Source organism: Schistocerca serialis, chromosome 5 (genome assembly GCF_023864345.2).
Source record: "Schistocerca serialis cubense isolate TAMUIC-IGC-003099 chromosome 5, iqSchSeri2.2, whole genome shotgun sequence".
Lineage (NCBI taxonomy): Eukaryota > Metazoa > Arthropoda > Insecta > Orthoptera > Acrididae > Schistocerca > Schistocerca serialis.
Genome location: NC_064642.1, coordinates 239,569,602 through 239,636,370, shown reverse-complemented (window position 1 = coordinate 239,636,370; position 66,769 = coordinate 239,569,602). Strand labels below are relative to the sequence as shown.

Here is a 66,769-nt window from a genome sequence, read left to right as displayed (position 1 = left end):
AAACAATATTTTCAAGTTTTACCTTTGCAGTCAAACAGCAACAATGTTCCTGTCTGTGATCTAATTATTACATGTATATATGCTCATAACCTGAGCAGCACGGAAAAAAATTGTCCAACGGTCTGAATGTTCAAAAAAACTAGAGCATTAGACTAAAAAAGGACAAAAGAACAGGAAAAGGGATAGGATACCCTACTCAGACGAAAGAATTCACGAAACTCACTTAATGCTAAGGCACAAAATAAGAGACTTGCAGAAAATGGAATAATCTACAGAATCAGAAAAAAAACAGTATGCAGATTATCCTGCAAGTACTAACAACCGACAAAAAAATCAAGCATGGTGTAAGTATCCAAAAATAAATCACATAGATATATCTCTACATCTGAATTGAAAGTTCACTCATTTTAGGGCACCAGTAAATGACACACAGTGGTGACGTATTATCAACACATATCACAGGAAACAAATTACGTAACTTAAATAACTACTATTTACAGATCATATAGTTACACAAATCATGACATACATAAAAAGTGCACAGAATTATTTATAGAACATTTTTAAATCCTTATGATTGTACACACCCTTTATTTTCAATGTCTGTGGTTACGCCAACAGGTATGCACCGGGATGTGGCAGTCCGTGATACATTCTTTGCCACTTATTGGTCCTCTTCTCCAGAAGTGAAGATCGGGAATGAGATGTCAATAGTACCAAATCCCCAACATTATAATATTGTCTTCTCTTTAATCCCTCGTCGTGTCTCTCCTTTCTCATAAGAGCTTTCTCATTCATGTTGAGGTAAGCATCACGAATCTTTTTCTTCCCATGAGATCCTATTTCGGGTATCTTCGGTAATGCTTGCACCCGCTCATTATTTTCTTCGGTATTTAGTTACTCCTAAACACCGAAGCGGAGCATAACCAGTAGTTGTATGCAGCAGGTTATTTACGATTGTAGTAAAGCCTTGCAACAGATCAATCCACTTGGTTTGCTTCGTTGAGCTGTGGGTTCCCATGAAACGATTTAACCCGTTTGCTGTTAGAATCGTTCTTTGCTTCCCAACAGGTGGAACAAAATCAGAAACCAATTTCTTGATAACGGATTTGCTGGTGTCTGATCGAATTGGGTACATTACATACTTAGAAAACGTATCTAAAAATCGAACCATGTATTTACTACCTGTTCTTTCCCTCGAAACTGGCCCACAGATGTCCACAGAGTTTAGATGTAAGAGCTTATGTGGAATGATGGAGTGCATCTCATCTTGTGTACGTTTGTTACAAGGCTTAGTCAGCTGACAAACTTTGCGTTTCTTCAAAACCTGCTGAATGCTTCTCCTGATATTCTGAAAGTAACAGTAGCTATCTGTCTTGCTTGCATATTTAAGTACGCAAAATGTCCCCTAACATAGTGAGTGTGCAGTATGAGCTTTCCCACGTAATCTTCTGGTATATATATATATATATATATACACCATTTATCTGAAGTATCGGACCTTCTGTAGAACAAAACAACTGCTGTGAAAAATCTTCGGAGCTGCCCCTGGTCTGGCTGGCTCAGTTTATTCAAAATTATAGACGAATGATCATCTCGTTGCTGCATGACAGACAGTTTACTACACATGTGTAAATAATATCTCCTGGATTCCAAATCTTCCATCAGCAGGATTCTATGTTGCTTCTCCTCATCCTCCACAGTGGTGGTGTTCTCCAGACCTTCAGGTAGTCTAGATAAAGCATCTGGAATCTGGTTATCTTGTCCCTTTATGTATCCAAAAATGGTTCAAATGGCTTTAAGCACTATGGGACTTAACATCTGAGGTCATCAGTCCCCTAGACTTACAACTGCTTAAACCTACGAGGGCCGTTCAGAAAGTAACCTCCGGTTGATTTAAAAAAAATACACAAAGTTGAATAAAAATATTTTAATATATACATCTTACAACTACATCTTTGCACTATTTTCTACATAGTCTCCATAGCGATTCAGGCACTTATCGTATCTCTTCACAAGCTTTGAAATTCCTTCTGCATAAAAATCACCCGCTTGTGCCTGGAGCCAGCCTGTGACCGCATCTTTGAGCTCTTCGTCGTCATCAAACCGCTGTTACCCGAGCCATTTCTTCAAATGCATGAAGAGGTGATAATCACTTGGCGCCAGGTCTGGGCAGTAAGGTGGATGGTTGATAACGTCCCACTTGAAGGACTCAAGAAGGGCCGTTGTTCTGCGAGCAGAGTGAGGACGGGCGTCATCGTGCAAAAATACGATACCGGAAGTCAGCATACCACGGCGTTTGTTCTGTATAGCCCGTCGTAACTTTTTTATTGTTTCACAGTACACGTCTTGATTAATGGTCGTACCACGTTCCATGAATTCAACCAACAACACCCCTTTGGCATCCCAAAACACTGTTGCCATCAGTTTTCTGGCAGAAAAATCTTGCGAGGCTTTTCTTGGTTTGGTAGGCGAATTTGAATGTGCCCACATCTTTGATTGTTCTTTTGTCTCAGGGTTCACGTACTTAATCCAGGTTTCGTCACCGGTCACGATTCTGTTTAACAATGGTTCTCCTTCGTCCTCATAACGTGACAGAAAGTCTAATGCAGAGGCCATTCTTTGAGTTTTGTGGTGGTCGGTAAGAATTTTGGGCACCCATCGTGCACAGAACTTACGGTAACCCAATCTTGCTGTCACTATCTCGTACAAGAGAGTCTTAGAAATCTGTGGAAAACCAGTAGACAACTCCGACATTGAGAAACGTCGATTTTCACGAACTTTTGCATCAACTGTCTGAACGAGTTCGTCAGTCACCAATGATGGTCTACCACTCCTCTCTTCATCATGAACGTTTTCTCGTCCACTTTTAAATAAACGTACCCATTCACAGACAACTCCTTCACTCATAACTCTTGGTCCGTACACGGCACAAAGCTCACGATGAATAGCTGCTGCAGAATATCCTTTGGGTGTAAAAAACCTTATGACAGCACGCACTTCACATTTGGCGGGGTTTTCTATTGCAGCACACATTTCAAACTGCCACAAAAACTAAACTAGCGCAGGCACGACGTTCACTCGACCACGGCTTGATGCCGACTGACCTGTTAAGTGCGTGAACGCACAGATGGCGTCGCTACTCCCCCCACAACCCGCACTGTGATCAATCGGAGGTTACTTTCTGAACCGCCCTCGTAACTAACCTAAGGACATCACATACATCAGTGCCCGAGGCAGGATTCTAACATGCGACAGTAGCAGCAGCAGCGCGGTTCCAGACTTCAGCGCCTAGAACCGCTCGGTCACAGTGGCCGGCATTATGTGCACAACTCCCAAATTCTATTCTTGTAAAGCCAAGTCTTCACGCGACAGACGAGCGTGAAGTAGTTTGCATTGTTGCAAGAATGTGAGAGGTTGATGATCGCAGTACAAGGTAGTGCGTGCTCCAAACAAGTAAAGTGGAATTTTCGAAACGTCCACACAACCGCCAAAGCTTTGAATTCTGTGGTTGTGTCGGAGCTCTCACAACACAACACGCGACCTGCGTAAGCTATGGGACAGAACGTTGGCTCCAGAATGAGATTTTCACTCTGCAGCGGAGTGTGCACTGATATTAAGCTTCCTGGTAGATTAAAACTGTGTGCCGGACTGAGACTCGAACTTCAGACCCTTGCCTTTCGCTGGGAAGTGCTCTACCAACTGAGCTACCCAAGCACGACTCACGATCCCTCCTCACAGCCTTACTTCCGCCAGTTGGTAGAGCACTTGCCCGTGAAAGGCAAAGGCCCCGAGTTTGAGGGTCGGTCTGACACACAGTTTTAATCTGCCAGGAAGTTTCAGAATGTTGGCTGATTATTGATGTCCTTGGTTTGAAATAAACAGCAACTTAAACCAACGCTCGATGAATCAGTCACCAAACCAAACTCCAAAGTCATATCCAGGTGGAGTAACAATTTTGCATCCGCAAGAGTGTCTTTTATAAGCTTGAATGCAACCATAGTCATTTGTCCACCTTCACGGTACGTTTTTTCGTACAAGCTGGTGTAAGGGCCCTGAATGCATCACCTGTTTGTTTAAAAGTCGCGTGTATAGGGTCATCATTCCAGTGAAAGATTTTAACTACTTCTTGTTTGATGGTGTGGGAAAATTCTTGATGGCGCCCACCTTTGCTGAAATCGTCATTATTCCCTTATTATCTATTGTACGCCCGAGTAAACTGATCCGTTAGAGTGAAAAATGAGATTTTTGCAGGTTAACTATCACACTTGCTTTACTAATTGCATTTATGACTCTGGTCAAATGTTAATGTGTCCTTCCCAAGAGGATATAGCAATGAGAATATCATCGACAAAAAGCGTAAGTTGACTAAGCAATTCAGGTCCTAAAACAGCATCCAATGCCTGGAGAAACACACCAGAGCTAACATTTAGAACCTTAAAATGATAGTTTCTCACTGCATAAACAAATGCTGTGAATTCAGGACTTTTAAGGTCACAAGTTGTAAAGAATTTCTTGCCATGAAACTTCTGTATAAGCTCGTCCGTATTCTCTGTATGAGTTGTGGACAGGAACTATAATCTTATTTATCTGTCTTGCGTCCAAAACTAGTCAAACTTTGCCCTCTGGTTTAGGTACAATCAATAAAGGACTGCAATATGGGCTTGTCGATGGCTCAATCAACTTCCTAACCAGCATTCGTTGCAATTCTTCATCGACAGATCGTCGAAGTCGCCAAGGTAGTGGATAAAAACTTTGGCAATATTTACTATGTGGGTACACCTCTAAATTACACACATAGCTTTTCACTATATCCGGTTTTTCACTAAAGACATTGATATTCTGCTGCAATAATTCTGCCAATTGTTTACGCTGCCGATCGTCCAATCAGTTAGATTCAGACGTCTTTTGAGATATAACGTCAGTTAATGTGCGTACTTGATAAACCTGTTCTGCATCTGATCTCCGACTCTTCTTGAAACACTTTACAAGCTTAATTGTTGAACTCCGACAATATCTTCCGTTGCTACAGTCTTCTCTGATCAGGTCCACACACAATTCTCATCACAATCTTAAGAGGCATAACTCACAGAGAAGTCGAATTTTACGTCCTCCTCCCGGATACTCTCAATACCCAAAATACAGGCCTCTATTAATTTATTTATTGCTAGGAACGTGCATAAAGTCGCTACATTTTCTATTCTTAATTCAGTGAAAGTCTGTATCTTTACCTTCTGTGCCCTGATACCGATTGCACCTATAACTTCACAATTACTCCCAGGAAAGACTGGTAGTTTCAGGTGTCGTGTCAGCCTCTCAAACAGTGCTGCAGAGATTGCATTCACATTTGCACCTGTATCAAGAATTACTTTAATGGTATGGCCACATACGTCTGCATATATCACCGTATACGAACGGTCATACGCTTGGCTGTACAATGCTAGACGTCATGCGTAAGTTCATTTTTTAGTCTGTCCGTCATCGCATTGGAACATAACAACTCTCTTGCTCTCTCCAGTCATTTATATTCGGAGGTTGCTGGTTAATATTTTGTGGTTGCCAGTACGGATTATTCCCGTGGAATTTCTGATTATTCTGCCTATGTTGGATGTGGTTACTTCGATTCGTGGTTTGCATCGCGTTGAATCGTTGGTCGTTAGGTTTATTTTTCGCCCAGCGAGGTTGGAACTGCACCGCATTGGCATTCGATCGTTGGCCGCCGTTCAGCTGTTGTTTGTTATGCTGAGCTTGGAAGCCTGAGCTCTGCTGCGCTCTACTATTATTATTGCTGCTCGGTCCTGGGTTATGTGCAGAGTTCTCGTTTACACTAGTCGATGACCTATTCCCATGATCTGTAGCTCTTATGTCTTCGTTTAATAGGTCGATGGTGTCGACGACAGAGAGAAAGTCTTCGTCATTGTGTTGGGAACACGCATTAGTTTTTCACATATTTCGGCAGGTAACTTTGCCTTAATAATCTTCAAAATATCTATCTGTGTGACTGGGGTATCCCAATACCTACTTTTACTCAAGTACTTCTCAAAGAACCGAACCAAATTCCCACTCTTGACTGAAAATGGTTCTGGATTATAAACCTCTTTTTTAAATCGTTGTTGAATTCCCTTAGACCAATACCTACTCAAGAAAGCTCACTCAAAATCCTCTTAGGTGCCTCACGTTTCCATAATATCCATGTACCATATACTACCTTCCCCTTGTACGTAGCCAGCGACGAAAGAAATCTTTTGGGCGTCAGCCCATGCACGGGGTGAAACACCTCTGAACACGCGAATGAAAACGACTGGGTTAACAGTTTTGTTCTCCGGACAGAAGGCTCAGAACTGCCGGTGCTTTAGGAGCTTTTCCTACACTAACATTTGGGCGTATACATTGTTGGGTGGTTGTTGTTGTGGTCTTCAGTCCTGACACTGGTTTGATGCAGCTCTCCATGCTACTCTATCCTGTGCAAGCTTTTTCATCTCCCAGTACCTACTGCAACCTACATCCTTCTGAATCTGCTTAGTGTATTCATCTCTTGGTCTCCCTCTACGATTTTTACCCTCCACGCTGCCCTCCAATACTAAATTGGTGATCCCTTGATGCCTCAGAACATGTCCTACCAACCGATCCCTTCTTCTGGTCAAGTTGTGCCACAAACTTCTATATTGCCATAAATAGGGTCAGACAGCACGTGTGCGTTTTTTGTCATAGGCGTGTGGCTACTCATCACTGACGCCGAATTCATAATATTTTGCTTCTGTTCGTCGGAAAATATGACATGTGTGTAAGAACCACTCGCTCTCATTTCCTTTATTGAATTGGAACAACCTTCAGTCGATTTTGTTATATTCTCTTTCCACTCTTCACCAAATTGTTATCTTATTGTATCACTATCAACATGGATCCTTGTGGAATCTGATACATTACCCAGTTAACCGTTTTACACAGCTTGTTGCACTTGTTCATTAACACATTGTGTTCTCTTCTATAACTGCTACAAAATCTGATTTAACAAGTTCCTATTTGGACACAAGAGAATTTATGATTGCGGTAACATCTTTTACTTCGGTTTGGATTTTAGAGATTTCCTCAGGAACTTTCTCCTGGGACAGCTTAAGATTGTTGCAAGGAATGGTCGTGTGGTTAGAGGAGCCACGTCTCTAATAGCGTGGCCACTCCCGGCGGAGGTTCGCGTCATGCCTCGGGCATGGGTGTGTGTTGTTCTTAGTATAAGTTAGTTCAAGTAGTGTGTAAGTCTAGGGACCGATGACCTCAGCAGTTTGGTCCCTTAGGAATTCACACATTTGAACGTTTTTAGTTAAAAATCTTTACACGACCCACATAGTTTCAAAATACTCACATAAAATCAGTACAAGTCTACATATCATTTTTTTAAATATGTATCTATAACTAATAGAAATAGGAAGACTCTGCAGAAAAGGACACTATTAGATTCCAGACTGGTAAACTTGCTGTTGCTTGCCTGCAGCCTGGACGTTCAGATGACCTGTTGAGATGAACAGCACAGCATCAGTCTACCGGCCCCTCTGTCCCCGGTGTGGTCTTAAACAAAGACAGGATACGCAACGCAGAAACGCACGCCACAGTAAATTTCTTAACAATAGCATACGTACACGAAAATGATACAAATCCCAGCAAGTTCCATAACTTTGCAAGCAGTACAATCAATTGGTCGTCACTCTGAAATGAGAACTACTACGTCATAAAGGAACAGAAGTAATTAATTACCTAACTTGACCTTTGACTTTGTCGCAGATAATACAAGTACTGCATTTAATACTCTCGTTTGATTTTTTGCCTAGATGCATACATTTTAAATTTTGTTACCTGTCTAATACAAACAGTGTGTGAAAAAATTTGACTGTAGATGAATGTTTTCTTCGTGGCTGCTGTAAGGAGAGAACGGGTTAGGTACAGGATGAGTTGGCGGTCGGAGGTTTATGTTTCTCCGGTTCTCAGAGAAACTCCAGGCAAAGTCGGAGAAAACTGCTACAACTCGTGTAGACGACTCCGTCTCTCGTGGCATTCAAAAATACTCAGTCACTGTAAGATTTTCTGGAAACACTTTCAGAATGAGAAGATTGAACAACAGTGGCACTATGATATCTTTTGACTAACAAACTGATCGCTTAGGGAACGTCTTGAACATACAAGCCGACGGCGAAATATTGCGCGTCGTTCGGACTGTGACAGTAGCAGATTCGCCCAGTATCGTTAATTTGCGAAGAAATCGCTTTGCACTGTATTGATAAACACACTAATAGTTTTTATAATGGTCCGAGGATCTAACATCGACAAAAATTCGTATACGATATTTACCTTCCTTTTCATAAGTTAAATTTTTCATTCTAGCTAATTGCAATTAAAAGTTGTATCTCCTTAGCACTTCAAAATTACTTCTACATGCAAAATTATCTGACCTCAAGGAAACACAATGTCCAGTCCGTATTCCTTATCTCCAACAATTGCAAAAAAAGGACTAGATGCTTTCTTTTCTCCTACAGCAAAGAGCGTTGTCGTCTCAATTACGGTAACGCATCATGGCTGGTACTCGCAAGCGGAATATTACAATAATATTACTTTACGCAGGGACATTACAACATACTAACATGCACCGTCCCAATACCACGTGACTTGAGCAGTAGGAGATGTTGCGGACAGATTTCTAGTTCTGCACATCTGAATGCTCACTCCATAAATATTTGTACTCTATGGGCTACACCACAGAACGCCATTCGCCGCCTACACAAGTCGATACCATCATACATGGAACAAGTTATCAAGGGCTATGCCAGACACTGTGCCTACTAGGCAACGGGACACACACTGAACCGAGGTGATGAAATACATTCCTGGAAATTGAAATAAGAACACCGTGAATTCATTGTCCCAGGAAGGGGAAACTTTATTGACACATTCCTGGGGTCAGATACATCACATGATCACACTGACAGAACCACAGGCACATAGACACAGGCAACAGAGCATGCACAATGGCGGCACTAGTACAGTGTATATCCACCTTTCGCAGCAATGCAGGCTGCTATTCTCCCATGGAGACGATCGTAGAGATGCTGGATGTAGTCCTGTGGAACGGCTTGCCATGCCATTTCCACCTGGCGCCTCAGTTGGACCAGCGCTCGTGCTGGACGCGCAGACCGCGTGAGACGACGCTTCATCCAGTCCCAAACATGCTCAATGGGGGACAGATCCGGAGATCTTGCTGACCAGGATAGTTGACTTACACCTTCTAGAGCACGTTGGGTGGCACGGGATACATGCGGACGTGCATTGTCCTGTTGGAACAGCAAGTTCCCTTGCCGGTCTAGGAATGGTAGAACGATGGGTTCGATGACGGTTTGGATGTACCGTGCACTATTCAGTGTCCCCTCGACGATCACCAGTGGTGTACGGCCAGTGTAGGAGATCGCTCCCCACACCATGATGCCGGGTGTTGGCCCTGTGTGCCTCGGTCGTATGCAGTCCTGATTGTGGCGCTCACCTGCACGGCGCCAAACACGCATACGACCATCATTGGCACCAAGGCAGAAGCGACTCTCATCGCTGAAGACGACACGTCTCCATTCGTCCCTCCATTCACGCCTGTCGCGACACCACTGGAGGCGGGGTGCACGATGTTGGGGCGTGAGCGGAAGACGGCCTAACGGTGTGCGGGACCGTAGCCCAGCTTCATGGAGGCGGTTGCGAATGGTCCTCGCCGATACCCCAGGAGCAACAGTGTCCCTAATTTGCTGGGAAGTGGCGGTGCGGTCCCCTACGGCACTGCGTAGGATCCTACGGTCTTGGCGTGCATCCGTGCGTCGCTGCGGTCCAGTCCCAGGTCGACGGGCACGTGCACCTTCCGCCGACCACTGGCGACAACATCGATGTACTGTGGAGACCTCACGCCCCACGTGTTGAGCAATTCGGCGGTACGCCGCATGCCCACTATACGCCCTCGCTCAAAGTCCGTCAACTGCACATACGGTTCACGTCCACGCTGTCGCGGCATGCTACGTTAAAGACTGCGATGGAGCTCCGTATGCCACGGCAAACTGGCTGACACTGACAACGGCGGTGCACAAATGCTGCGCAGCTAGCGCCATTCTACGGCCAACACCGCGGTTCCTGGTGTGTCCGCTGTGCCGTGCGTGTGATCATTGCTTGTACAGCCCTCTCGCAGGGTCCGGAGCAAGTACGGTGGGTCTGACACACCGGTGTCAATGTGTTCTTCTTTCCATTTCCAGGAGTGTACTAATCATTTCTGATTTCTGCAGAAGATACTAACGTACAGTCACGTTCAAAAGTATCCGAACAACCTGAATTGCATTTCGCCTGATTCGCATGCAACCCACATAACGCAGTTGTCTAGCAGGTCCTCTAATCGCTCCTCGGTACAGTCGCTTGACTACTGAAAATGGTTCCAACAAGTCACCACTAGAAAACACTGCCCTGTATCGCAATAACTCAAGATGTAAAGTTATACCACATACTACAAATATCAGGGAACACCTTATCACAGATAAGACTGTCCTTAAGGCTTGTAAGCTCACATTTATTACAATAGATGACATACCTGAAATGTTATAACTCTCATTATTACGTCAGATAGGTAATGCACGTAGTAAGTTCGTCGTATTCATGATTTCCTCTTCAGAGTAACATACCGTGCTTATTATTTAACATAAAACGACATTAAAAATTTAAGTTATTCTCGAGCAGCTAGTTCAGAATATGTATGAACTTCAAATGACACGACGAACCGTCTCGTTCTGCATATGGATTCAAACCCAGGTCATGCAGACTAAGCAAAGATTTCGTGACTGACGGAAACTAACAGTCATTCCTGACTATGCATACAGAGAGTGATATACCTCCACTTTAGACAGTATCAGTTACCAAATATCAACTTTAAATTACACAACATAAACATTTTTAACGGACAGGAATTCCTACCCACCATCTGTTGTCCGTGTTGACGAAGTACGAGAGATGTTAAATATTGCTTCTTCACAAGTAACTTACTTGAAATGCCGTGAGATAAAGCTTTGTGTTGGACAGGGATTCGAACCCAGAACCTAATCAGATTGTTATCGGAGCACAATCAACTGTGACATATCGGATTTTCTCGGCAGTAGCTAGATGTTTTAACTGAAATGATGAGACGAAACATTACTTTTTTCCTTCCCAGGACTCCAACCCGACACCTATCGCTGTTATATTCTACAGAAAACGAACGTTAAATATGGGTTTGTTACACCAGCAGCGACATGTGAGGATGTTGGAACAAGATATGATACGACGAAGAGTTCAGTGCTGACTGGGAATCGAACCCCGCACATATCGTTGTTGACTACACACAAAGAGACGTCAGCTACCGAATTTTTCTCCACCAGCATCCTTGAACTTACAGTTATCTCGAAAATATTTCTGTGTCTCACTGGGAGTCAAAAGGGTCAGATATCGTTAGTGCTGACAACGAATGAAAATACATTAAAAATCGAAATTTTTATCCACCAGCAAATAGGTGTTCTCATGCTAGAGCTTGATAATACATAATGAAGCTTTATTGCCTGGCTAGGAATCGAACCCATTCACGCGCAATGTGTGGAGATGTTGAAGAATCTGCAGTTTTGAACAAACAACAAATTGTAGACGACCTGTATTGTTACGAAGGGATCAAATTCCGCGTTAAGGGCGGTCTGAGTTGCATTCCCAGTTCAGAACGAATTTTATCGACATACAGAAGCTCAAATACAAAATGGAATAAGCGACCTGTGACCCTACATAGCGTTTGTTTCGTCACTAGAAATAAATAAGCAGTATTAGAAAGTAACTCTTCAGGCTTTCCCAGCGATCTAATGACATCTTGGGTTGTCGGGTGTTCTGCCGGATATCAGCGTCGTACTTGCACGATATTTCGGTCACGTAGCTCGAGACCTTCATCAGGTGCGACCTGAGACTGCTCCTCGAGTGGACCTGGTCCAGTATTTATGCCTATGGCCTTCCCCTTCCACCAACGGCTGCAGGCGCTTCCTCTGTGGTCCGCGCCCATTCCCTGTGACCTGCTGGAGCGTTGCTGCTCCGTTTTCCGTCCGCTGCGGTTCTAGGTGTTCCCTCTGCGGTCCGCGCCCACCAAACCCGCTCCTGGGGGTTTCATCTACGGTCTGGGGTACCAGGCGTTCCCCCTGCGGTCCGCGCCCGCTCACCACGACCTGTTGGAGTGTTGCCGCTCCGTTTTTCGTCCGCTGCGGCTCTGGATGTTCCCTCTGCGGTCCGCGCCCACCAGTCCCAGTTCTGGGTGTTCCATCTTCGGTCTGGTGCTCCTGGCAGTCACTATACCACAGGTTCCTGAAGAAGACCAAGATGAAACAAAGAAGGTGGCATATCTGCCCTATGCTGGCTCTATTTCTGCCAGAATCAGTAGGATCCTGCGAAAACACAATATCAAGTGTGTTTTCTGTCCATCCAACAAGATCGGGGGACTGCTGGGGAGTGTCAAAGACGACCTGGGGTTACGAAAACCAGGGATTTACAATATACCTTGTCAATGTGGCATGTCCTACATTGGCCAGACGACAAGAACTGTGGAGATCAGGTGCAAAGAACATCAGAGGCACACTAGATTAAGACAAGTGACTAAGTCATCCATTGCTGAACACTGTCTGGAACTAGATCATACCATGAAGTATGAGGATACCAAGATTCTAGCACACACACACAGATTTTGGGACAGTGTTATAAGAGAATCGATTGAGATTAAAATGGCTGACGATCTTGTGAATCGTGACACAGGGTACCAGCTAAGCAGAGCCTGGGATCCGGCTCTGGAATTGTTAAAGGAGCAACGGGGCCAGCTGCAACACTACACAAACAGAAGAACCAGAGACATGGAGATGGTAAACGAGCCCCTGACGGACTGCCAGGAGCACCAGACCGAAGATGGAACACCCAGAACTGGGACTGGTGGGCGCGGACCGCAGAGGGAACATCCAGAGCCGCAGCGGACGAAAAACGGAGCGGCAACGCTCCAACAGGTCGTGGTGAGCGGGCGCGGACCGCAGGGGGAACGCCTGGTACCCCAGACCGTAGATGAAACCCCCAGGAGCGGGTTTGGTGGGCGCGGACCGCAGAGGGAACACCTAGAACCGCAGCGGACGGAAAACGGAGCAGCAACGCTCCAGCAGGTCACAGGGAATGGGCGCGGACCACAGAGGAAGCGCCTGCAGCCGTTGGTGGAGGGGGAAGGCCATAGGCATAAATACTGGACCAGGTCCACTCGAGGAGCAGTCTCAGGTCGCACCTGATGAAGGTCTCGAGCTACGTGACCGAAATATCGTGCAAGTACGACGCTGATATCTGGCAGAACACCCGACAACTCAAGATGTCAGTATTAGAAAGGTTACTGTTGATAGAGTTACTACATGTCACCACACCTGACTTTATTGTGGTTCAACCTAACGTCTACTTGGTAGAGAAGGAATATCATGTTTCATGTGAATTTCATACCACAGTGCCATTATACCTTCTTCACTTGGCATAGCCAGAAGAGAATAGAATCTGTCTCTCCCCATCAAAAACCATCAACAGAAGTTGGAATCGAACCCAGATCAACCCACCAGACCACCGAATCCTTTGCTCATAATGGTGTTGCACCACACTGGATGAGCATTCTGACACACAGACTCCCTGTAATGGTTCAGTACATTCATTTGCTTGGTTGACCGAATCGCCATGAACTAGCTGCCACAGCTACCCAGTGCATACATTCGTCTCTATTTTGTAATCACCGAAATAAAATCACCTAACTGCCGCCTACACAGAACTGCCAACAGTGTAGCATGCAGAAATTTAAACAGGAAGTGTTCCTTTCCACTTGAGCTACTCTATTGCGCTGACTGTTTGTTGAAGATGTCGTGTTGTGCAAAAGAAAAGCTGTACTGTAACTCTCTGTCTCTCAGAAGTCTAGATCCAGCCATATGCATTATCACACAGCACTGTGGAATGCGGAAATCTGTAGGAATTGTTATTGTCTTCTGGAGGTGCTGTAGCCATGTGTCAGGTAGTAGCGTAATGGTAACCGTCGCCCACCGTAGATGAGATGTCGCGAGTTCGAGTACATTCACTGCTACATTTTTCAACGCAATTCTGCTGCCTGCTGAAGTTAGCGATCTAATGGAACTTTGAACATAATTCCCTTCACTTCTCAACCCAAAATAGTCGAATGTGGAAAAAGGGCTAACTTCTGCGATATTTTGTTCTTTTTAGGTTTAATAGACGGCCAGGCAGCAGATGCATCTCGAAACTTTTGTATTATGTATGTGGAGAGCGCATCGTTTCAAAATACGTCAGAAAAGTATTTTCTATATTAGGTGTCGTGTGGTAGTGGCATTTTATTCTTCTTCAAACCTTGTTTGACGGCTTTAACTCAAAGCAAGTTTTCTACATGCATGTAATCAATAAAGTGCATTTTCATTGTCAGACTGTTATAGATAATATCAGAGAATTCGCATATATCGTTGATGATTAATTTCTCTCTCATGTTTACTATTGTTTTAACTACACTAAAAGAAACCTTACGAAAATTGTGCACTGTACTGTAACAAATGAAATAAAACTACCCATGATAACCTTACGAAGAAAGTCTGTTTTAATAAAACTGAGTATCTGAACACAAATTTGCCTCCATTGACACGAATTAGTAAAATACTAGTCACTTATATTTCGATTGAGTCTGTGCTTAATTGGTATTCTGTATCATACTCAAGAGGTATGAAAATGTGCCATTTCATAAATAAAGTTATGTATTCCTAGAAACTCAAAATTCGGAACTTCCAGGCAGATTAAAACTGTGTGCCAGACCGAGACTCGAACTCGGGACCTTTGCCTTTCACGGCAAGTGCTCTAGAGCACTTGCCCACGAATGGCAAAGGTCGCCAAGTTCGAGACTCGGTCTGGCATACAGTTTTAATCTGCCAGGAAGTGTCATATCAGCGCACACTCCGCTGCAGAGTGAAAATCTCATTCAGGAAACCCAAAACTTGCTTGTCAGCAGTGGAAAGAGGCGTTACATGAAGCACAGCATTGTAAGTTTTTCACTATTGCACTATGAACCGAAAGTATTTTCTTGCGATTTCCTTATTGATGTTTGATTTGACTGCTTGCAGCTCTTTCACAGAAGGGATAAAAGAACTTGCTGTCAGCGAGACTGGAACCGCGAACCATAACAGACGCTTACTTCACAGGTTAGCACAGAACCACAGCTCTAGAGAAAAGGTTTGTGTTTTAGTTCCCTCTTACGAGGCCAATAGGGACTAGAGCTTGTAAACAGCTATTTAAAGGACGAGATTAGTTGCGATTTCCACGAGCAACAACTTTCCTGGTCTGAAAACCGTAAATTTACAATAATTTGTTACACTTCAAGCGATAATAACTCAGACTATTCAATAGATATGACAGGAAAAATCAAGTGAACTTTGAGGCTTAATTCCGTGCACACCAGGAAGTAACTCGTCGATCACATAGTTGCCAAATATACCTTGCTGTGTTGCCAAATCTCAGTTACAATACCAGCAGGAAGAATACGAACCGACGTGAGCCTGCAGCGGGCTGGGAAGTGACCATAGCTGACGACTCAAACACGCAGCTGCTATGGCCTGGAATACGTAATGCGTCTGATTCGCATTTCTGTAACTAGGTTTAGGGACTGGAGCGTAGTTACTAATAATACTCAGAACTGACTGCAAACTAAGCATCATAAATCAGTAACTCTCATAGTTGTTTTTATATTTCTTTCGTAAGTGCACTCAAAGCTAAGAAACTCATTCGCTGACGTTTTCGTGCCTCACCAGTAGTCGAGCACAACAAACAAATAAAAATGAAAAAAGAATGTGTGTGTGTGAGAGAGAGAGAAACAGAAGAGAGAGAGAGAAATAAAAAAGAATGAGACAGAGAGTAAAAAACTGTTGTAAACAAATTGAATCATGGTATTTAAAGAGACCTTTCATTAAAATGACACCTTCCACATCATTACAAAATGTCATATTCATGATCTATGGAACAAGTATTAATCTAATCTAATCCAATCTGATCCAGTCTAATCATATCATATTGCTAACCAGTCATGAACAGTCATGAATTACCGAAATTTTCACCAATATCAGTAACCAAATGTAAACTTGAAAATAAAAAACGACAGTTTTTGTAATAAACCAGGACTCCAATCAAGACCGGTAAGTAACATATGATTTTACTTAGTTAACAATTCGATTACGTGTTGGGTTCGTATCTGTGTCACAGAACTTCACATCACGCGCTTCATCTTTAAATGTATACACACTTTGTTACCTCTGAGTGGAGGTATATCAGACATCTTTCGTCGTTAGTTAACAGGGATGAAAGGGTCCTGATTGGAGTCCTGGTTTATTACAAAAACTGTCGTTTTTATTTTCAAGTTTACATTTGGTTACTGATATTGGTGAAAATTTCGGTAATTCATGACTGTTCATGACTGGTTAGCAATATGATATGATTAGACTGGATCAGATTGGATTAGATTAGATTAATACTTGTTCCATTGATCATGAATATGACATTTTGTAATGATGTGGAAGGTGTCATTTTAATGAAAGGTCTCTTTAAATACCATGATTCAATTTGTTTACAACAGTTTTTTACTCTCTGTCTCATTCTTTTTTATTTCTCTCTCTCTCTTCTGTTTCTCTCTCTCTCACACACACATTCTTTTTTCATTTTTATTTGTTTGTCGTGCTCGACTATTGGTGAGGCACGAAAACGTCAGCGAATGAGTTTCTTAGCTTTGAGTGCACTTACAAAAGAAATATAAAAACAACTATGAGAGTTACTGATTTATGATGCTTAGTTTGCAGTCAGTTCTGAGTATTATTAGTAACTACGCTCCAGTCCCTAAACCTAGTTACAGAAATGCGAATCAGACGCATTACGTATTCCAGGCCATAGCAGCAGCGTGTTTGAGTCGCCAGCTATGGTCACTTCCCAGCCCGCTGCATGCCCACATCGGTTCGTATTCTTCCTGCTGATATTGTAACTGAGATTTGGCAACACAGCAAGCTTTCATTGTGTATTACCAAGCTCTAGCATGAGAACACCTATTAGCTGGTGGATAAAAATTTCGATTTTTAATGTATTTTCATTCGTTGTCAGCACTAACGATATCTGACCCTTTTGTCTCCCAGTGAGACACAGAAATATTTTCGAGATAACTGTGAGTTCAAGGATGCTGGTGGAGAAAAATTCGGTAGTTGACGTCTCTTTGTGTGTAGTCAACAACGATATGTGCGGGGTTCGATTCTCAGTCAGCACTGAACTCTTCGTCGCATTATATCTTGTTCAAACATCCTCACATGTCGCTGCTGGTGTAACAGACCCATATTTAACGATCGTTTTCTGTAGAATATAACAGCGATAGGTGTCGGGTTGGAGTCCTGGGAAGGAAAAAAGTAATGTTTCGTCTCATCATTTCAGTTAAAACATCTAGCTACTGCCGAGAAAATCCGATATGTCACAGTTGATTGTGCTCCGATAACAATCTGATTAGGTTCTGGGTTCGAACCCTTGTCCAACACAAAGCTTTATCTCACGACATTTCAAGTAAGTTACTTGTGAAGAAGCAATATTTAACATCTCTCGTACTTCGTTAACAGGGACAATAGATGCTGGGTAGGAATTCCTGTCCGTTAAAAATGTTTACGTTATGTAATTTAAAGTTGATATTTGGTAACTGACACTGTCTAAAGTGGAGGTATATCACTCTCTGTATGCATAGTCAGGAATGACTGTTAGTTTCCGTCAGTCACGAAATCTTTGTTTAGTCTGCATGACCTTGGTTTCAATCCATATGCAGAACGAGACGGTTCGTCGTGTCATTTGAAGTTCATACATATTCTGAACTAGCTGCTCGTGAATAACTTAAATTTTTAATGTCGTTTTATGTTAAATAATAAGCACGGTATGTTACTCTGAAGAGGAAATCATGAATACGACGAACTTACTACGTGCATTACCTATCTGACGTAATAATGAGAGTTATAACATTTCAGGTATGTCATCTATTGTAATAAATGTGAGCTTACAAGCCTTAAGGACAGTCGTATCTGTGATAAGGTGTTCCCTGATATTTGTAGTATGTGGTATAACTTTACATCTTGAGGTATTGCGATACAGGGCAGTGTTTTCTGGTGGTGACTTGTTGGAACCATTTTCAATAGTCAAACGTCTGTACCGAGGAGCGATTACAGGACCTGCTAGACAGCTGCGTTAAGTGGGTTGCATGCGAATCAGGCGAAATGCAATTCAGGTCGTTCGGATACTTTTGAGCACGACTGTACATGTCATGTGAATATGAAAGTCCTATCTATAGTCCTTCAATGTCTTTCGTTGCTTCTGAATATGAGTGTACCTAATGGAGTGCAATTTTATAATATATAAACTCTTATTTAATATACACACATCACAAAAAGTTTTGCAGCACCCCAGTTCCCAGAATTCCTGAAGATAGAAGTTGTCTGTGGATATTATATCACAGATACAGTCCCTTTGACTGTTCAGAGATGTCACTAAACCCTCCCAAAGATGTAAACAATCATGCATGAGCATCACCAATTAGACGGAGTTGTATCCGACAGCCGGTTAGTTCCAGTCATTCCACCAAGAAGAAGGTACACGGCTCGTGTTGTCTGTAGTTCAACCATGCCTAGACAGTCGATACCGTATCCGCATGGTTACCTTCTGCCAGGAAGGGGTCTCAACAAGGGAAGTGTCCAGGCGTCACGGAGTGAACCAAAGCGATGTTGTTCGGACATGGAGGAGATACATAGAGACAGGAACTGTCGATGATATGCCTCGCTCAGGCCGCCCAAGGGCTACTACTGCAGTGGATGACCGCTACCTACGGATTCTGGCTCGGAGGAACCATGAAAGCAACGCCAACATGTTGAATAATGCTTTTCGTGTAGCCACAGGACGTCGTGTTACGACTCAAACTGTGCGCAATACGCTGCATGATGAACAACTTCACTTCCGACGTACATGGCGACGTCCATCTTCATGCAACGCGGTACAGATGGGCCCAAGAACATGCTGAATGGACCGCTCAGCATTGGCATCACCTTCTCTTCACCGATGAGTGCTGCATATGCCTTCAACCAGACAATCGTGGAGACTTGTTTGGAGGCAACGCGGTCAGGCTGAACGCGTTAGACACACTGTCCACCGAGTGCAGCAAAGTGCAGGCTTCATGCTGTTTTGGGGTGGCATTATGTGGGGCCGACGTACGCCGCTGGTGGTCATGGAAGGCGCTGTACGTGAATGTCGTCCTCCGGCAATAGTGCAACCATACTGGCAGCATATTGGTGAGGCATACGTCCTCGCCGGCCGGGGTGGCCGATCGGTTCTAGGCGCTACAGTCTGAAACGGCGCGATCGTTACGGTCGCAGGTTCGAATCCCGCCTCAAGCATGGATGTGTATGATGTCCTTAGGTTAGTTAGGTTTAAGTAGTTCTAAGTTCTAGGGGACTGATGACCTCAGAAGTTAAGTCCCATAGTGCTCAGAGCCATTTGAACCATACGTCCTCATGGACGACAATTCGCGCCCCCATTGTGCATATCTTGTGAATGACTTCCTTCAGGATAACGACATCGCTCGACTAGAGTGGCCAGCATGTTCTGCAGACATGAACCTTAACGAACATGCCTAGGATAGATTGAAAAGGGCCTTTTGTGGACGACTTGACCCACCAACCACTCTGAAGGATCTACACCAAGTCGCCGTTGAGGAGTGGGATAATCTGGACCAACAGTGCATTGATGAACTTGTGGATAGTATGACACGACGACTACAGGCATGCATCAACGCAAGAGGACGTGCTTCTGGGTGTTAGAGATACCGGTGTGTACAGCAATCTGGACCACCACTCTGATGGTCTCGCTGTATGGTGGGACAAGATGCAATGTGTGATTTTCAAGAGCAATAAAAAGGGCGGAAATGATGTTTATGTTGATCTTTATTCCAATTTTCTGAACAGGTTCCGGAACAAAATTTCTTTTGATGTGTGTATTATGTCTTCAGAGAGCCAAAAATAATTTAATAATACTAAAAATTTGTTTTGTTTGTTATCTGTGTTGTTTAGAAATGTGAAACACAGAATCAGATAATATGCAGTGTGCTGCACTGCCATTAATGTTCCCGAGGCCGGCCATCCTAATTTAGGTTTCCCGTGATTTCCCTAAATCGCTCCAGGCAAATGCCGGGATGGTTCCTTCGAAGGGGCATGGCCGACTTCCTTCTCTAATCCGATGAGACCGATGACCTCGCTGTTTGATCTCTTCCCCCAAACAACCCAACCCAACCCATTAATGCGGCGCGTTCACGGTTTCCCTCTCCCCCCCTCCTCGTCGCGAGAAAACGTAGCGTGGCGGTGAGGGGAAATGTCAACAGTCGCTGAGCGCTTTGGCAGTCGTTCATCACGCACCTCCTGATCGCCGAAATCTTGGTCGCCCCTGCTCTTATGGAAGCAATGGTGAGACCAACTCTTACACAGTACCAGTTACATGGAAGAAACAAAATTGGCTACATAGCGTTTCTCCCACAGCTTACCCAGGAAAACGTAAGGAAAGAAACTCTGACAAAATTATGTGTCCAGTGTAGTTTCCTCGAAACGAGAGACTCAACAGCTGGTTTAAAGCATTCATATTCGGTCATCGGAGATTTCCCGGAGGTATGTCTCACACAGGACGCTGACTAGTTATCTGTTGTCCGCACGACCAAAGTACCAATTGCTACAAGTTACCGCTGCATCTTGTACGTGTAGGCGAATTTGCCTGGAGATCTGCGAACTGCAGCCGTCATCGGTCTGCACCTATTTGCGGACTCCTTGCCGGCGAGAGACAAAGCTGTGTGCATAACAGCAGCGCAGCGGGTGGCGCAGTAAAGCCCGCGGGACACAAGACAAAGGAGCCTCTGCTCATCTGGCTGATGGCTGCAGTCTGCGTGACGCAACGTCGCGGCGTCCCGAGCCCCCTTCACGGTGTCAGCAGCAGCAGGCGACAAAGCCAGCAGGCCACCAGGGCAGGGGACTGCCGGCGGACTCCTTCTGATCGCCTCTCCATCGTATCCCATCCCGCAGTGTCTGGAAGACTACACATGGCACTAGGTTCGGCAAGTTAGAGAATCTATCACGTCTGTCATAACGTGTGCCCTGAAAAATTGTCGTGGTGACATGGCGAGTTATGACAGTACAGGTTACATCTTTATGAATGCGTGGGGTCTGTTTATTCAGACATGTAAGAAAGAACAGCCGTCACACATTCATAATGAGCCGTGTATCGACTCGTGCTACACCTTGTGTTTAAATTGCATTGGTTTTCCTTTTCTTCCCCTGACACGTTTGTTTGATATGTTGTCTGTCATTAAGTGGCTGCTTGGTTGTCTTTTCTCTCTGCTATCGATATCTGCGTTTTTGCTTCCGGGAAACTGCTATGGAGGAAGTGAGATCTTTGACCGGTGGTAACTTCGTGTGGTGGCGCGGAAGTAGGGGGTGCTCGCCCAGAGAGTGTGGTGGACACGGGAGGGCAGTGTGGCTCTCCAGCGCGAAGCAGGCGTGGTCGGTTGTACCGAGTCGCCACGTGATGTATGTCGGTTGTGTGTAACGAGCGGGGAGTTGACGGAAGAGCTCCCCGCGGGTTGGTTGTAAGCAGAATCGCCCCACGAGTAGTTGCTGTTCATTTCTCCTTGGTGGGACGTTAACAAGCTTCTTTAAGTCCTCCGTTTCAACACTGGAGTTTAAAAAGAAGGCACCTAACATGAAGGAGCGGTCACTACCCGTCCACGTTGCAGAGAAGACGTGAACTCCGGTGACAGAGCGTGTTGTCGCGTGACCGTGGCGTGTTGGGTACACTGGCGACGCGTGTGCGGTCGGATGTGTGGATCCTTGCCATCGGGGGTCGTGTACTGCATGTTCGAGCATAATTGCAAGTTACGTTAGTGGAAGGTTTAATCATTAAGTAATAAGTTTGCGTAACCAGTGTCTCTTCTGCCTTGTGGCCTCCGGCGATCGGGTTTCCTGTACCCGGCACCGGTGTAATTGAAGACAGTGATCTTTCCTCCTCCTCCTCTCGTTACTGTCCGATGGGAGGTTTAGTTTTGGCAGTTTAATTGTTTCGCTATTCTGTCGTGTGTTATGAGTAAATTCATGCTTTTTGTTGGTTGATCATGTGGTCGCTCATTCAAGACTGTGTGGTGTAATGTTTCCTTGCACAAGGTTAGCTCCAATTCTGTCAGCAAGTTAAGCCATCTTATTACAAGTTTACGCTGGCTAAAAGTCGATGCAGTGACCAGCCTGAGAGTGGCAATTGTGTTTACGGGCGTATTTAAATTGGTCAGTATTCTGCCTACCCTGAGCATCCCTGAGTGGGTGATTTGTGGCCGGCTTACACGTCCGTCATATCTGTTATGTTCTAATGATATTCCAGGACACTTTTGTTTAAAAACTTTTTAAATTCCTCCATTCCTTTATTGCCAATAATCGTGTGTTTGCTGAGACCTTTGATTTTTTTTTTTAAATGGCGGTGTTGGTAGCTTCACTACCTCACCGTACTTTATTAACAATGTTCTGTATTTACTTTATCAGCCTGTTTACTAATGTTCTTTAAATTTCTTTTTAAAACTGTTGTATTGCTATAAATTACTTGATTGCCGTTAGCGGCGTGTTTTGAAAGGCTGTTATTACCGTACTGTCAGCTTCTGTGTTGTTTTTTTTTAAAGAAATTTTTTAAATTGTGGTATTGCTATAAATTACTTGATTGCCGTTAGCGGCGTGTTTTGAAAGGATGTTATTGTCGTACTGTTAGCTTCTGTCTGTTTTTTTTTTTTAATTTAAGCTGTTGTATTGCTATAAATGACTGGATTGCCGTTTTTTAGAAGAAAATTTTAAACTGTTGCATTGCTGTAAATGACTTGATTGCCGTTAGCGGCGTGTTTTGAAAGGTTGTTGATTGCCATACTGGTGCTTCTATTTTCTTTTTTAAAGGGATTTTTTTAAATTGTTGTATTGCTATAAATGATTTGATTGCCGTTAACGGCGTGTTTAAAAGGTTATTTATTGCCGTACTGTTAGTTTCTGTAAGATATGAATAAAACATTTGTGTGTGAAAATCTCAACTCGACAGTAAACTATTAGAAATTTGGCCCCGTTTCCCAACTTGTGGTGTGGCTTGTAGTAACCGTAACCACTGTGTCAGGTCACATATAACTGATACATCTTGATGGGCTGTGCAGATGCACAATTACGTTCGGCCTCCAACGGGAATCTAAAATTAGCGAGAATGGAGATGGATGGAAAATGGGGATAAGCGGCGGCAATGTGGTCGGCCAGGGAGTGTGCAAACATAGTCCACACATTTGCGGTTAATATTGTCTCCGAGTGGCGCAGTGACTAATGCAATTGCTTAGTAAACAGGAAATCCCACTTTCGAGTTCTAGCCCGGCATACAGTTTCTTTCGTTGCCGCAGTTCCAGCATAAAATCCCAATACAGCTTAATCATCAGTTCCTTCCCTTCCCCTCCCTTTCCTTTCGTTTTCCTTTCCTTTCCCCCCCCCTCCCCCACCACCACCGCCTCCACTACCTTCACTTAACATAATACAAGGTACACCGGCAAAGTGGCCAATCCTCGTGGGTAGTACTTAACAGATGTACTGGCTCTCTGGTAGTGGTTCAAATGGCTCTAAGCACTATGGGACTTAACATCTGTGGTCATCAGTCCCCTAGAACTTAGAACTAATTAAACCTAACTAACCTAAGGACGTCACACACATCCATGCCCGAGGCAGGATTCGAACCTGCGACCGTAGCAGTCGCGCGGTTCCTGACTGAGCGCCTAGAACCGCGAGACCACCGCGGCCGGCTCTGGTAGTAGTATACAGAAGTTCATAATGTATGAATGACCTCGGAAGGAAGTGACGGATGTCCAACAGCTCCCAGTACTGAGAATCAGTCTAAGTAGGATGACCAGCAATAATGTCTCCCGATGACATCAACAATGACCCATCGTGACGCTTTTAGGGCTACGGTCTTTCAGCCTAGAGACCTCCCCACGCATGTAGAACCTAATTTAAGTCTGGAGAAAGATTATATTACCATTAGACACACCAAGCGTTCGTAGGCAGTTACTCATCCACCAGGTGTTCACAATGCAGTACGGCATTATCATCTCTCAGATGGAAGTCAGGTATCGAAACATTAGCGCGCGCGCTCGCGCGCGCGCACACACACACACACACACACACACACAAAATCACGTAGTCTGCTGCAAGTCAGCGCTGGAGGTCACATACAGGGGCAAATGTGTTCATAATGCGATACTGTCCCAGGCGATAACATATACTTTAGCATGTTCATCCATCCCAAAAACATCACCTGAGTGATAACATCTCCCAAGGGTGTGTCAGATGTACAGACGGGGGGAAACCAAAATTCGTTCCTAAGCAGAAACAGAGCCTCTGGGGTTCACACATGATGGTGAGCACCAAAATCGTCGAACTTCCATACTGCCTTCGTCTGAACATTTAAATCTAAATCTGTACTCCGCAAGCCAACTTACTGTGTGTGGCGGATGGTGCTTCGTGTACCCACTGTCGCTTTCCCTCTTTCCCGTTCCAGTTGGGAATGGTTCACGGGAAGAACCGATCGTCGGCACTCAATAATCTTTTGTGCTATTTAGTAATGTTGTTGTGCCCGATTGTAATTGTTTTTTCCTATATTTTTTCAGATTTTCAAATGTTCAGAGATGTTCAAATGTGTGTGAGTTCGTAGGCAGTTACTCCTCCACCAGGTCTTCACAATGCAGTTCGGCATTATCATCTCTCAGATGGAATTCCTAAGGGACCAAACTGCTGAGGTCATCGGTCCCTAGATTTACACATTACTTAAACTAATTTATGCTAAGAACAACACACACAATGCCCGAGAGATGACTCGAAACTCCGGCGGGAGGGCCGCTCATCCGTGACATAGCGCCTCAAACCGCGTGGCTTTCAGATGTTTCATCATCCCAGGGCAGAGATCACACTGTGAACCAACCTGATTGATTTTTATTCTAATTTTTATTACGGCTGAAATTCTGCATCCCTTGTACCATTAGCTACATTTCCTAAATGTGGATGTGAGTGAAATTGAAAACTCATGCGCATTCGTAAATTAACGTTGACTGTCTCAGTTTGGTCATTTAGCAGGGCCTGACAATGGCAGTTGGGTTTAAGTCTCCGAGGCTGCCAGTTTGTCCTTTTTTTAACACGTAGCCCCGCGGTTGGTTCCTTCAGACTCACGCGTAAGTAAAACAGTTGTTCAAATTTTAGACGTAGAGTCGGTGGGAAGCTTTGAAAACAGCAACCAGATGTTGACTGATATCTTCTGAGTGGGGGAAATTCCTGATACGACTGTAGATTCGCTTTGTCGATTGGCCAGTTCGACCCCATCAAGTTTGTTTTTCTGTCTCTGCCCACCGATTTGGGGCAGGTTGAATATTGGTTCAGATTTGGCAATCGCAGTTAGGGGAATACGAAATCCCACTGATAAATGCACTTGGAGTGTGAATTTGGAAGAGGGCTAGTCATTTTTTCATGTTAAGTAGTTTCTAGAATTGTTACATGATTTGCCAGAAGCATTTTTACGGGAATCTCGCGAGTGATAATTTGCCTATTGTTTAGCTAGATTCAGCCAAGGCCGACTTCGTTCTGTATGTGGACTCAATTCACTTCATGCATCCCGAACCCCAATAAGTTTCGTGAGCTCTTTGCGGTGCCTGTGGGCCCCAAGCTAGTGAACTTTGCCTTCCGTCATCTTTGAGTGTTTTCCATTTTCTGTAGCATTTAAGTGTTGCGGTCATCAGTTAACCTAACACTCGCTAAATATTATTGTTTAACTTTCTGGAAAACATATACCCATTAATGAATCATAGTCATAGGTATTCTCATATATTAAATGTTTACTGAAGTTGAGGAGCAAAGAACAGCTTAATTACAAACCAGAAGTTTATTCAGTAAAAAAATACAGAAAGTGAAAAGTGTTATACACAGATCAAATTACATCTGTAGGTCTCGAACTCCACTATCTTCTGAGAATTTACGTAGCTTTCCAAACAGTAAATGAAAGCATTTCATTAGTTGTAATTTATTATTCAAATGGGACACTTTGTACATACACTGAGGTGAAAAAATCATGGGATAACGATAAGCACATATACAGATGACGATATACACAAGATATAAATGGGCAGAGCATTGGCGGAGCTGTCATTGATGCTTAGGTGATGATGGCCACACCATGGGAATTAAGACTTTGAACGCAGAATAGTAGTGGAAGCTAGGTGTATGGAACATTCCATTTCGGAAATAGAGAATTCAATATTCCGAGGCCCACAGTGTCAAGAGTGTGCCGAGAATACGAAATTTCAGCCATTTCTTCTAAAGACGGGTATCGCAGTGGCCGAAGTCCTTCATTTAACTACCGGAGGTGGCGATTGCATAGTGTTGTCAGCGCTAAGCGACAAGCAGCAAAGCATGAAATAACCGCAGGTATCATTGTTGGATGTACGACGAAGCTATCCGTCATGGCCGAGTGGCGAAATTTGACGCTAATGGGTTACAGCAGCAGACTACCGAAGGGAGTGAGTTTGCTAACAGCACGACAACGCCTGCGAAGCCTCTCCTGAGCTCGTGACCATAACGGTTGGACCCTGGAAAAGTGTGGCCTGCTGAGATGAGTCCCAACTTCAATTGGTAAGAGCTGATGGTAGGTTTCGAGTGTGGCGTAGGTCCAACGAAGCCATGGACCCAAGTTGTCAACAACGTACCGTGAAAGCTGGTTGTGGCTCCAAGACGGTGTGGACTGTGTTTGCATGGAAGAATTGGATCCCGTGGTCCAATTGAACCGATCATTGATGTCAAATGGTTATGTTCGGCTACTTGGGGCCATTCATGTACTCATGTTCCGAAACAACGATGTAACTCTTTTGGATGACAGTGCGGCATCTCACTGGGCCACAACTATTCGCGATTCGTTTGAAGAACATTCTGGATAATTGTAGAGAATGTTTTGGCACCCAGATCGCCCGTCATGAATCCCATCGAATATATATATATATATAAAGATGTTATATGTCCGAAAGAACAAATACCATCTTAGTATATATATAGTTAAGGCTCACCGGCCACTTGACCATCTTCTTCTTCTGTGCGAATGCACACACTGTGCCCGAACTCTTACGGGAATCGGCAACGCGCCGCGAGTAATGTGTATAATCGGCGGGGGGCACTACGAATGTAGTGCGGGACAATATGTTGAGAATGTGGGTTTCGCGGGAGGCGTGCCAGAGATAAATCCCTGCATTCGCACTATTCTCTGTGTCCTCGGTAGCTCAGATGGATAGAGCGTCTGCCATGTAAGCAGGAGATCCCGGGTTCGAGTCCCGGTCGGGGCACACATTTTCATCTGTCCCCGTCGACGTATGTCAACGCCTGTAAGCAGCTGAGGGTGTTCATTTAATTGTAATACCATCGAATATTTATAGGACAATAATGGACACTCTTTGTATTTACCTGTCCATTGTTTGAGAAGGGACATTAATCGCTGAAAACAACATTGGAGAAGTTGTAATTCGTGAGGATTTACTGCTGTGCCCACTGGCAGAGTTGTAAATGATTCTGGAAATCATTCCCAGGCGATTTCTGGTGTCAGTGAGCATGATAAGGGTGGAACTGGTGACATGCTGGAATGCCATGTACACTTATAGGAAAGCAATCTCCTGTTCGGGCCGTCGTGTACTCAGGTCTGGGTTCATTACAACAGAAACGAGAACAGTAACTTTGGCGGCTTCGTCTGTGTAAATTCTGCGACGACTGTGTCGCCTGAGGTTGAAACTTTCCATTCCCTAAAATACCACAAGACAATAAAATGTCCCTCGGGAAGTAGTTTCTTATCAGGATATCACTTCTGTGGAATTTCTGTCTTAATAGTTTTACGCCTACCTTCAATCACTATAAAAATAGTGATGATGCAGTTCTTAATCAAGCACTGCCAGTAATGTGTACAACAGATCGTTTTAAGCGTACTACAGTACTGTTCTAACTTATTGTTATTTATTTATTGAGGTTTTGCTCTTTTCAAAGTTTTTTTCCTCATAACAAATACCCAGACATTATTACATCTGTTGCATAAGATCTTAATTTATCTTCTCAGTACGTCTTCCAGGTGTTTCGATCTTTGGTATCTTCTTCCTCTGCACCAAGGCTTCTCATTCTTAATTCTGCATTTTGGGCCCAGGTGATCATAGGGCGTCCTTTTCTCTTCTTTCCCTCTGGTTCCCAATCCAGGATCCTCTTCGGTTTTCTGGCTTCCCCCATTCTTCTCATATGGCCGTACCACTGTAACTTCCTTCTATCCATCACTTCATGTATTTTTTTCTCTTACTTCCATTCTCTTGTTATTTCGTCGTTTCTTATTTTCTCTTTTCTAGAAATTCTTACAGACCTTCTCCAGAAGTCCATTTCTACTGCTTGCAATTTTTTATGTGTTTCAGATTTTAGTCCGTGTCTCTACTCCGTGCGTGACTATATTCTCTAGTATCGATTTATATATAATTTTTTGGCTCGGTTTATTACATTTCTACTACATAAGATTGAGTTGACCACCCCAGTGACCTTCCTTCCATCGCTAATTCTTTTATTAACTTCGACCTTTGATTTTCTCTACATCTCGGAAACTGAGTCCAAATTATAGAAAGTACTGAGCTTAATTCTCTTTCCCTCTATGTGTAAGTCATGTGGACCATTAGTAAGATATTCTGTGTTATGATAATTAATCTTCAATGCTCAGTTTCTGTATTCCACTGCTAATTGATTACATGTATAAGTTGTATCCTTCCCTTTTAGTGCTATAACTATTTGATCATCAGTAAATAGTTGGTAATGTAAAAATACTCCATCTAATTTCCAGCCCCCAACCTACAGGATTTACGATACTATGTCTTAAAGTCATTTTAAATAATGTTGGTGACGTGGGGTAGCCTTGTAATAGAACCTTGTTTGTTCTAAATTTCTGTGAAACTGTATTTCCGACTTTCGCTTGACATATGTTATCCTTTTATATTTCTAATATTACTTTAATTAAAGGACCCTTTATGTTCTCCAAATGTAATGCTCTCCAGCATAGTTCTCTCGGGAAAGTACTATATGCTTTTTGTAAATCTACGAAAATTAATCCGATGTTTTCTGATTTTTCCCTATGATTCTCTAAGATCTGTCCCAATGTGAAAATATGGTCTGTGTATGATCTACCAGCTGCGAAGCCACATTGTTCTTCCCGGGATTGAAAATTTTTTTCAAGCTTGTTTTTAATTATTTTCCCGAAAATTCTCGTTAATATGTTTATTACACAAATTCCTCGATAGTTCGAACATTTTGCGGTCCCGTTTCTTAAATATGATATTGACATATCCTAGCTTCATTTCCTTGGCAATTAAATCTCCATGTAACATTTTTAATAACACTGTTATTACGTTCACAATTTTGTCACCACCATATTTTAAGAACACCACATTGATACTGGAGTGATTTACCATTCATCCCTGTTCTTAATACCTTACTCATCTCGACTTCTAAAATGTGGATCTCCTTTCCTTACCGTTCCTTTTCTTACACTGTTCTTGCTTCAAGATTTTCTTCTCTATCATCATTTAATAATTTCCGGAAATATCCCTCCCATTCCTTTGGTGTAATCAGTTGAAGATTGGTTTTTGCTTTCATCTCTTATCGATACTCTTTTAATACTGACCAGTGTATTGTAAACAAGGAAATATTATCGCAATTATTTTCCTGCTAACTTACATTGCCCTTTCTATTTTCTCTTCATTGATGTACGTTGTAGTCAGACCTTAAACTGAAGCCGGTTGGATGAACGATCCTGTGCACTTTCCTTGTTTTTCCATTTGTTTACTGTCATCTGCAGCAAGTGGAACGAGTTACGGTATCCTGAGTACCTTCACTGTACGCTGATACATGAGAGTGAAAGTCAGTTTCGTGTTATGTTTTTAATAACGTCCTCTTTACGTAAATGATACACTGTGATCAGTTTTTGAACAGGTCTTCAGGAGAGGAAGTAAATTACCAAGTAAAAAATGTTGGGTGCTATTTAAGAAAGACGTACTGCTGATAATGCCTTAGTCACAACTAAAGATACAAAAAAAGGCAGTTGTGCTACTTAATGTTCATGTAATAGCTAAAAGTTTGCTTGATAAATTTTTATTTTGCTTCTGGACAAAAAGTTATTTGGACTCTTCAAGATTAAAGGGACATCCCGTATATCCTAAGATGTGACCTTATATTCCAGATGGCAGAGATCTGGACATGCCATTGTTGGCTGCGCAGGTGAATCGACCTGCGCAGATGTGGACCAGCAGGCCATGTGACGGACTCCTCATGAACGTCTCCACTGAAGTGTGTAAACTTCCAAACTGATCATATCGCATTCTCCGAGGAGCGGAAAATTTAACAGCGGAATGTAGCCGGGATATTCTTGCAAAGTAATAATGAAAAATAATGAAAATTTTTACAGTCCATCAAACAACAAGTCTGACAATCAACACGCAACATAAATTTTCTATATTTTCTAGTTACAGACTCGATCTTTTCAATAACGTTACCAACGAAAGCGGGATCAGCGACCATTATGCTATTCCAGGAACAATGGTTACCAAAGGCAAACATTTCACCAAGAAAGCTTGGAGAGCATTTGTGTTTGGTCGTAAGATGGATTCAGAACACTTAACTGAGATCGGGTAAATGGAAAACAATCGCAGATAAAATTGAAAGAAGCTATAAACCGCCGTCTGGTTAAGAACCTTCTAAGTAAAGTAATAAAAAGACAAGTGCGTAGCCTGCTTTAACTGTGATGTTCGCATATTGTTATGGAAAAGACTACTTTACTCTCGTCTCTAAAGAGACTGCATGGATACTGACAGAGAAAAGTTAGTAACAAGTCGTGCCATGTGCAGGAGGAGCCATTTATGAAGCTTACAATAAGTTCTGACCATGGTGAAAAATTTATCGTAAAATCCTAGGAAGTTCTGACTATACAATGGGAGGATCTAAACTTTCCATTCATTTTTTCGTTGATCCGTTTGTTGTCGTCATTGGAGACAGCAGATATAAAGTAGAAATGTTAGATACTGCATTTTAAAATTTATTCACGCAAGAAGATACTATGGTACTAATGTTAACCATCTCACAGATTCAGAAATGAGAGATATCAATATTAGCACCACCGATAATGGAAAACAATCAAGACTACTTAAACAAAACAAGGAGCAAAGCCCTGACACCACTCATGTTAGATTATACATTGAATACGCCAGTGAATTAGCTACTTCCCTTCCTCTTATTTATCGGGAACCTCCTGAAAAGCGAAAACGCCAAGTGTAACTGGGAAAGAGTGCGAATACTCCTGTTTTCAAAAAGGGTAAAAGATCAGACGCACAGAATTAGACTCACTACCGTATGCCATTAGGTATTTATGCAACTACACTTCAAAACTTTTTTTATCAGCTACCAGTTTGGGAATAGAAATTCGTCCACAAAATATAAAGGAGAAGTTATTTTAGATCAGATTTAAAACGTGCTTTGTTATGTGTCAGACAATTTATGTTGATGGATAACTGGTAAAAGAAACTTCGGTACTGTATATTGAATTCCTTTCTGAGCCACTGACAGCTTAAATAATGGGATAATGAGTAATAAAGGATATTCTTTCCGCTAGTGTTGTAGGTGTAGACATCACTGTTCTTCTCAAATTGTGAAGGATTGTTTATGATGAATATCATTAGCTGATATATGTATTGTGATGATGCGAGTAAAATGCGTTAGTGCTTGAAAAGATAGGTACGTGACGACTTCGGGTGACCACCACATATTGTTGTAAATGGTTGCTCTTAGGCAATCGGTACGTTCTTTCTAAGTGATGAGTTGCGCTAGATAATTATTCCATAAGATATTATTGAGCGGAAATATGCAAAATATATCAGGAATTGAATGGTTTGTTTCGAAGACTAGAAATTATACGATGAGCAAATTGTATGAGGAGGTCAGGGATACGCTTCTTCCAGTTCACGTTTTATCATTATGCCAGTCAATAATTTGGAGCATTCTAACTACATCAATTTCCGGTATGACTGTTCGTTGTACTGTTGTGCATAATTGAATGTAATGCGTTTTGTTAAAATTTAGGGAGAGTCGTACGATGCTAGAGCAACTTCTGAGCTCAAACATTATGGCACTCATGGAGGAAATATTCTTTGTAAGAACCAGCAAGAATTAAAAAAAAAGTCTATTGTGGGACACAGCCTGCTTTGTTCACACACGACAGCTTGCAAACAACAGATGTAGCTGAACAGGTAAAATCCACCTTGACAGATTTCCGAAAACACTGCACCACATCGTCGACTGCACTCATACAGGATACTTTGCAATTATGTGACTGGCTCTGAGAACCCAATACGTTATACTGGACACCGACTAATCCGCAGAAACGGGAGCAACATCTGGTGTGTTCCAATCTATCTTTAAATTTGGATAGATGTCAGCGAACAGTATCTGATTACAAGTTTAGTCGTGAAAATATTCAGTACGTTGCGTCGTATAAGTATTCACAGGTAATACAGGAAGTGAATGAAATCCGAAGGTCACGTCAAATCAGCATTGGGAAAGGCGAGAGTGATACTTATTTTTGTTAAAGGGTTCTGGCGGAGTGCAATGCCCTTTTAAAAGAACTCACGCTAGTGCCGCCGGTTCTAGAGGGTTGTTGCAGGACTAGGAGTCCTTGTCAAGCAGGCATGACATGATGTCTAACGAATTCAGAGACGCTCTGATAAGGTTACAACAGGTCAACACACGAGGTGTGCGTGAGAAAAGTAATGAGACTATTTTTTTATGTACCAGAGCTTTTATTTTTTCAAACAACAATATTGTCGCCTACAAAGTATTTCCCTACGGCATCTATACACCGAGGGTGTCGTTGTCCCTGCCCTTGGTAACAGCGCTGGAAGGCTTCAATTGGAACAGCCTTTAACATGTCGGTCATTCTTTTGAGTGTTCACTAGAGTCTCAAAATGTCATCCTTTTAAGACGTTTTTCAGTTTCAGGAAAAGCACGAAGTCACCAGGGCTCAGATCAGGTGAAGAGGGGCGCTTTGGAACAACAGGAATGCTTTTGATGTCAAAAATTCCGTAATGGAAGTGGCAGCGTGACAGATTTGTAATGATACAGCATCCACTTGTCTGCACTGTCCGGTCTCGCTCAATTCATCATATCCCTGAGCCTTTCAAAGAGATTTCTGTAAAATACTTGACTGACAGTTTGTCCTGGGGGAACAAATTCTTTATGCTCGATATCCCTACTGGCAAAAAAGCAAATCATTACTCTTTTGATTTTTGAGTTGCTGATTCGAGTTTTTTCGGCTGTGGAGATGTCTAGTGCATCGCTCCTCATTCGTAGATTTGTCTCAGGATCGTACTCAAAAACCCAGGATTCATCACTTTTGATCACATGACTGAACCATTCATGGTCATGACAATCCTCTCCAGAAGATCAACGCACACGTTTTTTCTATTGTCCTTCGGTTTAGTTGTGAGGCTTCATTTTGGCACAAACGCTTCGCATCTGCAAAACTTCCGTCAAAATTTGACGCACAGTGAAAGTGTTTAACAGTTCATCCATCATCCTTATTGTTAAACCGGTCTGACCATATAAGAGCACGCACACGTTCGACGTCTTCGCCGGTTTTTGAAGTTTGAAGGATCCCATAGCGGAGGTTCTTCATCAACGTGTTGTCGGCCTTCCAAAAATGATTTGTGCCAGCAAAAAACTTGTGCTCTTGGTAGGGAATGTTTCCAACATGCCTGTTTCAACTTTTCGAAGCTCATACTCGTGGATTCTCAAAGTTTAACAGACAATGTGGTGGCATAACGTTGCTCTAAATTCCGCTGTTCCATTTTCTTAACACACAGCAACACAACTTCACAGAGGGCGCTCTCAAAAATCAAGTGATGGCTCTGCGAGGCTGAAACTCGGACTGAGTATCTGGAAGAGAAGAACACACAGGTCTACACAAGTAGAACAAAACAGCGTTGCCAGGTCGCTCGCAGTATTGTCAGTCCCACTACTTTTCTCGCACACCCCATACAGCCCATGCGACAGTGTAACATAAGTCCTCAAGGAACTTGAATGGAAATGCTTGGAAGAAAGGGAGTGAAGTTCCCGCGAAACCCAGTTCGGTATATTAGGACAACTTGCATTTATAGAGACTGTGGAACCACTAAGCTGCCACAAAGGCATATGGTTGCGGAAGGATTGCGGCAGGATGATAGGAGAGATTAGGACGCGCACAGAGGCACAAAAAATAATTTAAAAAAGGGAAATAATAGTCTTCGGATTCTGGTGCTACCGCAAGATGCTGAAGATTTCCTGGATAGACATCAAACTAATACTTACAACTGCTCTGGCCTAATGGCCACGTGGAAAAGTAAATGGATAGAACACCATTACTGTTCTTTGTTTCTGTTGAGTGTGCTTATAAAACATTTCCTATTTTATATTTTTTCATTTGAATTACTTGCACTTTCTTCATCTTTTTTGCGCAAATCTTATTTTTCACTGTGATCGTATATAACAGTTAGTTCCAAGTTCCAGGTTATATATATGTATAATGTTTTGAAGGTGTAAGTGCAGATATTTCTATTGATGGCTGAGGATAAGCACTAAACAATATTACATCATTGTATGCTTCATTTCCAGACTAATAATTGTACTTATCATGAGTAATATGTTTTTGCACTGGTTAGCACTTCCAAGTACACTTGGCGCAAGGACGTTATAAATGTTTATTTATTTTCCCTTGGGCAGCACGCCAGGTTCTGAAGTTGGAAGCATGGACGCAAAACGAATAGTCTACACAAATATGTGTAGCCAACATCACTGCACAGTTACGACTGTGCAGAACATTACAGTTACTCTACACACGGATCATTCAGTCATATTTACACACACACAAGCAGACAACATATATTACTCTGCATAATAGACCATGCATGGATAGAAGATTGTATTTGATCTTGTAAAAACAACTGGCATTCATGATAAGTACTGCCATAGTATCACGGTGAAATGCGTACGACCGGTAGTTATGTTTTTACCCAGCAGCCACCCAGAGGAAGGTGAGCTAGTAAGCCTACTCGGCCATTACAAGGAAAAACCAGTGTTGATGCGAGGATACGCGTACGACATGCAAGTGTATGGTTGGTTCAAATGGTTCTGAGCACTATGGGACTTAACATCTATGGTCATCAGTCCCTTAGAACTTAGACCTACTTAAACCTAACTAACCTAAGGACAGCACACAACACCCAGTCATCACGAGGCAGAGAAAATCCCTGACCCCACCGGGAATCGAACCCGGGAACCCGGGCGTGGGAAGCGAGAACGCTACCGCACGACCACGAGCAGCGGACAGCAAGTGTATGAACATCTAAGCTGTTGTAAGGTCGCCATGGTCTCAGGAAGAGGCAATCATGAAGCAGTTAAGAAAATTGCTAGACTGGGGTCCTAAAGCCTTAATTCACAAGAAGCAGAACAAAAAGTGGCACTTATTATATACAGGGCTGCAGCTAGGAAACTACCATCTCCATGCGTAGTCTGTCATGAACACCACAGTACAAACGGCTGCATCTGGAGTGTTGCCGTGATCGGGAAGCATGGAGTGTTGACGAATGGCGTCGAACTGTGTTAGGCGCTGAGTCGCAGTTCTGCGATACCCCAGATATCCATCGAAGGTGAGTATGGCGGCAACCTGGCCGGAGAGGTCTCATACTTACAAAGTTTTGGAGAGGGACAGTGGCGTTATACGCCTGACCTCGTGGTCTCGATAATCATTCAGGTATGATTTCATGTCGCGCCTGGTAGTGGTTAAGGGAACTATGACGGCACAACGGTACGTCCCAGACATCCTGCGTCCTCATGTTTTACCTCTCATGCGAGAGCATCGTCCTGCCAATTTTCATCAAGACAATGCTCCTGCACACAAAAAAATGGTTCAAATGGCTCTGAGCACTATGGGACTTAACATCTATGGTCATCAGTCCCCTAGAACTTAGAACTACTTAAACCTAACTAACCTAAGGACAGCACACAACACCCAGCCATCACGAGGCAGAGAAAATCCCTGACCCCGCCGGGAATTGAACCCGGGAACCCGGGCGTGGGAAGCGAGAACGCTACCGCACGACCACGAGATGCGGGCTCCTGCACACACGTACCTGTTTCTATGGACTGTGTACATGATGCCGAGGTACCCCCGTGGCCGACAAGATACCTAGGTCTATCCCCGATTGAACATGTATGGGGACCAGCTCGGACGTCAACTCCCCCAGATAGCCAGGGTATCAAAGACCATTGTGAGTCAGTTTCTCTCAGGTGAGGAAACAACGACATTATGACTCTCTCTCCAAACGAATCAGTGCGTGCAACCAGACCAGCCAGGACGCAACCTCATATTGATAAATGGAGCTCTTTGTAAATGTGACTCCGTGATATTTCAATCGCTGGAACATCACATACGATCTCCACCCGTGAAGTTTCATTTCGTTTCCTCCTCCTCTACTGAGTGTTTCACTTTTTTGTCAGGCAGTGTATAACTGATTTTTTATTTTTTAGAGACGGAAGAAAAAGATCTTAAGGTGTACAGTATAAGATTCGTGCAGTGTTCTATTATATATAATGGATCTGTCAGTATCTCTGCACACCTATGCGCTCTGTATTACTATTAGAAACTGTGGTCAAAAATTTCGTTCAGCTAAAAATTTTCAAATGTATAACACCTTTTCTTGGCGCAGCAGTAGAGAGAAAAGTGCCACCACTGCTGGGTAAGAAGATTTTTCTACCTCTCTGCCTGTGCCCATGGCACCTCCCTTGTCACTGTGTCCGCCATCTTGCACGGTGACTCTTACATTTTATTTGTTTACATTTTTTTGACGATTGTGTGAATGTGAAAAATTATCGCTTCAGTTGTCGGTGTGATGAAAGCCTATAATGTTTCTGGTAGCGACACAAGTACCTCCCAGCTGCTCCGTCATCGCTTTACTGCTTGTTTGTTCAGGCTACGTGCAGAGCGGTTCAAGTACGGAAAATTCCCCTCCAGAGTAACTTTGTGTTCCGCTGGAGAAACAACCTCCGGCCCTATGAGGCAGCACACCCAACTCTGGTAGTCATAAAACGGTGGAATAAAGAGGCTGAGTCCTGGTTGTCTGTTCTTTCTCTAATATCCTGTATGGTGGCGCTTGCTACAAAGCCCTGTATCTACAGGCGACTTAAAAAAAGTTTTAAAAATATGTGAGACCAGCAGTAGCGTACGCTGCAAATGTCACGGTGCCTCTCGACCTTCCTTTATCGCAGATAAACAAGAAGGGGAGAGAGCCGCCGGCAAGTAAATGTGCGTACAGAATTTACATTTTGCACTTCGCTGCTCACAAAGGCAAAGGCAAAGGCGGAGGCACGCTCATAATTACAGCGAAACGTGAAGTCGCGTTCCCCTCAAAGGAACTTACCCCACAAATACTCTCCGCTACTAAAATTCCAGCAGCAACAGTTTCTGCAGTAGCGCTCCGAACGCCAATGAAGGCAAAAACTACGTTAATGAACCCCCACTAAAGCTAAAACGTTATGAAGTGTAACAGTGCAAACAAAAAGTCAGAATACACTATAGAATTTACGTTACGTTACGTTGTAATTTTGTTCCATAGTATTGTCTTCCTACTGCTAGTTTTTTCTTAAATTCACAACAAAGATATAAAAATTCGTCCCAGATACACATCACTGACGTGTGTGAAAAATTCCAAATAGAAAACAGTTTCTGCTTAAAATTGTAATGCTACAAGTCGTTATTGGCGTTCACAAAATGTTATTGACTTACAGCCAGCTGCATGGTTATGAGTTGTTCGTTACTCTTGACTTGTGCACCTCGATATGTCACACATGTCCTAGAAGGATCATCTAAATACACAGACGGAAAAATAAACTTAGCACCAGGGAGGCGTAATGCGACATTGACGAAAGTTGGTAGACCTGTTCCGACATGTGAAAGTTGCTGTCTATTCAAATTTCGTGCCAGAAAGCAAATCATGTTTGCTTTAAATACGCGCTGTAAACCTCGTGAATGTTATTTACCTTTGAGATTTAACGAGGTGAGTTCATGTCAGTGAAGAAAGCCTTTAAGACGACAAACACGCCATTATCGACATCTCACTGCGTTTGAACGACGTCGTGTAATAAACCTATGAGGAGCTGGATGTTACCTTTGTGACATTGCAGAAAGACTTGGTGGAATGTAGCCACTGTACATGATTGCTGGCAGCGATGGTTACAAGAACGTATGTTAGCAAGAAGACCAGGATCCTGAAGAACACGTGGCACAGCCAATACTGAAGGCCATCGGTTCGGCGTCTGGCTGTGTCGCGTCGCACTGCAACTGCACCAGTAAAGTTAGCAGCATTTAGCGCCACAGTGACTCTATGAACTACTAGAAATCGGTTCTTCAACTTCAGTTCAGAGCCCGATGCCCTGTAGCACGCATTCCACTGACCCTAAACCACTGTCTTTTGCGACTTCGGTGGTGCCAAGCGAGAGTTCATTGGAGGGCAGAGTGATGATGTGTTTTCTGATGAAATTGGGTTCTGCCTCGGTGTTAGTGATGGCTGTGTGTGGGTCAGAAGGAGGCCGTTGGGTACCTGCACCCAACAAAACTGGATGCTAGACGCACTGGACCTAAACCTGGATTTATGGTCTGGGGTGGTTAACACATGCTCCCTGACTGCAGAATTTTGCGTCAGTTTGACGACTCGGCCTGTTGTGCTGCCATTCATGAACAGCATTTCAGGTGATGTTTTCCAACAGTATAACACTCGCCCACATACCGCTGTTGTAACCAGACATGCTCTAAAGAGTGTCGACATGTTGCCTTGGCTTGCTCAGTCACCAGTTCTAGCCCCAGTCGAGCACGTATGGGGCATCATCGGACAACTCCAGTGTCATCTACAAACAGCATTAACCGTCCCTTTATAGACCGATCAGGATCAACAGGTGTGGAACTCAATCCCACAAACTGACATCAGGCACCTCTACAACACATGAACGTCTGCATTCAGCATTATGGCAGTTACATCGCTTATTAATGTAATGGTTTATCTCGAGATTACGTTAACCTATGATCTTGCAGTGTTAATCACTTAAATATGTTACCTAGAACTACGTATTCCCGACATTTCATTACTCTATATTAACTTTTTTTGCTGTTACGAATTTTTCCGTCTTGTATAACATATTGTTGAGGTATCCTTTGGTAGTTAAATTCGGAATACATATGGGAGTGACTACAGTAAAGTACGCTGATTAAAATAACATGCAATTTAGACCCATAAATGTTTATTTAACACTATCTGACTATGTTTTAAGAAATAATTCACAATACGAAGTCTCACATTAAGCAGCGTATCGATCTATGGGCATAAATGAACATTTAAACTCACCATTAGTGATCAGATTACTTATAAATAAGTTCATGTCTACGTTTACGAAATGTAAATGCCCCATCTTACAGATAATGGCAAGTGTAAGGTGCTTACGTGACTCACATTGTTATCCTCTAACTTGTCCGAACAGATCCTGAAATAATAGTACATCAAAGCAAATATTGAATGGATCATGAGGTATCGTCGGAATCATGGAAGATCTCGACTAGTTTACCTTTAGACCCCTAAAAAATTGTGCATAGAAGCTAGAACTAAACATAGTTGTGAACAAATGAATGCTGACTGCGAGCATAGCTTATAAGAATAAATATGCCCCTTCAAGGCAATGAAAATAGCAGGAACATGTAAAGGTGAGTCCACGAACGCATGAGGTGTTACATAGAATCATTATATTTCAGGCATAACTTTATCACTAGCAAGGACATATGAGTAAATTCGGAGACTTTCAAGTTAATGAATATTTCAACCGGAAACATAGCCCGTAGTGCAAGGAGAAATACCATTATTCACATATGAACCAAATTATGCAGCCCAGTACTACATGCAAACTATCAGATTTGCTGTATAGAGAGATTTCTTCATCTCTGCACTCATTTGCACTATCAGTTTTGATGACCAAGTTTGAATTACTCGATAAAAGTAAGGGAAAAGTCGTGTCATGTGACCAATGAATAGTTAATGACAATCAAAGTGAAAGGACAGTCTGGCACCAGCTTGAAGCGTTCAGACTGTTTGTGGGTCGTGAGACGTTTTTCTGCAAGTACCCCTCCACTTTCTTACAAAAGAACTTTTGTGAACTGTTTTAAGGCTAAAACCAATACATAGTAACAACGAAGTAGTCATGTAGTATTCCAAGACATAATATTCCAGGACACCCACTGAAGCTGCTTTGTTAGAAATGTTAATTGCATTTGCGCGCACAAATACAGGGTGATTCCAAAAGAAAGAACAGATTTCAGGCAAACTATGAAAGATAGAAACACATTGCGTATGTCACTGGATAGAGGAAGGTTTAAAGTTTTATGTACACCATGCGTTGCTCGAGAAACATCGAAACGGTAGTCCATTTCATTCCACACGCACGAATCAACATGTCGCTTTCTGTTGAATCGACAGCTTCAGCAATTCGATTTCTCAGCTCTTGAAAAGTGACAAAGACTCTCTGTATTTTATGTAACCCCCCCCCCCCCCCCACACACACACACAGAAAAATTTGCAAGGTGATCTGGGAGACCAAAAGCAGTCAACAATATCTTGTTGTCCACTTCTTCCAATTTAGCGGCATGGAATGATGTCAAGATAACGTCGCACTTCAAAGTGAAAGGTGGGGTGCCGTCATGATTAAAAATTAAATCTTTGGAATCTTCGTGAAGTTGAGGAAACAACCAATTTCACAGCATGTCCAGGCGTGACATTCCTCTCACAGTTTCCTCCGCAAAAAAAGATCCGTAAACTCTGTGACCAGAAACGGCACAAAACACATTCAGTTTCGGTCAGCCTGTTTCAAGTTGCAGTAACTGCCTGCAACTAGTAAGACTTCAAATGCAGGCGTCGTTTCAGAATACGCCACACCGTTGTTTGAGGAGGTTGAAGTTCTTGCTTGACCTGTCCCCGTCTTGTGGAATCCCGAGGGCTCCGTGTGAATTCCTCTAGGATACGATCGACATTTTCGTGAGACGTGCGTGATTGACCACTGCTCTTCCTTTTGCATATACAGTCAACTTCAAAAAAATTTATATGCCAGTCATAAATCTGCTTGTGCAGAGGCGGCTTCATGCTGAATAGACGGCACGCTTCACGTTGCTCTTGAACAATGGATTGACTTCGCACAAATTCCAACGCAGAAATGACTTCTCTTGTGGTGTAGTCGCCATGTTGCCACAAACAGAAAACGGCGCAGCTGTGTCAGAGCTTTCGACCGTCCACTGCTCAGTGACATGCGCAAATTGTTTCTATCTTTTAAAGTTTGCCTGTAATAAATTACTGAAATCTGTTTTTTTCTTTTAGAATCACCCAGTATAATACAAAAAATTTTATGTACAGCTTGTAAAAATGGGTTTTCTTCTAAAATACTCGAATTAATTGCATTAATCATTGTTAAGCTCGGGATTTAGTGAATTCGTTACATTTCTAATCATTTAAACTACAGATTGCCTTATATTGCTTATTGCATGTTTTAAAGGTGTTACTGTGCATAGTCTAGCTGCACACACGGTCAGGTAGTTGACATGTTTTGTCCAGCATAGGAAAGGAGGGTAAACGGGATCCCACTCTTCCTGGCGCTGTATTTCACTTTGCATCTTGCGCACGTCGTAAACCAACAAATTCACTTGGTTTCCCACGGTGTTCTTTGTCCTCTCTGGCAGAATAAGAAAATCATCTTCTCCCTGAACATATAGGTCCCTCTCTAAATTTCTCCTTCGTTTTCTTTATATCCAACCTATTGTGCAGACTGAATAACATCGGAGAGAGGCAACAACCTTGTCTAACTTCTTTCTCAACGACTGCTGCCCTTTCATGGCCTTCGACTTCTATAACTGCAGTCGGGTTTCTGTACAAGCAGTATTATGTTACTGCAGGACAACTCATCGCGAATGGTTTTGATCTAAATGAAAGCTGGAAGCATGAATGGTCAACAAAAATATTGGGAACAAGAGCCCATCCCCTTGATCCCACAAAGAAGCCAAAAGGTTTTGACCTTCCGAGGAACCTTTGGTGCCGCCTCAATAGGTTAAGGACTGGACATGGTTGTTGTAGGTACTTCAGGTACAAATGAGGCTGGATTAATTCACCAATGTGTGAACGTAATCAAGAAGGGCAGACAATTGAACATTTAGTCCAACGCTGGAATTCCCGATGACTTGTTCACTCTCACACCCAGCTTAATTAACTAGTCGAAAAACACGGACCTTTTTGGTTTAATCTTGTCTAATATCGTATGTATATTGTATATCAAGTGTATATTGTATAAAATCACCATACGATTAAAAAATAATCTTTCGCTCCCTTTATTTATTCCCCCTACCTTGAGAATTCCAAAGAGCGCAGTCCAGTCAACATTGTTTGCAAATGCTACTGACGTAGGTTTGCCTTTCTTCAACCTGCTTCTCTAGTAGTGTCGCCTCACGTGTTCCTGTATTTCTTCGGGACCCAAACTAATTTTCAGCAAGGTCAGTCTCTATCGGCTTCTCCATTCTTCTGTGTATAGTTCGTGTCAGTATTTTACAATTTTCACTTATTAAACTGATAATTTGCTAATATCCACACTTGTCAACACCTGCCTTTTTGGAATTGGAATTACTACAGTCTGCTCTAAGTCTGAGGGTGTGTCTCCCTTTCATATTTCTTGAACTCCACGTTGAGTAATTTAATCTCTCCCATGGGTCTCATTATTCCGAGAGAATGTCATTTACTTCAGAGGGCCATGTTTCGACTCAGATCTTTCAGTGCTCTGTCAAACTCTTATAGCAGTATCATATCCCCTATCGCATCTTCATTCCTTTCTTCTTCTATTTCTATAACATTGCCTTCAAGTTCATTTACCTCGTATAGCCTGCCTGTACGTTCCTTCCATTCTCAGCTTTCCTTTCTGTTTTGGTATCTGCTTGTCATTTGAAAGCTTAATACCCTTATAACTACTTCTGTTCTCTTCAAAATTACCTTCAAATTTTCCTATTGGGAGCATCTGTCTTTCCCCTAGTCAAGTATGTTTCTACAGCCCTGCTTTTGTTATCCGGCCACACTTGCTTAGTTACACTTTCACTTTTCAAAAGAATTATGGGAACACGTGTACCAATGTGAAGTATGTTAAAACCATTTTGATGCAGGTGGTCTTCTTGCGTGACTTGAGATCTTCGCTTTCAATGCAAGCAACAATTAAAATCATTCGCCATATATTGGCTGTTTTATGGATTACAGTGTGAAGTAAAAAATGGAAATGTCGTGTGGCTAGGGTCTCCCATCGGGTAGACCGTTCGACACGATCTCTCAGGGGAAGGGGGTACCGGTGTCTAGTGAAGTACACGTATGGCAGTTGTCATTTGTGGCCCCCGTGTGCAACCAGTCACATGCAGTGTGATATCTTCATGCAGTGCAAGTTGCAGGGGCGGTCTGTTTGATCTAACAAGGATAGACTTTCGGTCGTCTTGCTGCAGACACCAATACCGCTCCATGTGTCGTCCACAGGTTCTGGACACGCTGAAGGGAGACAGGTCAGTACACAAGGCGAGTTGGACCAGGTCGTCGAAGCATTATAATCCCACGTGAAGACCGATAGACCGACATCTAGCCATCTCTGCGTTGGCGCATCATACAGATACCGCCCGAACACCGCAAGACGATCTCTGAGGGGGCACTGGAACCGCTGTGCCCTACCAGATTATAACCAACAGGTTACGAGAAAGGATCTTACGACCCAGAAGTCCTGTTCGAGTTCCACTTTTGACATGACAGCATCCTGCAGCTCGTCATCAGTTCTGCCGTTCACATCTCCACTGGCAACTTCGTCAATGGCGAAACATGTTATTCACGGACGAGTTCAGATATCCACTGAGTCAAGGTGATGGCCGCGTGCGTGTACGGAGACCCGTGGTGAGCGGTACCTACCAAACATTGTCCAGGAGATCGACAGATTTCCAAGGTTCTGTGGTACTGTGGGGAGGCTTCATTGCTGACAACCATACGGATCTTGTTGTCCAGATTGGCCTTACCGCCAGGCAGTACATCGAACAGATCCTTTTGGACCACGTGGTGGATGCTGCATATGGTGGGAGTCCTGAATATCTCTAATCCTCGGGCCTATGTAGCGAGTGTCAGCAGGGATGTCCTGTGAAGCCTATACATTGAAATAATGAAATGACCGGTTGTGAGTACCGAACTACCCCATCGTGGATATGTAGGATACGCTTGACAGACGTAGGAAAATGGACAACTGATAGATGAGCAGCTGAAAGATTTTGGTGGAAAACATGTTTCAGTGATGTAGAATAATATGTAAGGAACACCATCCCATATTCATAACGAGTAGGTTTGAGTCACCAGAAAACTCAGCTACAACAACCACCAGAAGCTGAAAAACCATTCTCGTTGTTAGGATTAGACGTCCTGCGACAGTTTAATAGAACACAGTCAGGCAATAAAAATGTTCTTACAATGTTAAATCAGTTTTCATGATATTTAATTATGGTATCCAATGCAGATCAGAAGGCGAGTACAGTAGCACAGGCAATAAGTAAACAACAAAGTTTGATTTGCCAGAAACCATTATTATGGACCAAAGCAGTAACTTTGTATTTGACCTAATGAAACAGCTATGTCGGTTATTAAAAATTAGGGAGTTAGATAACAACCCATTCCATCCTCAAATGAATGGATGGACAGAACGAGTACAGTGTATGTTATCAAAAATGTTAAGCCATTATGTGAATTCACAGCACTCAGACTGGAATATGTATTTAAATTTTGGTATCGGCGCATATAAATCAAAAGTTCATACCAGAACTGGCGTGTCACAGAATCAAGTAGTGTATGAGTGGAAAATGCCCTCACCTTTCGATGTGTTCAGCTTTAACTGAGTCCACAGGATGAACTAGTGAAGAATTTTACGAAGACGTTGAAAGAAGTTTGGCAAAGGGTAAAGCGTGCCAACACAAAAGCTTTAGAGTAGCAAGAACACACTGGGCAATGGGCGAGCAAACTGCCGCAATACAGGATAGGGCAGTGGGTATTACTAACTAATCCTTACAAACCCCAAAGGAAAAACGAACAAAATTTTAACGAAGTAACGTGGACCTTGCCAAGTTATCGAAATGACTTCGCTTGTCAAATTGCAGTTGCCAACTACGTCGTCTGTCGCACACGTAAGCAGGGTCAAACAATTTGAAGGTGAGATTGATGCATTACCATTAATTCCTTCAACCGTTACGGAAAAAGCATAAATACAAAAAAGCATGTACGCCAGAGAAACGCGCCTTATGTACTTAAATCTAGAAGTTAATAGCGTAAGTTCTGGGATACAACGCACACATCGTATTTGTTTGTTTCTTAAGTTGGTCGTAATTTTCTTTACTTGTCATGTTCTGTGTTTATTCGCGTGTATAAAGGGGGGAGAGGATTGGTGGTGCGTCCTTTTCCCTCAGGTGCCGACCAGAAAAATTTGTCTGAGCATAGCGCTACTATACTGTGCAGAGGAGATGTGAATCATGTACTAAAAGTGGAAGATAAGTTTACAGCTTTACAAATGGAAGTGGAGAAAGGAGGTTTATTGGAAGATATGTAGAACGAGTATCAGGAATTAAAACTCTTGTATAAGAAACTGAGGACTCAACTGCAACAGATAACAGAAATTGTACCACAAACGTTGTTCGTTAGACGCCGAACAGAAACTGTTAAAAACTCTGTTTCTGACAGTGGAGGACATCAAGAATTGAAACAGTGGAATTGGAAATGTACAAGAGTTAGCAGAAGATACAAAAGGCAAATTAGAACATATATGCAGAACATGGAGCAAGGAATAGTCAGTGTTACTAAAACAGTATGAAACTTAACGAGAGAATTTGTGTAAATACGCGTAACACCAGGATTGTCTTAAATAGTGATCTAGAAAAAATAGAAAATCGGTTAAGCAGTCTAGATGAAAAAGTGTCAATAGCTATATCTTTACGAACTTTAGCAGACAGATTAGACGACGCAAGAATCCAGGTCGAAACTTTGCATGAAACAGATCATGCTTCTCATGGGCAATTGCGTTCAACGTCATTAATTCCACATTAAGTGCTGATGACATTACAGAAAGCACAAACAGACTTTCCAGACGGACTACAACACGTCGTGCCTATAACAAGCAAGAATATAGCTTTATTTCATCGTATATCTGATGTAAGAGCAGACATTGATGAGACTAGACTGCACATCAAGATTTTATTTCCAGCAGTAGGAATAAATGCATAGTGCCAGTGTTAGAGGGTACACCCAGGCCCAATTCAATGGAATACAGCTCGGAAATGGATAGAGGTACAAACTCATGAAGCATTATTATTTTCTTGACGGAGAGATGGTCATGTCACCACGCCTGCAGCAGACTTCAAAGACTGCATTGGAAAAAAATGTTATTATCTGTCAAATAAGGGTGATTCAAACAAACAAAAATCATGCGAAATACAGTTGTGTATGGGGAAAGTGGAAGCAGGAGAGCGCGAGAAAAAGTCTTAGCTCCACAGACAAATTTTCAGAAAATTGGATATCACTGACTTTACTCCATATCGCACCAGAAACAGTAATTATGACTTGCTATAGAAACGGTAAACCAACTTGGATAATGAAACTGGAATTACAACGCAATGGATTATTAATTAATGGAACTAGGTGTGAGATAGCAGCAAGACAATTTCACCTTCCAGCTACCATCACGAGTACAACAAGGTTAACGTGTCCCGACCAACGTTTTATTGGCAGGAGGAACCACCACATATCTTGACTAAACCAAACCTAACTTTTACTAACGATACCTTACATTCAGGTTTGCTACAACCAATAGACGGAAAAAGACACATTTCTGTCAATCAAATATAGCAACACGTGAAACAATGTGACGAGAAATGTAATCAAAACAAAATGTAGACAAAACACAGTCATTTACAGTTTATCAAGTGCCTGGCAAAGGGTTTATCGAACCACCTTCAAGCAATTTCTCTATCGTTCCACTCTCTAAGGGCGGGCGAGAAAAAAGAGCACTTAAACCTTTGTTTTTGAGCGCTCGTTTGTCTTATTTCATCATGAGGATCATTTATCACTATGCAGGTGGGTGCCGGAAGAATATTTTCGCAATCCGAGGAGGAAGTTAGTGATCAAAATTTCACAAGGAGATCCGGCCGCAACGAAAAACGCCCACTCACACTAATAAGCCAGATGAGGGCGGAAAAGCGTTGTGTGCGCAGTCTCTTAGAAGACCTGCTGCATTTTTAAGTGGTCTGCCAACAAATCGCAGTCTTTGATTAGCATAATCTTGGTTCTAGTATTTATCTGTGCATCTTACGTTTGTATAAAGCGTAATATGTCTCATTCAAATGAGTCAGCTAGTCACCAGATACATGTAGAGTGGCTGCATACCAGTAATAAGTAATAGAAGAAGAAAATCTAAATAACGTAGTTAACCAGGGCCATATGGCAAAGTAGACTAATTAAGCTAATTAAGATTCAAGACTCTGGTTGCGAAGTAGCATAGGAAACAGTTGTAAACTAATTTTTAAAACATAAGGCAGTATCAACCAAGTAGTAATAAGTAAAACAGGGAAAATTCGGGACAAATTTTGTGAAAGAGGAGGGATGTGTTATGGCACAGAATAATAAGAGGTTGAAAATTAAAACTGATTCACCTTGCAACAAGCAAAGTGTGGCCACAGCAGAGGCAGAGACAGAACCATGAAATAAATGTATGTCGTAAATGTGTCAGGCCGCAGCACGTCACAACACCGCGACGAGAGAGAGGACGAGCTCGGCAGAAAACAGCACCGGACGGAAAACCAAAAACCAACGGACACGTGACACGTATATTGATTAACATGTAAGAGATGTCGGAAGAAGCAGTCATAAAAACCAGTATCAGAGAACCTACACAGCAGTTAAGAGCCTTTAAGCGAATATAGCAGAATAAGGAGGGCAGATGCAGACATTGCAGACCAAGCATCGCGTCATAGTCTCACGTTAGCTCGTTTTAAATATTCGAAATCTCTAGCTCTCAAGGCGCTAATCATTGCGATCAATGGCGTTCACAGTAATAGCACTTGATTCCATTAAGTGCTGTAGCGAATCTAGGCCCAAGATACTCCAGAACAGTCTAAGAACCAACAGAAGATGTACCTGAGATGACGGTCTTCTCCTGATGAACTTCATACTGTTCGCCACCTACCGTTACTGATGGAGAAGCTGACTATCTACCGACAACATCGAACTTCAGCACGAAAACCGGCAGCAGGGCCACATGAGGTCCACGTTCCTGTTCACCACTTAGGCACCTCTGGGTGCCGAAACCTACGTGGCGGATAGGAAGGAAGGAAATCCACCGGCCACGCGACTCCCGACAACGCCACCTCGCGGATGGGTCATCAAGGGTCAACTTAGAATTCAGAATGGGATGGAGCACACTCCAGCAGCTAGTAGGAGACCATTCGTGCTAGACCATAGCCGCGCCGGCAGCGCGCCGGGGCTAGAGGTCACTCTCTCTTCGCCTGGGCCTGCAGACGAGGAACTGACTCAGCAAAAATGGTTCAAATGGCTCTGAGCACTATAGGACTTAACTTCTGAGGTCATCAGTCCCCTAGAACTTAGACCTACTTAAATCTAACTAACCTAAGGACATCACACACATCCATGCCGGAGGCCGGATTCGAACCTGCGACCGTAGCGGTCGCGCGGTTCCAGACTGTAGCGCCTAGAACCGCTCGGCCACTCCGTCCGGCTGCTGACTCAGCAGCCGCCAGCGGGAATCCAATACGCAGCTGAATGAGGCAGCTACAAACCTTGTGTGAAACAAGAGGACTGCAAACGTGGTTAATAAGTAATTGAACTTTGACAATGTTTTTCTAGCATCAGAGACTCTTCACAGGTACCCAACTGCTATTCTGACTTCATGCAAAGGATATACTCATATGTATACGATGTCTGTTCTTTCGGACATATCTGAAAGAACAGACACCATTGATGACCTGCAACCGCCTAGAACGAAATTAGAATTATATATTAATACCTTCAGCTGCTGACGGGCGTTGATATACATTACTGGCCATTAATATTGCTACACCAAGAAGAAATACAGATGATGAACGGGTATTCATTGGACAAATATATTATACTATAACTGACATGTGATTCCATTCTCACGAAATTTTGGTGCATAGATCCTGCGAAATCAGTACACAGAACAACTACCTCTGGCCATAATAACGGCCTTGATAGGCCTGCGCATTGAGTCAAACAGAGCTTGGATAGCGTTTACAGGTACAGCTGCCCATGCAGATTCAACACGATACTACAGTTCATCAAGAGTAGTGACTGGCGTATTGTGACGAACCAGTTGCTCGGCCACCATTGCCTAGACGTTTTCAATTGGTGAGATATCTGCAGAATGTCCTGGGCAGGGCAGCAGTTGAACATTTTCTGTATCCAGAAAAGCCTGTACAGGACCTGCAACATGCGGTCGTGCATTATCCTGCTGAAATGTAGGGTTTCGCAGGGATCAACTGAAGGGTAGAGCCACGGGTCGTAACACATCTGAAATGTAACGACCAATGTTCAAAGAGCCGTCAATGCGAACAAGAGGTGACCGAGACGTGTAACCAATGGTACCCCATACCATCACGCCGGGTGATACGCCAGTATGGCGATGACGAATACAAGCTTCCAATGTGCGTTAACCGATATGTTGGCAAAAACGGATGCGACCATCATGATGCTGTAAACAGAACCTGGATTCATCCGAAAAAATGACATTTTGTCATTCGTGCACCCAGGTTCTTCGTTGAGTACACCATCGCAGGCGCTCTTGGCTGTAATGCAGCGTCAACGGTAACCGCAGCCATGGTCTCCGAGCTGATAGTCGATTCTGCTGCAAACGTCGTCGAACTGTTCGTGCAGATTGTTGCTGTCTTGCAAATGTCCCCATCTGTTGACTCAGGGATCGAGATGTGGCTGCACGATCCGTTACAGCCATGCGGATAAGATGCCTGTCATCTCCACTGCTAGTGATACGAGGCCGTTGGGATCCAGCACGGCGTTCCGTATTATCCTCCTGAACCCACCGATTACATATTCTGCTAACAGTCATTGGATCTCGACCAACGCGAGCAGCAATGTCGTGATGCGATAAACCGTAATTGTGATAGGCTACAATCCGACCTTTATCAAAGTAGGAAACGTGATGGTACACATTTCTCCTCCTTACACGAGGCATCACAACAACGTTTCACCAGGCAACGCCGGTCAACTGCTGTTTGTGTATGAGAAATCGGTTGGAAACTTTCCTCATGTCAGCACATTGTAGGTGTCGCCACCGGTGCCAACCTTGTGTGAATGCTCTGAAGAGCTAATCATTTGCATATCACAGCATCTTCTTCCTGTCGGTTAAATTTCGCGTCTGTAGCACGTCATCTTCGTGTAGCAATTTTAATGGCCAGCAGTGTATATCAACGGGGACAGGTGAAAATATGTGCCCCGACCGGGACTCGAACCCGGGATCTCCTGCTTATATGGCAGGCGCTCTATCCATCTGAGCCATCGGGACTTGTAAAGAATGTCTTCCACGAGTAATGAGTGTGTTGGGTAGGGACACTACGACTGTAGTCTGTGGACATAAAAGGTGAGGATGTGGGTCTCGCGGGAGGCGTGCGGGAGATAGTCCCTGCAGTCGTGCTATCCTCTGTGCCCTCGGTGGCTCAGATGCATAGAGCGTCTGCCATGTAAGCAGGAGATCCCGGGTTCGAGTCCGTTTCGGGGCACACATTTTCACCTTTCACCGTTTATATGTATCAAGGCCCGTCAGCAGCTAAAGGTATTAATATATAATTCTAATTTCTAACGTTCATGGCTACAGACTGAGGCGTAGCGTAGCACGAAGTCTAGGTTACGTTGGAAACTCATAGTTTGACTGATAACTGGCGAAGTCGACGAATGTGACACGACGAAAATGTAATGTTTTATGTGCTGCGCATTCTGTTCTTACATTTACGTTCTCTTTGTTTATCCACTGTTGCCTGATATTCCTATATGTCTGAAGGAATTTATAACAAGAGGGTTTCCGTCTAACACACTTACAGTTAAAATACGCGTGATTTTACGACGCCATAGCTGCAATAGCGGTTATTTTGTGCTGACGAATAGTAGCCTTGTTGAGGGAGTCGTTATAGCAGCCGGATCGCATCGTATTCTTCACTAGTTTCGTAGAAAATAGTAGGCAGAATTTAAGGATCACAATTACGAGTAACTTGAATTGGAGCGATCACATAGATAATGTTCTGGGGGAAAGCTAATCGAAGACTGCGATTTTTGGCAGAGCACTTAAAAAATGCAGCAGGTCTACTAAGAGACTGCTTACACCATGCTTTCCCGCCCTCATCTGGCTTATTAGTATGAATGGGCGTTTTTCGTTATGGCGGGATCTCCTCGTGAAATTTCGATCACTAACTTCCTCCTCTGATTGCGAAAATATTCTGTTGGCACCCACCTACATAGTGATAAATGATCCTCATGATGAAATAAGAGAAACCAGCGCTCACACACAAAAATTTGAGTGCTCTTTTATCCCTGCCGCGCTTAGAGAGTGGAACCGTAGAGAAATTGCTTGAAGGTGGTTCGATAAACCCTTTGACAGGCACTTAAGTGTGAATTGCAGAGCAATTATGTAGATGTAGATGTAAAAGTTGCAAAGAATAAATAAGACATGGAGAACACTACGAGGAAGAGCACTTCTAGTAAATGGAATAAGAAAGCAAGAATTCTGGAAGACGATGCCCCCCATAACCAAATGCTAGAGGAGGAAAACCAAAAGATAACGCGTGAAACAATCCAGCATATGGCTGAAAAAATAAACAAATGAGCGCAAAAGATGCACGAGGAAAACAGAAATATAGGTCGCTCCTAAATGTAGTCAGCATGAGCTGCAAAGTAGCGAAATAAGAATGTATCAGAGATATAGCCGAATAAATTGATCATTTTGATTTGCAGCTCCTTGTGTTGGCCGTGTTTGGTTCAAATGGTTCAAATGGCTCTGAGCACTATGCGACTTAACTTCTGAGGTCATCAGTCGCCTAGAACTTCGAACTAATTAAACCTAACTAACCTAAGGACATCACACACATCCATGCCCGAGGCAGGATTCGAACCTGCGACCGTAGCAGTCCCGCGGTTCCGGACTGAGCGCCTAGAACCGCTAGACCACCGGGCCGTGTTTGCAGTTAAAATTGCAAAACACAGTTTTTTCTCAGTACCCAAACATGTTTCGGCACCACTGTGCCATCATCAGTGGGTTTTCGTTTTTATTTATTCTGTAATGTGAACATTTTTGGTAAATGATTATAAAATTATGTGCATCTTTAGTTCAAACAATAGATCGTTTTTTCTTGTAAATACCTTTACATTTGGTGTGCATGAATTTTCTGGATCACTTGCGTGTTAATTGCTACAGGTAGCTTTTCATCTGCAACCAAACGATGTTGATGAGAATTTTTTTTTGCTGGGAGTGAACCTATCTTTCTAGAACGTAATTCAGTTTGTCGCGATGTTTTCGCGTTTATATTCGTTTTTACTTACGTTTTCGAAAACGGTGTTTTGCATAACTGGCGGACCTCACGTCCAACGATTTGAATAAATTGAATTTAGAAAAAACTACTACTAGAAAATGAAATTTATCTTCCGTAACTGATTGTTTATAAAACGAAGGTCGTTAGTTCTGGTTCTGTGTCGAAAAAGAATATGAGTTTTTTCCAAATATAAAATCGAGTGAATTAATAATTAGACACTGAACAGTGAGCGAAAAAGGGTGAAGATATCAACGCACGCGTCTTCCTGTATGGGTGAGTACAATTAATTAATTAAATGCTATTTACTTACTAAGAAGGTAAGCCTATTAAATTGTCTCTTTAGAAGAAGCTTGGAGATTTTAACTCGCCGAATACAGGAAACTGCAATTTGTCTACACGCGGAAAGCATGACTTGCTATTGTGGGCGGTTTACGGAAAGGCTTCTATGCTGGAACGCTTCTACGTTGGACGAAGATTTCCTTAATTCTGGCTAGCTGTATTTCCTTCAGCTGAACAACGAGTTTTGGTCTCTGGTCATGTGACGTAGCACCTGCCAATAGAAAGAGGGCCCACGTACCACGCTGTTCCGCCTTGTCTTATTCCAGACAGTGTTGAGGTTATTCTCCGCTGTTACGACCGAGCGTTCGCTGCGACGATACGTATGGCTGTCATGGAAGGTGATATAACGTTGTGTGGATTGCGTAGTAATACTTCATTATATTCCTGATGCTTTCATTGTAGATAATTTCATTGTGTCTTGGTGACAGAAACGCTATTTCATGAGGAGGTCGTCATTGTAAACACGTACATTTTCCCCGTAAAAACGGCGTTGCGTTAATGTCTCTGTCTTATGAATAATTACTGCGACTGTATCAACAGGCAGACACTACGTAATGCATATGTATGAGGAGTTAAAGGAAATACCTAAGCAACGAATCCTGCATACACTGGTGATAACGTTACTTAAACTGCACAGCGTCACTGAACTAAAAAAAATTACTACTCACCCATGACGTTATTGCACTTGGCCGTTACCGGTAATGTGCAATGACGTCATAGCAAATAAGTTCAGTGGTGACTAAGGAAAACTTACCCCACTGTCACTGATTTGAAGTCAGTTGTGCCCATACTATCAACCCCGATTACACGCAGATTCACGATCAGCCGACCAAAGCATCCTGACTCCCACGTGCTAATAAAAACCACCAGCAGAAAAAGGGGTAGTTTGAAGTAATTTTCTTGCGTGTCTTTACAGCCATATTGGGTATAAGTTGTCGATTAGGCATGTTTATAGCTTTTTCTTCTAAAACACGCCTCCATTCCTTAGATAGTAAGCGTTCATGTTACTTGATCTTATACATAGATCTCGTCACGAGTGGTGCTCGTGTTTTTAGACATTTGTTTCGTTACGCCTTAACGTACTAGTGTGCTGGTACGATGACTAAACCTGCAGTGTGTTGCAGTTAAACCTCATCTATGATTGTACGGTATTTTACCCTTCGAGGGCAATACAGTATATTTGTATTTTCTATTCTCTAACGCGAACTAGGTCGAATGGCGGAACGCGTACAGATTGAGCCCAGACATTCTATTTTTGTATCGATAATTTGTCTGAGCATCTTTTTACTATGATGCAGTGTGTGTAGAGTTCACACAACAAAAACACCTCTTCCATAGAAGCGTGACTATGGGGAGTGGATTTTCTAAGAGGTAACACCATTACATGTAGAAATTTTCGCATTGTTACGTAAGGTCATGATGCGCTGACAAATCGTAATAGAAAGCCATTTCCGTGTAGTGTGGCTGGGACAAGCATTTAGTTGTATGAAACTGCCCAGACCTCTTTTTCAAAGTTGGTTCTGTCAGCGCACAGTGGAATGAAATTGGGTTAATCGCATGTAAAAGGTTCTTCTCAAATACCACAGCCACAATCAGAAAAAAAATTACTCTTGCAGGAAATGTAATGCAACTATTGATCAAAGCGTAGGAGGGTAATAGGAGTAGACACAATTATGCTTTTAGTAGGAGTGTGTATTTCGCAAAGGCACAATCAGCGAAGGAAGCTGAAGACAACATATAGGTTGACATGTTGTTTATGTAGCGAACGCCGGCTTGGATTATTACATCACCAGTAGTGTTCAGTTATACCTGCCAGCTTTACAGTTACATTTTGTCTTCTTTCGGAACTTTCTACTTCCCAGTTTCGCAGTACTTAACATTCTAGAAACTGTTGCATATTGGCTGTTTCCTGCTTTTATGCGTGTCCGTGGTCATTAAAATCGAGCAAATGACTGAATTGGTTGCAAAAGTTTACGCATAAAAATTAAAGCAAAAAAATTAAACCCGTGCTGCTGTAACGGATCAGTTTTGGATTGTATAGATGTAAAAGTTACTTAACACAAAACACTCGCTTCAAATTTGCTTACTAAATAGTGAAACTTTATTATCTATTTAATTAATCTGAATTCTCGTGATGATTTTGTTCGTTAACTGGATCTCTACGTGCCTAATGAATCTAAAATAGTTTTCAGTGGCCTAAGATCTGTTTTGTGCAACACTCATTAACGAAGTTTTTTTCCAACAGGTGCATCATACGCAATGGATTCCACTCCCATGCAGTACACGGCACCGACCGTGGTAAGATAAGTGTGGTTCCTGTGATCATCAAATGTAGTCTCCAGCACTAAGACTTGTTAGATATAGCTCTCCACGATACTTCATTCTGTACAAGACTTATCATGGAATAACTGTAGAAACCAAAGAGGTGACAATTATTGAACTGTATCAAAAAAACGTAAATTAGTTAGAAACGATGGTGTGTGCACAACATGTAAACGTCACTACAGGTATTCGAATATAGATTGACATGTTTGATATGCCTGTCATCATTGGCGAAGATGTGGGGCAGACGAAGAGCGAAATTCTGCATGATCCCTGAAGTGTCAAAACATAGATGCTGTTGATGACCTCTTGAACGGCTGTTTTCAGCTCAGCAATGGTTTTGGGGTTGTTGATGTACACCTTGTTTTTAACACAGCCCCACAACCAGGAGACAGTGTTGGCCAACAGAGGCCCATGCTAGAAGCCTCTAGGTCCCCAGAGCCAGAATGCGGTTCGCAAGGTGTTTCTTCAAGAAATCTCTCTCCTGCTTCGATGGCGTCGAGCTCCGTCTTGCATGAACCACATATTGTCGAAATCAGGGTCACTTTGGATAACGGGGATGAAATCATCTTCCCGAACCTTTACGCACCGTTCGGTAGTCACCGTGCCATCAAGTAATATCGCACCGATTATTCCGTGACTGAACATTGCACGCCAGTCACCCGTTGAGGGTTAAGAGACGTCTCGATCGCGAAATGTGGATTCTAAGTCTCCCAAATGTGCCAATTTCGCTTTATGAGGAACCCATCCAAATGAAAGTGGGCTTCGTCGCTAAGCCAAACCATACTAATTCCCGTCATGCCCCGCGGCAAACCATGCAGTTTGAAAGTTCTAACGTAAACCATTCAGAAGTTACCATTTTATTTCTTACAGTTCAAAAATTGTCACCATGTACGTACATTTTAACCTACTTACCGTATTCATCTCTTGGTCTCTCTACAACTTCTACCTCTCCCGTTTCCTACAGTACCAAATTACCAATGCTTTGATATCTCAGAATGTGTCCTACCAACCGATCCCAAGTTGTCACAAAATTTGTCTGATTTCGTTACAGTACCTGTTCATCAATTTCGCTATCTCTCCCTCTAATCTTAAGCATTCTTCTACAGTACCGCTTTCCAGAAGCTTCTATTCTCCCCCATAAAGAGCTACATTCCGAACACTTAAATTTATGTTCGATGTTAACTAATTTTCAGAAATGCTTGTACTATAGCCAGCCAATTTTTTTTATCCTCTCTACCTCGGCCATCATCAGTTATTTTGATGCCCAAATAGCAAAACTCATCTAACAATCTGAAACAACAAATGTAACAGTTGTCTGTTGCGTGGTAAACAGCTAAAATTGAACCTCTGTACAAAATTCGTTGTTGTTGAGAGTTGAAGCTAGAGATACTGGACGTAGACTCTCATCTGTGCCATAATGTGGCCTCAAGTAATACGTAAGCAAGCTAAGAGGAAATAGAATATTGACATTACTGATTTTCTTCTGTGCGTTCTGCAGCGTAGGCCTTCGTAACAGCCTGCAGCGTAACAGCAACGCATTTGAGTGCAGATTGTGATCATCCATCGTATAACTGTCAGAAATGCAACCAGTGGGCTATTACATAACATAGCTATTGTGACTTCAGTAGCCAAGAAGTACCATGTCGCTGTTCTCCATTAATCCTCAGAATGTATTTGCTGTGTTTCAGCAGTATTTCTTGTAGAATTTGAAGACATAGATCGTGCGCTAACATGTTGAGTGTATTTCAAAGCGTTTATGAAATAACGCACTATATTAAGATAGTCAGTTTTAGAAACTGAATATTTCATGGCGCAGCACTACGCAGCCAGGTTCAGCGTTCTTAGTATGTTTGAAAATCGATGTAAAAAATTTTCCACTTCTGAGAGCAAAAGAGCACGAGTACACTTACTCTCCAGCAATCCTCTTTGCAATTAGCACATTCCATCAAAAAGTTGCATCCAGTGAGATCTGTAAACCTCTAACTTGCAGTTGCGATAACCTCTGCAAATAACTAAAAGTATTGCAGCTGGAATCCTGATATGATCTTATGATATTGGAAAAACGGAGAAACACCATCCAGTGTTGACAGACAAGACACGTGTTAAGACATCGGGTATAACTTACCCGGTACTGGAGTAAAAGGTAAATAGTAGAAATTGTAAGGGAGTGGTATTGTGACCCGTAGGTAGCTTCCCAAAATAGCCCCCTGGAAGGGAATGACAGCGTAATGAATGCTGTGATTCCAGATCCCAACAACGCATGCAGTGGATCGAGGAAACCTAATGGGATAGCAGGCATTGGATTCTCAATTCGGAAGAACGGCCGCTCAAACTCTCGCCTGGCCATATACTTGGTTTTCTCTTTTCCTCTATCTCTAAATGAAAATGCCGTGGCGGTTTCTTTGAAAGGGACATGACCAGGTTCGGTTCCCCCAGAATGAATTGGATTCAGACTTCTCGTAGACTGGCCGTTAAACTCTAATCTTGCTTTTTTTACAACCATCTCTAGATCCTCAAGTTTGTTTTATAATTATCTCTCTCTTCTAACTTCACGAATTTATTCGTGTCAATAACGAAAATTAATGTACTGAACGTAACTGGAATGACCAGTTAAAATATCAGTAACAAAATTTCCTTCCCGTAAAACCCGGCAGTTTAAAAGCCGTAAACACAATAAAGATCATGCTAAACGGGAAGGATACAATTAGATAGTTCGAATCCATAAACCTTTTTATATGAAGCATCAACTAAAGTTTGAAAGTATTAGGTTGTACTGTTGTCACACATTTAGATATACAGCTGTAATTGCCAGGAAGTGGTTTGCAAAATATGTGTAGTCCTTGTGTGATGAATATCTGCATTGTACAAAAATAAAAATCTTTCTTTCATATAAGTACGGCTTAAGGCCATGAAGACAAATTTTGTTTGCCGAAGTAGAAAGATTCCTTTTACTTTTAGACGCCTGGACCCAGCGCCGGCTTTTCATCGACAACGGTCGTTCTGTACGGGCATGGTGACTTCGATAAAGTCGCAGTGAGTACTTTTGACAGATCTTACTTTCTTCACATCTTCTATAATTCTGATGACTCGCATGTAAGGGTATATTATAACCTAGTAGTTTAGTCCTAATAGCTACGCGTTGAGGAACACCCGAGGTAAAACAGCAATTCCTCGACGTACACGGTACAGGTTATTGTCGGACAGGGTGCAGTTTTTTTTGTTACTGCACTCCTTAGTTCCATTCATCGTTTTCGAAAGTGGGAATGATTTACTCGCAGTCGCACATATCCTTATTTCGTTATTAGCTTGTACATCTGAAACAGACATATACGCTTGCTGAACATAAATATTTTCAACATTTCGCGGCCCTGTCAGCAACTGTATAAATATTAATTTTAATAACCAACAGCCTCAGTTGCACTGTTTACCTAGAATTTACCTAGGTTTCAGACTGGATAACCCAATAATCAGAATAAAAGTAACTGCAGTTTGTCCATAGTGGACAGTGCAACTGAGGCTGTTGGTTATTAAAATTGCTGAACATTGGTATGGTATCTTTATGCACAGCTCTTCAGTTTCTCACTGTTGTAAATTTGACTTGCATGCAGTTTGAATTATTGCCGTGTTACTCCACCGCTGTCAGTACAGATTTTCTTACGACTAACTAATTTTCACGGGCCGATGCCGCTCTATCCACTCACAAATCCAGCTTCTTACACCTGATTGACGAAATATTTTCCTATGCGGTTCTTAATAAATTCGGTTACCACGTTGCACTTCTTAGAGAAACCTAAGAGCCCCATAGATTGTGTCCCTATAGCTTTCTTTTTAGAGCAATGGCACCATTGTTCAGGTTTTGAGGAATTGTCCTTCCCTGCACACTGGGTGGTGGTCGTAACGAAATATCTTATTCCTTCATGTGTTGATCTTAGGATATGTCATTGTGTTAACTTTCCCCAAGCTTGATTTTTGTCCGTTGTAGACGTAATACGATCCGAATGAAATAGCATGGACAATTTTAACTGGTTGCGTGTCAGAACTCGAAATTCCAATTTTTTCCGTATTCGTCTTCAAACAAATCGCGAATTGGAACAATTTTATTTTGGAACTCTTCCATTGGTCCTTGTTTGCATACTAAACAATAATTTGGGAAATGTGGGCCCGCCTTGATGCAGAACACTTTATTTATTTATTTATTTCTCAAACCAGGTTCAGCAACAAATATCGCCATCAGTGCTTTCTTTACTATGTCACAGCAAGGTTTTAAGATCTTTGTCGCTGTTTGCGGCAAACAGTGATAAAAATTTTAAAACTGTTGTGACGTACAGCAAATAAGAATTAAAAGAACCCACTGATGATGGCTGTATTTGTTGCTGAAACTAGTCTGGGAAAAAATAAATAACAAAAGTGCTTTGTATTAGGGTGGACCCTCAATTCCCGAGTTGCCGCATATTGTAGGTAATTCAGGAACTGGCCGTGTATTTCCGTTGCACTTTCCCATCTGAAGCCTTAGAAAATTACTTCCATGGCTGCAATTCATTAACTGTAAACATTTTGACTGCTAGTTCCCATGGATTGTGTCAAACATGAAATGTACCGGACGATCAAAAAGTCAGTATAAATTTGAAAACTGAATAAATCACGGAATAATGTAGATAGAGGGGTACAAATTGACACACATGCTTGGAATGACATGGGGTTTTATTAGAACCAAAAAATTAAAGTTAAAATGTCCGACAGATGGCGCTTCATCTGATCAGAATAGCAATAATTAGCATAACAAAGTAAGACAAAGCAAAGATGATTTTTTTTACAGGAAATGCTCAATATGTCCACCATTCCTCAACAATAGCTGTAGTCGAGGAATAATGTTTTGAACAGCACTGTAAAGCATGTCCGGAGTTATGGTGAGGCACTGGCGTCAGAAGTTGTCTTTCAGCATCCCTAGACATGTCTGTCGATAACGATACACTTGCGACTTCAGGTAACCCCAAAGCCAATAATCGCACGGATTTAGGTCTGGGGACCTGGGAGGCCAAGCATGACGAACGTGGCGGCTGAGCACACGATCATCACCAAACGACGCGCGCAAGAGATCTTTCACGCGCCTTCTGTCGGACATTCTGTGAACTTTGTTTTTTTGGTTCTAATAAAACCCCATGTCATTCAAAGCATGTGTCAATTTTTCTCTCTCTATCTACATTATTCCGTAGTTTATTAAGTTTTCAAATGTATACTGACTTTTTGATCACCCTGTATGTCATTCTAACGTGTCGTCCATTTAGGCTGTAGACGTCACGTACATTTTGACTACTATAGTTCCAGATACTAGCGTCAATATCATTAATAACCAGGTTGATACGTGCAAATAACTTGTCACTCACAAATCATTAAGTCTTAATGTGCTTCCAGGTTGAGGACACTCCAGCGCCTACAAAGCTTGAGGACGACCACATCGAATTAGCAGCTTTTTACCATGGACTGAATTTCACGGATAATTATTTACGTTTGGGCATAATTAGAAACAAAGACTTTCCCGTTATTATGGGAAGCGAATGTACTGGTATTATTGCGCGTATAGGAGCCAACGTCCATGATCTGCAGGTAGGAAACGAAGTGGTCCCTGTGTTTGGAAAATAAAAGCATTGACAGAAGTGAAGAGTGATGTGTTGTTTCGTTCCAGGAGGGAGACAGGGTTCTTTGCTTGCGAATGCATGCTGGCCTCTTCCGGCGCAGCCTCCACATACCGCGGAAATACTGTTACAGGCTGGACGACCACGTCAGCCTACGCAATGGCATCGCCTTAGGCCTCAACTTCGTGGTAGCTCACACTTGTCTGTTCGAACTGGGCCGACTGAAGCCGGGCCAGGTAGTCTTCATGACCTCCGTCGGAGGTAAGTTCACGTAAGGCCCCTACAAATGCACAAATTTATAGGCCGACCGACCAATCTCGTGGTAATCTACTCAGCCATTACAGCGCCACCCTATTGTGATTAATCTTAAGTTAATTATGTTGTTTTTTCCGCTTGGTTTTAAACAGCAGTAAAAACGAGGGCTTGTCTCGGCTGTTTTAGAGGCAATAAGGCCAAAAAAGCAGAGTAAAAGCTGTGAGCAAAGAAGTGGCTAAAGCAACCAAAAAAATTAACCCACTTTTGTTACTCGAGCAGCTGGGATCCGGTTTTCGTACTTCTTGAAGAAAGTATCATGCATTGCGGAACTCCTGAAAATCGTCAAACCGTTCATAAGGCAAAAGAATAGTCAGAAGTATCTCTAAGCTGAGAGGAAAGGGTGCTAGTTACTTTGATTTCTAGCGACTGGCAGAAGGTAAGAGGACCTCAAATTCATTGCAGTAGTATCCCCACAATAGCTAGAATGAGTCCTGAAACCTGTGCTCGGACTCCATGAGCAGCCTGCAGGCTATCGACCGTGCTACTGTCGTCACTCTTCTGGCTCTGCTACCCATGACCTTCTCTCTGCCCATGAGTGTGCCGTCTGTTCAGTCGTCTTTCTCTAGGTCCCAAGTCATGTGGGCATCCCAGGGAATGAACTGGCTGACCGTTTGGCTAAAGAAGCAGATAATTGCCTCCCATTTCCTTTCATGATTCCAGCTGCGGATATGCGGATCTACGTCAAATCTCTTTGCCTGAAAGTGGAATGCCATCTCGAGCGCTACTGCTCATAGTAATAAACTCCGCACAATCAAGCCCTTCGGCTCCTCTCTATAGGAGTCCATTGTTTTATGCCCTTTACGCATTAGTCATACCCGGCTCGCCCATTTTCCCTCCTACGTAACGACCCACCGCCACAATTTGATCGTGGAGCCAGACTGACGATACCTCACATTGGTAGAATGTCCTTTCGGCTCTTAGTGTCAACTATGGTCTTCCCACTTCCTTAAGCTTAATATTAGCAGACGATACACGGATGGTTGAACTGGTCCTCAGTTTCCTCCGTGAAAGTGGCTATTATTTTCAGATATAAGCTTCTACTTTAGTCTTGAAGCAGGGCGGTGTGGTTATGTTTCCGACTTCTTAGTCTTCAGTATGTGACCCCATGACTGCTCCCAATTTTTCCAGTTTCTAGCTTTGGTCTCACCTTTTATGCCTTTGTGTGTTTAATGATCATTATTTTGTGATTTCACTCCCCTGACTGGATCCATCCACTTTTAGCAGACCATCTTTCTTCTGTGACTCACTTCGGAATAGCGGGACCGATAACCTCAGTTTGGTCCTATAACCGCTCTCAGTTAATCAGTTTGCAGATTCCTGAAACCTGCAGCATGATTTATAGTTGACTCAAGAAATACCTCACGCTAAAGCAACATTAATAAAACAAAAATTTTTCATGTGAACCTTACTCATGCAAGTTCAAGAAACTCAAACCAAATTCGAACAAGAAAGACTACACATGGTGGTGGCGCACATCTAATAAGTACAACTGACATGTAAAAAATGAAGCCTTTGGCAATTGCCATGGCTGTAAATAAAAAAACATTGGTGTTCATAGCATGAGGCTTGGACATACGCTGGACATCAACACTAATAACAATGATGCAAGTATACTTTACGAATTAACGTCCATTGAATATCGATATTTCGATTATTACATTTCATTTGCGATAAATACACGAAATAAAATCTAAAAACAGAAGTAGGACGTCGTGCTTTTATCCTCTAAGTGCCACACGAAACCACTATGGATTCAATAAAAAATGAAAGTGCTTCGCTCCTTGCTATACTCCTCGCATGATGTGTCGTACAAATATCTGCAGTCTTTATTCATCCGCTTCACACTCTTCCGTGTATATTGGAACAACATTTAAGCCCTTCAACTTTCGCCGGGAGGTTGGTGTGACAGCGCGAAGCAGGACATAAGTCATTGGGCATAATGGTGATGGAACCAGCTGTCGGGTGATCCTACTCGCCTGACATCCCGACAAAGAATGTTTCTAAGTCAAAACGGTTAAACACTCAAGTTGTCATCGGTTGGTCAGTTAGTCGGTATATGCAGGGCCCTGTAACGTTGATCTATCCGATTTTAATCTAATAGATGGTATTAAGACGCATGTAGCCTATTTTACAACACAATTCTAATCCGTAATATTCTGAATACACCGTGTCGCGTTGAGGTAATGCAATAGCGAGGCGACTTCAGGTGCTAAGGCACTCTATATTTGGTCCCCGCCGCCTAATAGTTCCGTTTACGAGAGATGGTGTCCCCTCATAAGGCCAGCGTAGTCCGTTCAAAAAATGGCTCTGAGCACTATGGGACTTAACATCTGAGGTCATCAGTCCCCTAGAACATAGAACTACTTAAACCTAACTAACCTAAGGACATAACGTACATCCATGCCCGAGGCAAGATTCGAACCTACGACCGTAGCGTAGACTGAAGCACTTGCAACCGCTCGGCCACCCCGGCCTGTAGCGTAGTAGGTTGTGACTGTGAAGTCATTAGAAATGATATTTTTTATAGTTGAGCTGTGATGGACGGAAATTACATTCGTCAAAATTGCAGTAAAATGAAGTTAAAAATTTTTTGAAGTATCAGAGTATCTTTATAGCCAGTTGGTAATTAGCTCTCACTTACAAGTTGTTGTTGTTGTCTTCAGTCCTAAGACTGGTTTGATGCAGCTCTCCATGCTACTATACCCTGTGCAAGCTTCATCTCCCAGTACCTTCTGCAACCTACATCCTTCCGAATCTGCTAAGTGTATTCATCTCTTGGTCTCCCTCTACGATTTTTACCCTCCACGCTGGCCTCCAATACTAAATTGGAGGTCCCTTGATGCCTCAGAACATGTCCTACCAACCTATCCCTTCTTCTAGTAAAGGTGTGCCACAAGCTCCTCTTCTCCCCAATCCTATTCAATACCTCCTCATTAGTTATGTGATCTACCCATGTAATCTTCAGCATTCTTCTGTAGCACCACATTTCGAAAGCTTCTATTCTCTTCTTGTCCAAACTATTTATCGTCCATGTTTCACTTCCATACATGGCTACACTCCATGCAAATACTTTCAGAAATGACTTCCTGACACTTAAATCTATACTCGATGTTAACAAATTTCTCTTCTTCAGAAACGCTTTCCTTGCAATTGCCAGTTTACATTTTATATCTTCTCTACTTCAACCATTATCAGTTATTTTGCTCCCCAAATAGCAAAACTCCTTTACTACTTTAAGTGTCTCATTTCCTAATTTAATTCCCTCAGCATCACCCGACTTAATTTGACTTCATTCCCTTATCCTCATTTTGCTTTTGTTGATGTTCATCTTGCACCATCCTTTCAAGACACTGTCCATTCTGTTCAACTGCTCTTCCCCCCCCCCCCCCCCCTGCGGGTCCGGGGATTAGAATAAGCCCGAGGTATTCCTGCCTGTCGTAAGAGGCGACTAAAAGGAATCCCTCCCCCTCAAGGGGGTAGTTAGCGCCTGCGTCCGGAGACGGACGGTTCCACGACCTCTATTTGCGGTCATTTTGCTTTTTCCCTTCTCGTTTCTTCCTTCCTTTGGTTGGTTCCTTTCTTTGCTCTTCTCCACTTCACTGTCTTCCTTACTCTTTCCCTTGCCTTCTTCTCCTTGCCTTCTCATTGCCTTCTTCTCCTTGCCTTCTCTGGTCTCCGCCTCAGCGTTTGAGACAGTCTGTCCTCTCTCTCCCTCTCTCTTCTTTTTCTTCTTCTTCCTTCCTCCCTGTGCGCGCCTCAAGGCCGACCCACGCGTTCGCATGCATAGCCGGTGACGGGGTAACGCGTAATTCCCCGCCCTGGGTAGACATGTAAGGCACGCACATACCCCCTGGTAAAGGTCAGGCCCAGGAAGGGGTGATTGCCTGAGCTGATACCTTCTGACCATGCCGATTGGTCCCTCTGTCTGTTTGTCGGGAGGTGTGACCTGAGGTGTAAACATTCACCTAAGGCGGGACTGCCCTCTGAGAGGGTCCCCACAAGGAAGGAGCGCGCCATCGGAGACGCTGGCAATCATGGAGGATTCTTCCGCAATGGATTTCACTCCATCTGTCTCGACTTCTGCCCAAAAACGGAAACGTGACCAGCCACCAGTGACAAAAGTACTACCGCCTGCCCCACAGTTCCTCATCGTTTCTCGATCTGAGGACGGAAAGGATTTTTCCTCTGTCAACCCTTTCGTTATCCAGAAGGGTGTAGATGCCATAGACGGATCTGTCAAATCTTGTACCAGGTTGCGTAACGGTACCTTATTACTAGAAACTGAGAGCGCCTTTCAGGCACAAAAACTGCTTCGGGCCACACTCCTGTACACGTTCCCTGTGCGGGTGGAGGCTCACCGAACTTTGAATTCGTCTCGTGGTGTGGTCTATACTAGATCCCTCGACGGATTGACTGACGAGGAGATTCAATCTTTCCTCGCTGAGCAGGGCGTGACGGCTGTCCATAGGGTCATGAAAAAGGTCAACAATGACCTTGTACCGACCCGGACACTTTTCTTGACCTTTGATAGTGTTAAGCTGCCCTCGCGCATCAAAGCGGGCTACGAGGTTATTTCTGTTCGCCCCTATGTCCCGACACCTACGCGCCGCTACCAGTGTCAGCATTTCAATCACACTCGACAGTCTAGTTCCAATGCGGCTAAATGTGTCACTTGTGGCAGGGATGCCCACGAGGGTGACTGTCCACCTCCGTCTCCTCGTTGTGTGAACTGTCAGGGTGACCACGCTGCATCCTCCCGCGACTGTCCTGTCTGTAAGGAAGAACGCTGTATCCAAGAAATTCGGGTCAAAGAGAAAGTGTCCACCTCGGCTGCTCGCAAGCTATTGGCTAGTAGGAAGCCCACGCTGCTCCCAGCGGGGAAATTCAGTACTGTCCTCGCCTCTCCTCGGACTACCAGGGAGGTGGCAACGCAGACATGCGATCTGACCTTCAGCACCACGGTCGTCCGTTCGGCCAGTGCTAAGATCGCGCGGTCGTCGTCTCCTCTTCCTCCCATCACCCCACAGACACCGGCCCCTTCATCAGCTTCTGCTAAGACGAAGACCCAGAAGTCAGATGCACGGGCCTTCAAGAAGGAACCGTCCTGTGCAGACTTCCTACATACATCGACTTCCCACCCTTCGACCGGTACTTCCACCAAACGACCTTCCAAGAAGGCTCATAGG

The 66,769-nt window shown here is 43.0% G+C and overlaps 2 non-coding genes across 2 annotated transcripts; one reads left to right on the top strand and one right to left on the bottom strand.

The window, feature by feature from the left end:
- Positions 1–27,461: 27,461 nt before the first annotated feature.
- Trnat-ugu (transfer RNA threonine (anticodon UGU)) lies at positions 27,462–27,535 on the top strand. Its single transcript has one exon. It is a non-coding gene; the product is annotated as a tRNA-Thr (tRNA).
- Positions 27,536–50,883: 23,348 nt separating this feature from the next.
- Trnai-uau (transfer RNA isoleucine (anticodon UAU)) lies at positions 50,884–50,957 on the bottom strand. Its single transcript has one exon. It is a non-coding gene; the product is annotated as a tRNA-Ile (tRNA).
- Positions 50,958–66,769: the final 15,812 nt, after the last annotated feature.